At 32.6% G+C, this 72,089-nt stretch overlaps 4 protein-coding genes and 1 long non-coding RNA gene across 7 annotated transcripts; 1 reads left to right on the forward strand and 4 right to left on the reverse strand.

The window, feature by feature from the left end:
- The first annotated feature begins 16,983 nt into the window (after positions 1-16,983).
- On the forward strand, positions 16,984-23,156 carry LOC107927698 (UDP-N-acetylglucosamine diphosphorylase 2). Its single transcript, XM_016858807.2, has 15 exons — positions 16,984-17,554; positions 17,837-17,891; positions 17,995-18,146; positions 18,773-18,812; positions 19,326-19,418; positions 19,500-19,603; positions 19,685-19,759; positions 20,276-20,315; positions 20,430-20,512; positions 20,593-20,670; positions 21,099-21,242; positions 21,782-21,849; positions 22,337-22,451; positions 22,603-22,759; positions 22,849-23,156. The coding sequence occupies exons 1-15, from the start codon at positions 17,351-17,353 to the stop codon at positions 22,944-22,946; spliced, it is 1,506 nt and encodes a 501-aa protein (XP_016714296.2). The 5' UTR covers positions 16,984-17,350; the 3' UTR covers positions 22,947-23,156.
- A 171-nt stretch (positions 23,157-23,327) lies between these two features.
- Positions 23,328-25,716, reverse strand: LOC107927708 (urease accessory protein D). 3 transcript variants are annotated; one of them, XM_016858823.2, is made up of 8 exons: positions 25,355-25,716; positions 25,199-25,264; positions 25,035-25,109; positions 24,890-24,934; positions 24,478-24,633; positions 24,235-24,317; positions 23,986-24,154; positions 23,328-23,587 (listed from the first exon to the last, which is right to left on the reverse strand). In XM_016858823.2, the coding sequence occupies exons 1-8, from the start codon at positions 25,457-25,459 to the stop codon at positions 23,474-23,476; spliced, it is 813 nt and encodes a 270-aa protein (XP_016714312.1). In that variant the 5' UTR covers positions 25,460-25,716; the 3' UTR covers positions 23,328-23,473. The 3 variants fall into 3 exon arrangements, with proteins under 3 accessions (XP_016714312.1, XP_016714307.1, XP_016714317.1); XM_016858818.2 differs by having other exon boundaries at positions 24,478-24,711; XM_016858828.2 differs by having other exon boundaries at positions 24,478-24,711; positions 25,189-25,264; positions 25,355-25,493.
- A 170-nt stretch (positions 25,717-25,886) lies between these two features.
- On the reverse strand, positions 25,887-30,337 carry LOC107927686 (bifunctional purine biosynthesis protein PurH-like). Its single transcript, XM_016858798.2, is given in 12 exon segments — positions 25,887-26,276; positions 26,466-26,592; positions 26,782-27,129; positions 27,277-27,435; positions 27,437-27,487; positions 27,759-27,913; positions 28,178-28,355; positions 28,737-28,870; positions 28,972-29,074; positions 29,402-29,498; positions 29,829-29,904; positions 30,032-30,337. Coding segments are annotated over 12 exon segments (1,821 nt in total). The 5' UTR covers positions 30,273-30,337; the 3' UTR covers positions 25,887-26,124.
- An 8,762-nt stretch (positions 30,338-39,099) lies between these two features.
- On the reverse strand, positions 39,100-40,343 carry LOC107939125 (RING-H2 finger protein ATL73). Its single transcript, XM_016872406.2, has one exon. The coding sequence runs from the start codon at positions 39,858-39,860 to the stop codon at positions 39,357-39,359; it is 504 nt and encodes a 167-aa protein (XP_016727895.1). The 5' UTR covers positions 39,861-40,343; the 3' UTR covers positions 39,100-39,356.
- Positions 40,344-42,080: 1,737 nt separating this feature from the next.
- LOC107941560 (uncharacterized) lies at positions 42,081-43,180 on the reverse strand. Its single transcript, XR_001695662.2, has 2 exons — positions 42,657-43,180; positions 42,081-42,401 (listed from the first exon to the last, which is right to left on the reverse strand). It is a non-coding gene; the product is annotated as an uncharacterized lncRNA (long non-coding RNA).
- Between the last annotated feature and the right edge of the window lie 28,909 nt (positions 43,181-72,089).

Consider the following 72,089-nt stretch of genomic DNA (forward strand, 5'->3'; position numbering starts at 1 on the left):
TACTTTTTAGATTATAAAAATAGTTAAATATTAATTTGATTCCTATATTTCACTCAAATATGAGATTTATTCTATATTTTTTAATTCTAACATAATTCGATATCTCAATTTTTATAATGTCATTAACTAGTTTAAATACTTTATCCTAATTAAAATTATGATGTGAATTATTAAGAATTATTACCACCGTTAAAAATTCTTTATTAAATTTATGTACATTACAATGTTATTTTTTGTTACATGAATACCAAGTTTATTATATTTTTTTTCAAAATGCCACACCAACAAAAAAAATTTAACAATGTTAACAAATGAATTTATAGTTTTAAATTCAAAAAATAGAGAGACAAAATTTCTAGAAATAAAAGTATAAGATTAAATTCAAAATATACAAAGAGTACAAAAACTTTAAACATATTGTAACATTTAAATTTCACACTATAATTTGGTCAAGAAATAAATTATTAACCCAACGCGAAGCATGAGTGGAAACCATACTAGAGATTAATGAGTTTAATGTTAAGTAAAAAGCCTATACATGAGTAGGATTATGATTTTCGGTATAATCCCTCTTAGGTACCAAACACCAAAAATAATATTTTGAGAGTTTTATTGAATTAGTGTCACTGTTTTTATTTTTTATATATAATAAATTAATAAATTAATATGAAATTTAAACTCAAAATATTATGCATGATAAATAATTAAATTTATCATTATAAATTGATTTTTATATGAATTTAAATAAATAATTGTTATATATTTTTTTCACCTAAGGTGTAAAACCAAAATTGAAATGGGCCATAAAGCAAATCCTTAATAAACGATATTTATTGATCCATTATAGTTGTAAGTTAGGGGTAGGGAACAATTTCCCCTGTGCTTAGCTTGAGCCTTGACGGCTTCAAAACTATCTACCTGGGCCTAGCTCGTCTAATTCATTCACTTCCACCGCATCTTCTCTACACATATTGGAGACTCGTATAAAATTGGAATCAATGTGAGCAACCTATTCATAGATATAGGGGTCAGTTTTCGATTTTTCTTGCCCCATGTAGTCGAATGGCAACATCACATGATGAAGATGGAAAACCTTTACTTTCTTATAATAATAAAAAAACCCCTCTACTTTCAATCAATACTTTCACTCCAACACTGGCTGGCCTATGGTTAAAGTAATACTAATCTTCAACTATACGCATGCATGCATGGAACCGAACGGACTGCAGAAAAGCTACGTAACTGCCATTTCTCCTCTCTACCAACTTGTTGGTCGTGCTTCTTCAAGGTATTTAACTCTTTAACAATTACATTATTTCTTTCATTCTGTAGTTAAAATATGTTCTAGATATTCCTGTACTTTTCACACTTTTGGTACTTAGTCTTTATATTTTTATTTTCAAGAATTTAATCTTTTTACTTTCAAATTTTAAAATTTAAGTCCAATTATTAACACTCCTAAAATTGATTGGTTAACAGAGTAGTTATATATATAACAAAATTTAAAAAAAAAAAGAGATTAAAGGAGAAAATAGTATAGATGTAAGAAGCAGAGGTAAAAGGGAATTTTGAGTTTGGTTGGAATTAAAGATAAAATAAGGTTAGGTGGGATTAGTTGTGATGGGCAATCGCGGTTCTTTCTTTCTGAATTTGATATCCCAACAGCTATTAGATCCACTCCAATTTCATTTATTATTTCATCTGAACTTTGGACAACAGGCTTCTAATTATCCATATTATTTATGCAAAATTTTAATAATAATTAAATTTTATAAAACAAATATAATTATAAAAATTTTATATAAAAGATTAAGTAAATTTTGGTTTGTAGATTTAATTTTGTTTTTCTTATAAATTTTATACAAAATTATTTTTCAACTAAGTTGATATTAAGTTAACTAATAACACCAACTTAATTATAGACTTCAGCAATAATCATATAATAATGTTTATATTAAAATTTAAGAAATTGTAAAAACAACAATTAAATTATTATTGACCGAATGTTAACTTAATTAACATCGTTGTTATTATATGACAGTTTAAACATTCTCAAATTTAAGATCCAATGGCACAGATAGATTTCATTTCTAACAGCAAAATGCTCTTCAACTAAAACCACAGAAGTGAAGTTGATACACCTCACTCAACCCCAACTTTTTTTTTTTTGCTAGAGTTTAATGCTCCACTTGAGTTACCGGCCATCCAATAGATGGAGTAATTTCTATCTTATCCCTTCCTCTTTTTTTTCCTTAATTATTAATATTATTTTTATTATATCATTTTAAATTAAATATAATATTAATATTCAAATAATTTTATTATATTTTATTAGTCAATAAATATATAATTCAATAACTTTTAACTATTATTTAACGTTACATAATTTTAATTTTATTATTTAATATAGTCATATTTAATATTTTTTTTATTTTTTATTATACATATAAGCTTATTTTAATATTACATCTTTAAAGGTCATTTTTTATTTTCATTTGAATCTAAATACACATTTTATTACTGATTTTAATCTCATAAATATAATATTTAATCTCATTGCTACAATACTTAATATTATCACTACTATTGTTTTTAACTTCACTAGAGCTAAAACACATTGTTCATCCGTAGGAAGCCTTAAAAATTTAGAGATTAAAGGGTGATTAAAAAATTGTATAAAAAAGATAATTGGTTTCTTTTCATATTCATACTACTAAATTATGCATGGATGAAGACAAAAATATGCATAAAATCAGCACCAAGAATTCAACCTACAGTCAGAGGATTTTAAATCTTTCAATTTGACCACTATCAATTTTAGAATTTATTTTACAGTTGTAGTTTCGACTATTTAATTTTTAAATATATATAATTATTGAATGATGTAAATATTTTTATAAAAGAAATTGTTCTTTTTCTTCTAATGGTGATCAAACCTTGATTCAACTAACTCATGTCTACTCATGTCTAAGGGTGATCAAACCTTGATTCAACTAAAAAAAATTAAATTTTTTTCTTCTAATAGTCAACCACTAAAAGGGTAAATGTGAAGGCGAGGATAAGGATGATCAGAGGGTTCATAAGGCTTTTGGGAGGAAGAATAGACTTGCACATGTTGTAATTACTAATGGTTATTTTAAGTGTATAACTACTAAGGAGGAGATAATGAGCCTTTTGGAGTGTAGAGGTTTGGAATTAGAAAATTATGAGCTCAACTTTTCGATTCCAACTGGTACACTCTACCAAGTATGATGGTGAAATCAACCTTTGATAAGGGTTTAGTGTTTTTTTTAATGCCTTTATACACTTTGAAGTTGGTTTTCGTCTCCCATTTCACCATTTCTTTGTTGGACTCATAAGATATTTCACTTGGGTAGTAGGTAGGGTTGTCTTAGTTGTAACAACTCGGTTTCCAGTGGTATTAGAAAATGTAATTTCGAGGCTCTATTTTCGTAAACTGAGTTCGTAAATATTAAATAAATATATTTATAGAGTTATTGTAAAGGTGAATTGAAATCTAGATAGTTAATTTAGCCAAAATTTTGTTTAATTAAGGCTTAGAGACTAAATTGTAAAGCCCAATCATTATAGATTTTTAATTAGAAAATAAATTGAGGAATTAAATTGCAATTAACCAAATGTCTAAACAACAATTAGACCATGTCAAATTAAGAGGTAATGGACGTAAGGTTAATTAAGCATTAAGCTTGATTAAAATAAACTTTGTTTAATTAAACTAAGATTAATTAAAATTTAATTATGTATATATATAGCCAAATTCGGTGGAATGAAAGAGAAAATTTTTTCATCTTCCACCTACAAACCGTCCACCTCCATTGAAGAGAAAAACAAAAGCTTTAAAAGGTTTTCACAGTTTCGGTCACTAATTAGCTAATGTCGACCTGGATTTATCAAGAGGGAAAGGAAAATCTAAAGTCGTAAATGAATGGCTTAAAGTTTTTGATTTGTATTTCTATGATTCAGAACCAATTTATTTGATGTACTTTCATGTCGTATTGCATTATATATTGTTGAGGTAAGTCATTAATGTAACAGCCCGATTTTGAGCCTAGTTGGAATAGTAGTTTCGAGACCACTAATCCGAGGTCAGAAAAAGTATTTTACTATTATTTTAGGATTATAACATGTTTATATTAGTGCATGAAAAATTTGGTAAAGTAATTTTATCGTTTGTGAGCTTAATTGCGAAAAATGACCAAATCACATAAAATTCAAAAGTCTTAAATTGATAGCTAAAGGTGTTAATTTTCCATGAAACTTAAATTTGGGATCTTTAAAGGGCAAATAGACCCTTTATATATAGGCTTGGTTGGCCATGAGACAAAGAAAATGGAAAAGTCAAAGTTAGGTAACCTAATTTGAATAAAATAAAACATAAGAGAAAAAGGCTATCATCTTTTTGTTTTTGCTATCTCCTTTCCCACCGGATTTCTCCAAAGAAATGACCATTAAAGCTTGAAAAATTTCAGCAACTTTAAGCTTTTACAAGTAAGTGATTCTAATGAGATTTCTTGAAGATTTTTACATTTTTGAGACCCTTGTGTCATGAGCTTTCTAATGAGAGGACTATTTTGCAAAATAAACAAGAGTTTAGGGTTTTTCCATGAGAGATTTTATGTTGTTTTCTGAATTTTTATGGAAGAATATGATCCTTTGGTGAGTAATAAACAACTTTTGTGAAAGGATTTCTCATGAAATCCTAATAGGGACTATTTTGCATGAGTTGTAAAATAGATGATAAATATGTAAAATAGTTGAAATTTTGGATTACTATAATAGTAAAAAGGGTTCGGCTAGGCTTATAATATGAAGAAATTCAATAAAAATTGATTTTCGAGCATAAGGGCGAAATGGTCATTTTGTGAAAGTCTAGGGGCAAAATAGTCATTTTTCCCAATTATGAACTTTCGGGCGTCTAAATTGATATGCTGATGAAATAAATGAATTTTATTAATTTAGATCAAGAGAAACGTGATTCGGGTATTGATCGAGGTAAGAACAAAGTTTACGAGGATTAAGCTCGTCTTCATCATTTTGTATTGAGGTAAGTACATATGTAAATAATGTGTTATTGAAGCTTACTTTGGTATATTTTAATAATATACATGTGTAATTAGCTTATTGTTGTTATGTATCTAAATTCTAATTGTTGCTATGGATGTATAAATGACATGTTATGCGAGTCAATTACAATGTGAGCAAATGCGATGCTATTCGATTAGATATGAAGCCCCGTTGAACCTTAAACATAACATAGAATACAAAAGGGCATGTTACAAAAATTATGTGGTCTGAACTCATGAGTTGAGTCTGAGTTCATGAGATAAATGCTATAGGTAACGTGGGTCCAAGTACTGACTTTGTGTACAGACCCGTGAGTGGCTTAATGAGCAAACATTACATGATAACTATGGGGTCCAGGTCCTGACTTGATAAAAAGTGAGTAGCTTAAATGTGAGCGTTTCATAGCACGAGGTAGCCCTGATTTCTTATATGGCATTTAGACTCAAATTCCCCGCGTATCCATATGTATTTCGAGAGTTCAACGGGTAACCCGAAGATTTAGTTGGTGAATAATTTGATGAGGTATGTATACCGAACTCATGGTTAGGACCTGAGTAAAGAACGAGGTGTATTAAGTATACATGAATGAAAGGAAGAGTAAGATAGAGACGTTAAGTGATTTATATCTTTTGATCATGACAAGCTACCGTTGGATGAATATGATTTTCTTATAATTACACTTTATTTGCATATATGTACTTACTAAGCTTCCACGCTTACCCTCCTTTCTTTTCTTTCCTTTTAGTGCCGCCAAGCTAGCATCAGGGATCCAGTGACATCAAAAGCTTCGACCACACTATCACTCAAGACCTTGGTATAGCTAGTTTTATTGTTTTGTTTTCTAGCATGTATAGGGACTCGAGTCTTTGTTTAGTGTTTTGTCAGTTAGCCATAATGTGTTGACTCATATGATGAATATGATACTCATTTTGTATAAGGCCATGGATGATGGTCAAAAATCATTTTGATTTATAAATAAAAGATGATATTTTCATGGATGAGTAAATTGCATGAATGAAATGTTATCAATTGTGGTTATTTTGAATATGTGATGTGCCATTATGTTAGTATAGAGTGATTTTGTGCGGGTTACATAAGAAAAAGTGACAAAAAGGCTTGGTAAATAGCCTTAATTTGTCTACACGGGTAGGTACATGGGTATGTGTCTAGGCCTGTGTGACACATAGTCTACCACATGGGCGTGTGATATGGCCGTGTGTCCCCTGCACATAAGAATCGTAAGTCAATATGCATGGTAGTAAACACACGGGTAGAGACACAGCCGTGTGAAGGGCACGGCCTAGTACACGAGCGTTTGCCTTGACCGTGTGGCCCTTAAGGATTGCTGACGTCAGAAACAGAATATCCAGGTTTTTACACACAGCCTAGGACACGGGCGTGTCATGGTTGTATGAAGGACACGGGCTAGAGACATGGGCGTGTTCCAGGCCGTGTAAAAACCCCTGTAGGTGTGTATTTAGAATTAATTCCACAGGGGTATAGGACACAGTCGTGCCCCTGTATTGCTTAGGCCGTGTGAGCCACACGGGCCAATAGCACGACTATGTTGAAATGCCACACGGGCGTGTTGTCCCTTCCACACGGGCGTGTGCCCTTGTGTTAAGAGTTATTTTCAGAGTTCTTTAAAGGACTCGGATTGTTTCCGAATGGGTTCCAATGGATGTTTTAGACTTAGTAGGCTCTTATTGAGGAGTTTATAAATAAAATTGAAAAAGTTTTAATTTGACCATGTTTTGGTGTTATGAAAACATTTATATGCATAAGTTTAAGTTAGGTAATACCTCATATTCCAACCCAGTGTGGGGTGTTACAATTAATGACTATTTGAGCTGATTTGGTATATTTAAGATTGATTATCAAGATAAAGATTAAATTGAATAGAATATAAATTTCTTAGTTTGATTGATATCAGATAAATTTATGTTTTGATGATGAATTGAGGATAAAGGAATGTGAATTGATCTATATGTAATGAAATGGAATTGCTTACCTTATTAGTTGTTCAGACTGTATTGGATATAGTTGGTATTCCATATGGCTAGAGTATTAAGTAAAATCATCATTGTTGGGCAATCTAGGGTGGTAGGTATTATGCATTACATCATCATTTTTGGACAATCTGAAGTGACAGATTGATTGAGTTGAGAAAACCATTGATATCGGGCAATACGAGATGGTATTATACGTTGTTATAGCACCAAATCGGGTAACCCAAGGTGACGGATTCGTGTATCTGTACCAAGTTGTGTTTGGTCAATAGGGTTTAAAATGCATGAATTGGTTAAAATGAAAATGATATGAAATGTAATGAAAACACAATGTTCGAAATGAATCGAAAGTAAGCCTTGGGGGTCGACTGAGTATTAGTCAGTAATAGACTCAGTAATAGCATAAAACGTGTTATGTGATGAAAAGTATATGTGTATATATATATGCTAAAGATGAGAAAAATTGATGGATGTATTTATAACTACATATAGCAATTGAAATGAATCAAATAGTATATAGAATGGCTAAAAAAAGTGACAACTTATATCAAAACCTAATAAGTTAGCAAATGATATTAGTTATATACTTGCCTTGTGAACATGGAAGTGTTTATATATAATTGTATGGTATTAGATTAAATATTGAATGTACGCATGTATTATAAGTTAACTTACCTTGTCTTGAATCATAGATTTACCACTGAGTAATTTGCTCAGCGTGCGGTTTGTTTTTCATGCCCAGATTAAGTTCAATTTGTAACTCCTGAGCATTGACTTCCGCATCCAAATCAATGGTCTCAAACTCAACAATGTTTTTTCATTTTGATTTTTATTGTTAGTTGGAATGTACTTAATAGATTGAGTCTTGATGAAATTGGTGTTTTAAAGATGTTGTATGCTTGTTAGTATATATATATATGCAACTTAGATTGATTTGCCATAGTTGGATTTGAGTATGATACATGTAATGGCAATATAATCATGGTATGTCCTTAAATCTTTTGCATATATATGTTATGAAAGGCTGAATGTTTAGAGTTTGGTGAAATTGGTATAAATATGTAAGTTCTAAATGAATGGTATATGTTACTTTGTCATCATATTGAATTGGTCTTGATTTGGTATTGATAGGTGACTTGAAATTGGTATAAAATAGTAAGGTTTTGAAGTGTGCATTTTTCCAAAAAATAGAGACCTAGTGGTCTGTTTCCGGTACCGCGATACCATACCCCTGATATTGCGATACCAAACCTGAATTATTTTGAAAATTTTATAATTTAGTCCTTAGGTTAGGAAGTTTGGTCATTGTTTTCGAAATCACAGAACCAATCTTTGGATATCGTGATACCCATCTAATACATTTTCAAAGTTTAGTTACGTTTTTGAAATCGTGATACCAAGCCCTGGATGTTATATTTTGAAAAATTTTAATTTAGTCTCGATTCAACCTTGGATTAGTATTAAAGCTTTCGTAAGCTTGTATAAGACTCGAAAATATTTACTTATCATAATGATTGATTATAACGTCCGCGTTAGTTAAATGACTGGAATTGTATTTATTTAATTGTAGTTGTTCGGGCAACAAATGTGACACATTGTAGCTTGGACTTGACGATTGGGTCGGGTATAGGGTGTTACATTAGTGGACCTTAATGATGTATTTTATCAATTTTAAAAAACATGGGAATGAGCCTTCACTGAGTGTCTTCCTAAATATTTACTTTCCACCCCTCACCAATGAGAAGTGCCAAAAGTGGTTTTTGTCTTTTAGAGCATGGTGATGAGAGACCTTTATATTGGATAATACAAAAAGTAATATGTACTTGTTTAAAGAGAAGTACATTTTGGTGTAGCGCAAATTTGTAGAGAAGTTTCCATTTTTAGTGAAGTGGGTGCTTCGTTCTAACGTGTGGAGACCGTTGGATATTGAAGTGGTTCGCCAACAATTAAAGCATTTTCACTAAGGCTTTCCTTTCAAGTTAGTGTTGGGAAATGTGCTCATATTGTAGTAAACATGTAATTGTTTTCTATTTATTTGAACGATGAATAAATAAATAAAGTTAAGTTCACATTTCACTATTATGCCTTTTTTAATTTGTCTTTTATATTTTGCATGCATAGCAAAATTGTGACAAAAAAATATTAACTCGTTGATTGTCTAAGTTCAAACTAAAGATAAGTGGCATTGTAAGAACATTTACATTGTGAGAAAGACAGCTTACTTCAGTAGATAATATAAATGGGTCTGTAATCCCACTAGTAATTTTTGTGAATTTTTTTTCGAAGCGAGCCCACACTCGGCAGACGTGAGCTTGAGGATAGCGTAGAAGACTAATCGGTCGAAGCGCTCATCCTAGACAAATCAAAAAGGTACAATTTGATTAAGTGTTTATTACTTTAGATATCACTACTAATAACTTGTTTTGGAAAAAAAAATTTAAAACTCTGGTTTTTTCTTAAATTTATTTTCCGCTACGTTTTCTAAACCTATTTTTCTAATAGTTAAAAGGCTCCATCATAATACAAGATGTTTGAAATTAATTTTTAGAGGAGAGGAACCCCAATGGGTTCAAAGTCAATAATCTAATGAGAGGGCTTATTAGTAGTAAAAGGGTTGAAGTCATGTATGGAGGCATGGCCCTATAAGGCAATGAAGGATAATATTACAAGATTCTTCTAGGGCCTAAGGATAAGCTTAAGGATATTTTGGTTACTTATGATCATTAGCCCTTTCACAATTAAGACTATAGGAGCTAAAAAGGGGTGGCAAGAAATAAAAGACCTTTTGGCAAGGGGTCTAGTGGCCATAATCAATATGCAGATTGCAAGCGAGGGATTTCCTATTGACAAGGTTGAAACTAGTGGAGAAACTGTGTCTATAGAGGAAAGCATTTCCATTGGCATGTAATCTTGTTGGGATCTAATGCCTTTAATGTAGTTATTTCATCATTTATGCTTGCAACTTTTCAAATAGATTGATTAATAAAATTATATTGTTTAAATTATTATCTTTTGTATACTTTTCCTTAATGGTTTTTGCATGAAAAGCAAAATGTGTAAGCAAAAATTAGCTCATTAATTACCTAATGTTTAACTAATATCAAGTTGCATCATATGGTCAAATCATGATGTGAGAAGATAACTTATATTAGTAGAAAATCTAAAAGGTTTGTAGTCTAAATAATCAAAATTGAGAAAATTGATTTAAGAGATTATTATGTATTTCATCAAGTCTAAATAAGGAGATATATTTTCTTAGGTATCGAAGCAGATGACTCCCAAAAAGATAGAGACATTGGTGTGATTGCTTGCACTAATAATTCATCGGACATGACCCAAATTGAATTTATCCTAGATCCATTTATGAATTTATTCACTTGTGATGCTTATGGTATAACTTACCTCAACCCTGAATAAGTAACTAACTATATGTATATAACTCGTATACTTTGATATATTAAAAGGATGAGCTCAATTGGTAATAAAGTCGAAGGTTGGTATGTTGAGTATATGACTTATGTATTACATAACTTTACTTACAACAAAAGAATTCATAGCCCAATAAAGGATAAATGATATCCTCTCATTGACATTGCATGATTGATGAAAAAAAAAAGTAGTCACGAATAATTTATCTTAGACAAATGATTTTATTACTGTGTTAGTAATAGGTTTTTTCATGAAGGAAGATGCAATGACAACCATGATGTAAAGACCCGGTTTCTAGTGGTACCGAAAATTGCGGCTTCTGGACCTCACTTTTGAAAACCAAGTTCATAAAAATTAAATAGGGATATTTACAAAATTAATATATAAATGAATTGAAATTTGGTTAGACAATTTAGTCGAAATTGTGATTAATTAAGGCTTAGGGACTAAATTGTAAAGTCTAACAACTATAGATTTTTAATTAACTAAAAGATTAGGGACTTAAATTGTAATTAGACAAAGGTCTAAAATGGTAATTAAACCCTTTATAAATTAGAAATGGTTGACAATAATGATGTATGTTAATTAATTAAATAAACCAATATTAATTAAGATAAAAACATAAATAATTATGTTAATTAACATTTAATCTAGGTATATATATAGTAAAACTTAACGGAACATGACATTTTTCATCATATTTCCAAAGCCAACTGTAACCATTGAAGAAGAAAACCAAGCTTTCAACTTTTCCATTCGGCCATAAATTATGTATGATAATAAGTTCTTGTAATTTTTATAGATTCGAGGTCATGAGAGCTTAATTTAACTAGCCCATGTACCAATTTGTGAAATTGTTAAAGTTTTTAAAAGTTGTCATTATTGATTCCTTGAAAGATTAGGTGTGAAATTGATAGGAATTGAGGTTAGTTTATGAAAACAACTAAATTGTAAAGCTTAATTATTGATTTTGCACATTAGGTTAATCTGCTGAAGGGTGAAAAACTTGCTTGAGAAGAGAAACTCAAAGCTTTGGGAGAGAATCACATGGCAAAGCTGGAGAACCAATGCTGTTCTCATGTCGTGGCTTTTAAGAAGTACAAAGAAGACACCCATAAGAACCTTGTTGAGGCCTTACAGAGTATAAGTCCAACTTAATCCTACATGCCTAAGTGGTTGTAGGTCTCTTTGATCTCAGAAAGGTAGACTTTGACTACCTTAAGTACATTTCCACCAACTTACTTAGCTTCAATATTTATCACCTAAAAGGCGAAGAATGAGAAGTTTCCAGAAGGAGTGAAGGCAATTAGAAAGTTTAATTATTCCAACCATGCCTATTGAAGATAATGAAGAGGGTTCATTGTTTGGGGATCAAGTTGCAAAAGACATTTCTCCCACTAGAGGGGTCCCTACTAAGCCCATTGGTCAGCTTGGTGCAAGGGAAGATTAAAATCTACTTTTTTTTTCTTGTGCTTCATTTCTTTTCTTCTTTTTTTTTTTTGATCTCGCCAATCCTTGAACCAATGTTTTTTCTTTTTATTAATGCAATCATTTCTTTACCTTTGTTATTATCTTACTTGTAATTACATCCTTTACCTTACAAAACTGCCTACACATACTTGAGAGATTCCGCCAGGCTCGGCACATTATACATACATGATTTTTTTCGTTTTCATGGTCTAAGAATTGGCTAAACCGAGCTTTGGTACCAAACTTGTAATAATCTTGACCCAATCTAATTCGCCAGATTCAGATCTTGGGTGTTACACCTCTAATTACAGACTTACTCACAAACATAACATACAAAATTTCAAAATTTACATCTTATTTAAGAATTCTGTTCTAACTAACTTACAACTGGAAGTATCATAGATAATTACAACCATCATACAAGATTAAAAATAGCGAGAACTTACAAGTGAATATCATATCTTAATTATAATGTTTTGTTTGTTTTATTATTTAGTGATAATACTGACTACAATTTTGCTGCCAACGCGTTCTGTATGCATAATAGTTTGCCCCACCACCTCTAGTGTAGCCTTGGCATCATCTCTCCTGGCATACCCAATCAGCCTATCTATAACATAATGCACATAGGCAAGTTCATGAGAACTTAGTGAGTTAAACTCCCTTTTTACCTGTGTTGTCTCAATACAATGCATTCTAGAAATTTCATTATCATTTCATTGTTTTTCGTTCTTCAACTTGACTTTGGTGAGTACCTTCTTCTTCATGACATAGACACCATACCTTACCTTGTGACCATGCCTAACCCTTAGTACCTCTAATACATCACTAACATTCTTCACTTAGCTTGTTCGTGATTCCTTAACTGTTTCCATTCTGGAAGTTATTCTTTTAGTCTATTTGGTTCATACTATGAATTCACCACATTCCCTAGCGCATTTCATTTTCTTATACATATCTTAAGACTATGTACAATGCACCATAACATTTCTAAAAAAACTATTTCTCTCAGTGTTCGCCATACGCACTTTTTCTTCAGAGTTCGCCATATGTACTATTCCTTCAAAGTTTGTCATATTTACCATTCTTCTCCTTCAGGCTCTCTACAAAAGTGTTCTATTCAGATGATAGCCTCTAGGATTTTCCTTTAGAATGTGCTATGAAGGAGTTCCTTTCCATAGATCGCCACAAAGGCTTCCATTTCATAGATTACCACAAAAGCTTCCATTTTTCTGGTGTGTTCACGATAGGGATTCTCCTAGACTCACATTACATGAGGTTACGCAGAAAACTCCATTAGGTAATAATCTTCCTTCAGTTCTTTCCATATGATGCCATAACCCACCAATTATGATCTTATACGATATGGTATTTCGATATGATGTCATAGCCCACTAGATATGGTCTTTACACGATATGGTGCCATGGAATTTTCCTTTCAGAAGATTGTGTTTAAAGGCCCGACGAACTCTTTTAGATGACTCTAATGTAGTGAACAGACTCAAACTCACTTGACAAACCTTCATGCATTGACCCTGTTTAAGACTTAATATATTTTCTTTTGATTCATCTCATACATTCCATAATTGTTCATGTAACCTTGTTTTATTATCAGAACATCCATCACATGCTCAACTCATCAGGTACTATACAGAGACTCGTTTATTGACCATACTACAACATCACCTTTCTAACATACTTTCCTAACTTCATAATCATAGTGTGACTACTTTCTATAAAAGCATATTGAATAATACTATGCATGTAAGAGTCGGCTTAAGGACTACTTCTATTATTATTAAAAACCTTGTTATCTTTCATGCAAAGCCTTACTTTTTCATTTACTATTTACACTCATAAACAGACTTAATCAAAAGTCCACATGCAAATCCAGATTACTTACCCCTGAACATGAAGCAATCATCTGCATGAACTCAAATCCTTAATTTCAACTTAGCAGGAAAGATCCCGGATCAACTCCAAACCAAGACAAAAATGGTGTTTTCAGTTAAAAGGAAGAAGATAACACTCTCTTTCTTTTTCTAAAGCTCATATCAAGATATATCCAAAGAAAACTCATGTTTCCATAGTGGAAATTAACATGTGTCATCAACCTTCAAAACTACCCTCTTGGGGTTAACAGTTGTAAGGAAACTTATACAAGAGTCCATAATCTTTTCATGCCTTTAATTTACCCCATTATTCATTTCTGACCATCTCGTTAGAATGTAACTTGCATAGTAACTAGGAAAACTTGGTGTACCTTACCTTTTGCTTTATCTTCATTACCTAAATAGCCCTTAATACTCTTACTATTCCCTTTAATTTCACACATTCACATCCTTCAAAGAACATTCCTTACCTTTTGCTCTATCATCAACTATGCACCATAAGTATACGCCAAATGTGTCAATTGGGCAGATAATACTACACTACTTAGATTCCTTCGGGCTACTCACCTAATGTAGGACTCACAAATTTTAGGTGTTCCAGTAAGACCATGGCTGAAAGGCGATATGGCATTATGGTAAACAGGACTAAGACCATAGCTAAAAGACTCTATGGAATACTTTGATAGTCCACCGAGACAATAAACACAGGATAATATACTGGAACAGTAAACACGAGATAATCTGCAAGAATAATAAACACGGGATGATCCATCAGGACGGTAAACATGAAAAATCCTCCAGAAAGTTAGACATAGGGATCATAATCGAAAGATTCGTGATTCATAAAGGATGTCAAGGTGAATATGAAGTTCGCGGTTTGAAAGATATGATAAGTCACAAGAAGAAATGAGTTGGTGCGTCTAAAGAACATAAAACTCCAAAATAAAGAAGGGTGCTAAAGGTGTGTCTCAACCCCAAATGAGTGAAAAAGAAAAAGAAAACTCCTCAGGTAAGAAAGTAAATATGGTATATACATATACTAGTCTGTTAGGAAAGTTTTGGATTCTACACGATTTAAGTAGGCATGAATTAGTTTGCAGTAGGACGTAGTAATATATTGATAATTGATAAAAGTCAATCAAAGGGTTTATTAGGTTGATCAGGGTTTTGGGGGAAAGAATATATGCCTAAGGCCAGATGGCCAGCAAAATCCGTCGAAGAATAATGGAAAGTGGAGGTCAGATATAGCCATGAGGAATGACAAATATTTTATTGAGCTCCCATGGGTCAGAACTATATGTTCTAAAAAGTCTCCAAAGGAAATAGATTGACATAGCACAAGTTTTAGTGCTATTAGTGATCTCGAATAATATAAGGTAGAGGGGACATTAGAATGTGGGAAAGACTGCAAACGTCAAAACCACTTGGGTAGTCACCACGTCACCCGCTGGAGATATTAATTGCGAATATCAAGGAGTTAAAATTTTGAGCTAGATACCTTACATTCCTTTTAATTCTATATGTGGATTTCACTAAGTTTCCCCTAAACTTATAAGTTTTCTGCTTAAATGCAGGTTATTTAAATATCCAAAACTCTCCATGGACTAAGCGAGACTTCTCTAGAAGTAAGGTGAATTTTGAAAACTTGCATGTGTACAGAGATGCACTCATAGAGCCTCTGCCTTAGGGTTTTAGTTATCATTTTACTGTTTTTTCTTTTTTTTTTTGCTTTGGTCCAGTAAATTTGTAATTTGTTTATGAAAATGAAGCTTTAAAGTTTTATCACTAGTTAATATAAATTGACTAATATGTAATTTAATTTAGAAAAGAAATATTGCTAAGTCATTCGGGTTATTGTGGCATTCGATACTTGGACTTGATGAATAGGTCGGGTAGAGGGTGTTACAATATGTCTCTTTAGGCAATTTAAAGGTTAGAGAAATGTACCATGTTGCTATTCCCGAGGCTAAAGGTTTGTTATTGTAGCCCCATTCCATCATCTATCTACTTTGACTTACAAAAAAATTTCATTTCCTTCCTTAAGACTTAGATTTTGTCTTCAAAGAAATTAGCGTGTTGTTGAGGATCCAACATCTGAGGTGGTATTGTGGATGAAAAGTTGGGTTTCTTTATCAATGGGGAAATGACTTAGCATTTTCCTCATGTTGTTCTTCTAGTAGTTTTTTGTTTACTCGTAATTCTTTGATAATTTTCTCGTTTAATTGATTTATTTCTTGTTTTTATTGTTAGATTTTCTATTGAGTCAAAAGTTTCTCTTCAAGAATTTTCATTTTCTCTTACCTTTTTTGTCAATTGTCGAGAACTAATGTTAAGGCTTTTGAGAGTTTTGTTCCTTAGGGATTAAGTAAGGGTAGGCTTGGGGGAGGTAGATATGGCTTCTATTTGGATAAGTGGTGTAGTACTTAGATGTCAAGTAGTTTGGGTACATTGCGTAATAAAGATAGTATGGGTTATAATGTTTGTATAGGTCGAAGTGGTGGCTTGTATGAGCTTAAGGGTGTAGTTGTTGGTAGAGTGATTAAGGTTAGTCCTTGTTTGTTTGAGTTTGAGGTTGAGGATTCTACCTCTGGTCTTCTTCTTTTTTGGCAAGGTATTAGAGTTGGAATGAGTCATGTCGTCCACGCTTGTTGCACCAATTATTGATGATAGAAAGATAGAGGAGGTTAGAGAGGTAGTTCACTCGATAGGTTAAGAGCTACAAGAAATGTTCAGAGAGATGAAAGAGTTTAGTGTTACTGGGAGAGGAGAAGACATTGGTAAGTTAAGTTATTGTCTTAGCTTCATTGACCTTAGAAGAGGTATTTAAGAAAAAACATTCATAGGCTATATGCCTTCTCCCTGTTGGCAGACTATAACTATGGCCACATAAAGTAGGTCCCTTTATTAGGCTGACAATGCAACTTGATGTGATATAGTTACAAATTATGTAAATGTGAAGTGAAAATGATTTTATCAAGTGAAGTGTACGGCTAACAAAGTAGTATTTTGGTAAGGTGTAATATTTGGCGGAATGGTCCCCTACTCGGACTATGTGTAACGAGTATATAAACATCAAAACATAAACATGTGTTTGAATTAAGTGATGTTATGGTTATTTGACAAGAGTGTAATTTCACGGTTCAATTTGAAGAAAAAAAGGGAAAAGAGTAAATTCGCGGTTCACCGACTTACGGTAAGTGGGATTGGAAAAAGAGGCATTGAAGGCATTAGCGTTTTCACAGGTGTCCACCTGTAGAAGTTGGTTAGTCAGAGATATTCTTGTCTTCATTTCCACTGTTCCTTTGCCCCTCTCTGTATGCCCATTTACATAAACCAAATTCCTTAGTCGCTTGAGCCATACTTCAAACCCAACCCAACCCAACTAAATACCACAAAACCAGAGATCTAATCTACCATTACAAAAACAATTAACCTTTGTCTGGTTCCCAAAGAGACAAATTAAGAATGAGGGAACCAACGATGGTGGTTGGCGCAGACAGCAATGCTGCTGCTGCTGGCGGTGCTGATGGATCACCTCTCCCTCCACCGACGTCTTCACCGCCGCAAGCATTAGTCGAGAGGCTCAAGGACTACGGCCAGGAACACGTTTTCGCCCTTTGGGACGAGCTTTCTCCTGATGAACGCCTCCACCTCGTCAAGGATATCCAGGTCATTTCTTTCTAGATCTTTTATCATCATCACAATTCGATATTTGCTTTCAAACATTCTAAAACATCTTCTTCTTTTTCATTTTTGGTCTCTTAAAAAGATACAACTTTTGTTCCTTCCTCTCAAGTTTTAACTAGTATGCCTTTCTTCCACTCCAAGCATTCAATTTCGCTTCTAAATCCTGTAACTTTTGGTTTTAATTCTTCAATTCCAAGCAAATTCAGCTTCGTGAGTCAATTTTAGTTCTTAATTAATAATTCAACTTCGGTCTCCATACTTCAGAGTTTGGATCTTTCGAGAATAGATCGGATCATTCGCTGCTCTCTTCGATCTCAAGGTGCGTCTATACGTAATATAAATCCTTCGATTGCTCTCTTGTTTAGTCCACTCTGTTTGAGTTATATTTTTAATATGATTCTGTTTCTTGGTGGGGCTTTTAGGACTGCCGGTGGCAGCAATAGAGCCAGTTCCCGAGAGTTGCGTGTCCTCTGCAGAGGAGAGAACGATGGAGGAAAGGGAAAGGTGGTGGAAAATGGGATTGAAGGTTATATCGGAAGGCAAATTGGCTGTTTTGCTTCTATCCGGTGGCCAGGTATCATCATCTATCTCCATTTTTTTTATTAATCTCTTTTATAATCCAGATTCAGAGATTTATTACATACAATAGTTAATGATATGAGTTTTCATTTTGCTTCTTCTTGATCTAATATATTTTATGCCTCACCTAGAAAGATTTAATGATGCTGTTATCACCGGTTCTTGGCCGAGGAGTCATGTCTTTCCATAATTTTGGAATGATGTTACTTTTGAATGGTTCCCTCATTACGTATTAGACATTCTTTTTTTCTGATAACCAATATGCACATTTATTAATGTAAAAAGCTGGGCCCATGAACTCTTAAAGTGGATAATTGCTGTTTACTAAAGGTTGGTATGATGTTGCTTTATTGGATGTCTAGTAATGATAATTAGTGATAAAGTTAGGTTAACTTAGAAAGTGGATGCTTCAATATTTTCCTGCAAATAATAATTGTTTAGTTAAAAAGATGCTTTACTAAATTCTATACTCTTTCATTGCTGAAAAAGGGATCTAAATCTGCTTTATAAATTACCCAAATTATCCAAATAAATAAATAAGATACCCTGTCAAGTAACCCTGTATTATTTCCTTTTTTTTTATCTTGTGTTTTATCTCCTTGTGATTGAAATGTGCTGTAGGGGACTCGGCTTGGAAGTTCAGATCCCAAGGGATGTTTCAGTGAGTAATTCTTACTCATTGCTGACATGGTTTTGAAAATCTTATGCTGCATTCAAGTTTCTTTTGATGATGCTTTTCACTAATTTTTGGTGTTGATCAGGACATGTTCAGGGAATGTCCTGTGTGGAACTTAAGCATTTAACCTAGTTTAATGCTTTCCTTTCTCACTATTCTATGTGGCCAAACCCTCTGGATCTGAAATCATTGTTTAATTCTGAGACATTCCACAAAGTTAAATAAAATAGAGGATCATACGGTTCTTGAAAAGATTTAAGTCTAATGGTTAACACTATAATGTCCTGGCAATGTATGGAATAATCAGAAATATTTTGAAGGAAGCATTTTCATAATTACAAAGCAGTTGAGGAAGAAAAAAACAAATTTTCTTTTTGGTTCAAGAAGCTATGAATCTGTTAGATAATTAGTGATTATTCGAATAGCTTTAGTTGTTTCATGGTTATTGCTTAAATTTTATTTTTATAATTTTATTTTATTTTTGTATTTTGATTTTAGATATTGGACTTCCTTCTGGGAAGTCACTTTTTCAACTGCAAGCTGAGCGGATTTTGTGTGTTCAAAGATTAGCCGCACAAGCTAAAAATGAGGGTAAACATATTCTCCATCTGCTCTGCATGATTCCGTTTTGCTTGTATGTTATCCTGTTAATTTGATATTTGTGGATTGCAGGCTCAGTGACTATACACTGGTATGTAATGACTAGCCCATTTACTGATGATGCAACACGTAAATTCTTTGAGAGTCATAAATACTTTGGTCTTGAAGCAGAACAAGTAAGATGGTTTCTGATTCTCTGATTTCGTTATGGTTTATCTTTAGTTAATTTTGCTGACTTCAGTCTGGTTGTATTTCAGGTTACCTTTTTCCAGCAAGGCACCCAACCTTGCATTTCAAAGGATGGTAGATATATCATGGAGACTCCATTCAAGGTGTGGTTTCTTTTCTGAATGAGCTTGAATTTAGAGTGACATTTTCTTTTGGTTGAATAAAATAAAGTTCAAGTTTTAATTAACAATGTCCTCTGTACATATAGTTATATTTGTCCTAGAAGTTTCAGAGCATTTTAGGAGGTGTCAAAGTTCTTAAACAGCTCTACTTGCTATATAGTGATTTGCATCAGATATTAATGAATACTATCATAACATCACAACTTCAATTTTGGGTTGAGAATCTTGAAAATGAATGCTGATTGTTGAAAGGCCAAGTAAAATTACCTGTCTGTAAGTTTTAGGAGGAAAAGAGTTACTACTATTCTGTTGTGTCATGTGTGATTTAACAGCAGTATTCCAGCTACACTATTCTCCTAGAAGTATCCCTTTAATATTAATACTTAATGGTTTTTCTTTTGGCTGATTTGATATTATTTTATTTCACAATTTGCTTCTTGCTCCAAGTAGAAAACTTTTTCAACTTTGGTGGTTATATGAGTTCTTTATTTAAGCCAGGTAGCAAAGTCTCCAGATGGGAATGGAGGAGTATATACAGGTATTTTAGAACTAGAGCGGATATAGGTTGTGTTTGCTGTTCAACTAACCTGTGAAGTTACCTGATTTCTTTCATTGTATGAATATTTAATTGGATTCCAAATTTCTTTTTCAGCTCTGAAATCTTCAAGATTGTTAGAGGATATGGCTGCGAGAGGGATTAAATATGTGGATTGCTATGGTGTTGATAATGCATTGGTGAGTCTTCTTGTCTTTATTTTTTGGTTAAAATTTCCCTGATGTTCCCTTTTTAGAGAGCCAGTGAGTCTTGACTGCAGGTTCGTGTAGCTGATCCAACTTTCTTGGGATATTTCATTGATAAAGGTGTAGCTGCTGCTGCTAAAGTTGTGAAAAAGGTAGTTAATGTTCTCAGTTTTCAAGTATATCTGATTTCTGGTTGAATATGCTTTCTTGCTAGTTAATTATGAGCTTGCTATTGATGTTGAAAATCCCATTTATCTCTGCTTTGTTTTTGTTTTTTTTTTTTTTTAACATATTTTGGAATGGTATGCCTTCCATTTGTTTATTCTTTTGTAGCATGTGTTACATTTGCCCTGCTGCTATATCTCAGTCACTCCTCATGTCATGCAAAGTGCTAACAAGCTAATTCTTCCTTGAATTTTACTGCACCTCGTTTATCTGTACTTGAAGAATGCCTATTACATGACGGCATGTTAAGGCTTGATACTTTTTGTGTCAACTTGTGGACCTTGATAATATTATAGACTTTAAGCTTTTCATGTTTTTTTATAATATCTTAATCTCTTCTATAATTTGGTTACAGGCCTATCCCCAGGAAAAGGTTGGTGTTTTTGTAAGGCGTGGTAAAGGCGGGCCACTTACTGTGGTTGAATACAGTGAATTAGATTCATCACTGGCTTCTGCAGTTAACCAGCAAACTGGACGCCTTCGTTTTTGCTGGAGTAATGTATGGTTTTTTTCATCTATTCTGATTAAATGTTGCTTTCTTCTTACAAAATATAGTGCTTTCTGGACTCAATATGCTGCATCTTCAGGCTTCTTGGAGGCTTTTATATGTGAGAATGTATCAATGTTAGGTTGTAGGCTTAGGTGAGAGTTGAAGTTGGTACCTATAGGAGTGCGTAAAATTGTTGAAACTATTTCAAGAAACAAAGAATTTTGAAGGTTATGGAAACTGTTTGCTGCTTGTAAATTCATGTTACTTGGCTGTGCAATTCCTGGGTCATAGACTTGAATGATTTTATTTACAGTTTAGATGTTGGTTTTATAGAAAATTGACAATGATTGCTAACCTGGTAAATGCTCGAGAATATTCAAATTCTAAAATCAATTATGTTTTTTTTTTTTAATGGCATTTTATTATTTTGGATTTGTCATGTTATCAAATAAGTGTGACACTTTTGATACCTAGAATATGTTTGCAGTAACCAGTGAAGATAAATACTTGCACTTATATATCTTATGCCAATGCTTTATGCTTTCCAGGTGTGCTTGCACATGTTTACTTTGGATTTCCTAAGCCAAGTGGCAGATGGCCTTGAGAAAGACGGCATGTTAGTGATGCTATTCCTTCCCTTTGAGATGCATCTTTTGATCTGTTATGCCTTGTACTTGATCAATGTTATGTCAATTAGTGCTGTTACCGACATTATCATAATCTATTTGTAAGATGCAAAACCCATGTATTGCACGATTGATGCATTCTCCCCCTCCCTCTCTCTGACGTGCATGCACATGCACACACTCACTTGGAACTGGAAACAAACATGACCAATGAGGGTTGTCTGTTTCTTCCGCAGTTTCTTTTCAAGCTGACAATTCTTTTGATCCCAGAGATTTTCCCCGACATCCTTGAGAAATGGATGCATAAAGTAGTACAATTTAACTGAGCTATCTTTCTTCCTTCAAGAGTATAGTATCTGAAATAAATCTTATATTTCTTGGTACCTCTATAAATTGGATGGGCCATCGCTGGTTCATAACTTCCCACTAAACCGTTTTAAAGGATGTTAATATTATTTATACATATCTTGGCTGCAGTTACCATCTGGCGGAGAAAAAGGTTCCTTCTATCCATGGGTATACAATGGGTTTGAAACTAGAGCAGTTCGTCTTTGATGCATTTCCATATGCTACTTCAACTGCTTTGTTTGAGGTGATCACTTCTCCCTTCTATTTTTTGCTCCAACTGACTATTATTGGTTCCCCCCCCCCCCCTCTTCTGATTCTCTTTTTTTCACTGTTTATTGGACATGTAACAAGGGATTAATTCTCTCATGTAATTCCTTGTGTTATAAAATATGCAGGTATTACGAGAGGAAGAGTTTGCACCAGTGAAAAATGCCAACGGTTCAAATTATGACACTCCAGACAGTGCAAGGTTGCTTGTTCTGCGGCTACACACACGTTGGGTAGTAGCTGCTGGTGGCTTCTTAACACATTCAGTGCCATTATATGCAACTGGTAATTTTCATGATCGAATAGCATCAATATTGTTTGTCTTTTTTGGGATCCTGGTGTATCATATGCTTTGACGTCTTATATGAACCCAGGTGTGGAGGTATCACCACTTTGTTCGTACACTGGAGAAAACTTGGAGTCCATATGCCGTGGAAGAACATTTCATGCACCCTGTGAAATCGCATTTTAGTTCAACTTTGTAACGTAGCCACACATTCTAGATGATTTGTGCAGTGTATTTGGGTTGATGATGTAAGATCCATTGTACGGCATGGATGTAATTAGATGGAGTGGATGAAGAGTGGGTGAAAAATGCAAAATGTAGGAATTAAAGATTTTTGCAATAATGTTGACGCTTGTGACTGTTATATTGTTGTATTCATATATCATTGTCGAGTCATGGAATTTGAGGTTTATGGTGCATTAATTCATTCGTGAGTGGGATTGCCATACTTGTATTATTTAAGCTTGAATTAGTTATTAAGAAAATGACATTTTCCATGCGCATGATGCTGCTTGTATGAACAATTATTAACTAATTTCAGCAGCTTAGAAAGATAAAACAAGTGAATGAAAGAACCAATTATAACTTCCTTTTAAGGGTGGGAATGTTCAAAGATCAAAACCGAACCTGATGCCACCGGAAGTCTTTTGTCCAAAGACAACAAGCTAAGTTATTGAAATCAGATAACAAAAAAAGAAAATGACAGTGGGTGTTCAAGAATAGGGTGAGACACCAAGAAGGGGCTCCATCCCAGCCAATTGATGGTGCAGGAATCTATAAACTGCCTCAGTTGTTGTAGAAGCTACACGAACAACCACACCCATTCCCTGCAAAACATTTATTCACAAGATTTAACATTTTGAGTGATAAACATCTCACGGAACTACACCAACACCAACATCAAAGCCAAACCGATCTTTACTGCTTGTATCGCAACACTATTCCTACCATCAAATTTGTTTATGCACAATTAAGATCGTTTGAAGCTACAGGGTAAACAATCTGACAAATACTAAGACGAGATTGAAGAAATATTTTTTCAACTACTTGAATATGAAGATGCAGTCAGAACAGACCAGTGACCGGGAAAAGATGACCAGTACTAATATTTGATAGATGGAGAGAAAGATGAGGGAAATGAAGATCGGAGATTATAAATCAAGCAAACATGAATTCAATACAATAACAGAGCTGATTTTGTGTCAGCTACATCTGATGAAAATACCTTAGGACCAAAGGCACTGCAGGAAGCAATAAATGCTGGCCTGACCAAACAATTATCCGAATTTGTTTTAGCACAGCACCCCAACCTAGTGGAAGGAATCTGTAATTGCTGAGACATTAACCTCTTCACATTTTCTTGAACTTGGTCCTGAACATGCTTCAACTTTGGGCTACAAATAAATTTCTGATTCAGCATAAATGAATTCAATACATGTACAATGGTAAAATAATGGAAAACTTAAGTATTTACCCATAGATTAAGACCATTGCGATGACTTGGTACTCGTGCATGCTTTCTGCTATATCCACCGGGCTAGATTGTTCTAGCAAGACCTATGATTTCATAAAAGAACAATGCGAAAAGGAGGAAGCAAATAAAAGAAAAAAAGAGAGATTAACACATTACGAGAACATCAGAGGCCACCATTTCTTTAATGCATCATGATCATAAACAGATTAGCATTACAACTAGAGGTGATAATGAGAATATTACGGTGTCAAGAAAGACAGGTTGATTGCCTTCGGCAAATATGCAGTTGCTGCTCCGATAAAGTTCAAAATCCCATTTCTCCCCACTCTCATGATGGCCGCTTGTAAACCAATCTACAATGATCAAACTTGAGTCGGACACCACTCTGAAGACCTGTTTCTGAGAATATCTTGCTGTGGAAAAACATGTTACTGGATCCGGAATGACTACAAATAGAGCACCACTACCAATTCTTGCCTACTGCATAGCAAAGCAAAACTTAGCCATTTCCACCGCAACCATTTATCTAAACACAGTCAAAATGTAGAACCTTTTTTTATAAAAGGTCTCACCCAAGATAAGATGTTAGCGTAAATTAGTGGTTATGCATCAGTCTGCATTAGCATGTGGGTCATAACTAAGGAAGGATAGTTACCTCCAAGACTTGTTCAGAACACTTGGATCCCAAAGATTTGTAGACCTAATACCACAACACAGGTGGAACCATGTTAAGAAACCAATGCGGTAAAAACCCAATTTGTAGTGCACCAATATGTGATCTCATCAGATAAAGATCAGACCTTTGTAGAGGATTGGGTAGTAAGAACAGCAGTGCAGCCATCTCCAATTGTAAATTCAACTGAAATAGAATCCCCCTGACAAAGACAACGATACACAAATTCACAACCCCCCGAAAACACAAAGAAATGATAGAAAGATTGATGTCTGAGTTACGAGAGAATACGGAGACAATGCCACCGCCATAGGTGAGGCTGTAAATCCAGACAGCATCGGTAATGGAAGAACCAACCTGAGGAATCAACCAATCATCAGCTTCAGTTGAAGAGAATAAACAAAAAGACTTGTTAGTTATCTGTTGTAATATAAGAAGAGAGAAAACCTTTCTTGGGATAATGAATTTAAGTGGATACTTTGAGAAGCTTCTTATCACTGTTGACTTTCCTCTCACCTTCTCCACTACAACCTTTCCCTTCTCCATTTCCATTTTCTACTTCCATATTTCCCAACCCCATAACAAAGGAACACTCTATTACAAATACTCATTGGGCTTTGTTAGAGGGCAGGCTGCTTTGTGTGGAACACTCTAACCCAAGTTCTATGGAGGGTTTTAAAGTTAAAAGCCCAAACTCAAAAAAGCTCTGTCAAGTGCTCGGTACAAAAGATCCTTGCTTTAGATTTACGTCTACTTGAGGTATTCATCTGCAGATGGTTTTGACTAATTTTATCACTCTTGAGAAGTGGGTGCTAGTTCAATTTGGAAATTGTGTTGTGGAAAACTGAATTAAAGTAAACCTATAGTGATTTCTCTTCGACTGAAAGAATCATTTGATTTGATGAACGGATGCAGGACCAAGAATATGCAGTTGGCCGTGTTGGTTTTTTCTTATGCCAGTGATCCATTGAGGACAATCTATATTAAGATCTCTTATTTCTATTATTTTGGCAAGCTCAGAAGAGCAAAAAATATGCACTGCAAAAATGCAGGGTTCATCGTCTAAAATTTAAATACAAACACAAACGTTTCTTATTTGTGAAGATTACAGCCATACAAATTGCACGACATTGCGGCAGCATTCGCTTGCATCCTCCCGCAACTACTCTTCCCCTTAGAGCACAAGTTGAACCCATGAAGGCAAAAATGAAATTGCATCAATGCCTAAAGTGTCTCACTTTTGTGAAAAGCAATGAAACTCCATACTTGTTACAACAGTCCACAGCATCCCCATCTCTAATGCTCCCACCAGGCTCTGCAATCACTCCAATACCACTTTCACAAGCTTCTTCCACTGCATCTTTCCAAGCTATTAATAGAAAAACACATCTTTGTTAGGTAACAGGTCATATAAACAAAAGAATCATTACTAGATTGAATGCCTGCATACAGGTCCATTACTTGAGACGTTTTCAGTATTTATTTGCATGTCTGTGTGCCTATGAAATTGGATCTTAAAAACAATAAGGAGCACAAAACTTTTCAAGGTAGTAATTACCAAATGGAAAGAATGCATCACTAGCCAAAGCAGCTCCCTTGACCTCATCTCCTGCTTTCCTCAAAGCTATTCTCAAGCTCTCCAGACGGTTTGGCTGCCCACTTCCCATACCCAACATACGGTTGTCCTGATGAGCGAATGTCAAAGGGTCATCAAATCTCATCATACTAAGCTTTTCTTTTCATGGCTGTTTTATCCAAACATTTTTTTTGGAAGAGGAAGGGTACATATTTATCATAAGGATCTCCAGGCCAACAAGATTACTAAGCACCATTTTAATCAGTACTGAATTTCCTAACAAAATGAAAGTTCAAACCTTTGCTATTACAATAGCATTGCTTTTGACATGCTTGACACACAGCCATGCAAATTCTGCATCACGAAGCTCATTATCTTGTGGCTTCTTCTCAGATACCACATTGAACTGGATATCTTGGGGGGTCAAGTCATCTGAATCCTGGGCTAACCACCCACCACCAACCTGTCGTAAGGAGAGCTTCCCTTTCTCATTCTTCTTTGCTTCAAGGATCCTCAATGTTTTTGATTTTCCACGGAGGATCTCAAGTCCCTTCTCTGTATACTTGGGAGCCACCACAATCTCATAAAACATTCGAGTTTCACCATCCGTTGGGCTTCTGAACTCTCGGATTTCCTTAGCAAGAGCCTAAAAGCCAAAAGTGAGCAACCCAAACCTCTAAAAGGATACTCTTATTCTGATGTTGAAGGTCACATACAGATAAGATGATATTCAATGTGCGATACAAAGCCAACACAGTTGCATATAAGGATAGCAAGAAGCTAATTAACTTACATCATCTACTTCTATGTTGAAGGCTACAATTCCTCCAAATGCACTCACTGGATCGGCTTTCACAGCAAGCCTGTAAGCCTCAAGGATGTCATCGCCAGAAGCTACGCCACATGGATTTGTGTGCTTTACAATCACACATGTAGGGTTCCTAAACTCGGAAGACACAATTCCAAGCAGCATCGGCATCTAAATAGTTATTATATGACATTTCCTGCACCAAGATATATAACTAAGGATATGCCATGGAATAACATGGCTGAAAACTAAATTAGTCAAGAAATAGAATCACAGTTTTCCAATTTGTTAAGGATTTTATCTCCTCAACTACCATAGTAAAAAGGAACAGCAACAAAAACTAGACACTTCGAAATTGGTAACAGTAAAAATTCTATCTCCATTTGCATGATAGAAATTAATTGGAAAAGAAGGATGAAGTGAATGACAAAGCCTCATATCCCATAACGATGAACTAAATTAATCACCTTTCCATGGTGTTGAATAGCAGTTGCAATACCACCAGCATTGACCTCAGACAGACTCTTGTCAACATAAAATGCAGCCTTCTGATGAGGATTTTCACCATAACGAAGTGAACTTTTGAGGGATAATGGCACTGTCAACTTGGGAGGGATTTTATCTTCCAATAGATAGAAGAATTTTGTCAATCTAAATTTGTAACAATTATAGGTAGCACTTGATAATCATATTTAAAGAGTTAGTTGCATTGATTTGTTAAAAGAAGAAAAGAAAAGAATTTTCCTTTTATGTAATAGTACATTTTGTTAGGCGCGGCCTCAGCTTATGGGATGGGAAGTATCTTTCTTTTCTTCCAAACATCATCAAATGACTAGAGACCATTTCAACTACAATGATCAGATTTAGCTAACACATAAGAGCATACCTCCCCCAGTCTGTTTCCAGAGCCACTCTGAAACTGCAGAATCATAAGAAGCAACATGCTCAAAAGCTTTCCAAGCAAGCTTTCTCCGGAACTGTTGATCATCCTGACTGCCTTTAAGGAATTCAAGGAGTGCAGGATAGTCTTGTGAGTCAACAACAACCAAGACATCCTTGTGATTCTTTTTAAACAAATGTGTCATTTTGCAATAGAAAATGATTAAAACAAAGAATGGCCCATTCAACTTGTATGTTTATGCTAAGGAATGATTGATTCCTCCACCTCTAGCACTGCACTTATGGATCAGATGAGCAGGAAGCTAATACTGACTCAAGACTATAACCAAACCTAATTTTGTAGCCCCCAAAATCAAAAAGTTGAAATGCCCTTCATTACCAATGTGGTTCAATTACCTATTTGGCTTTTTTTTGTAAACATGCTCACACATAAGACTATCTATTGGAACATGAAGCTACACAAAGATGATTCCAGATAATACACAACCTATGCCAATTAATACACCAGTCAAACAGGATTTCACCACTAACTCATTAACAAGTACCTTTGCAGCAGCTCTAATCATTGCAGGGCCACCAATGTCAATATTCTCGATTCCATCGTCAAAGGCAATTCCTCCCGTAGAAGTAACTTTATCATAAAAGGGGTATAAGTTCACAACCACCACATCAAATGTACCTGAATAGAAACGATTTTAGCTAAAAGACAAAAAAGAAACGGAAAGTCTGATAAAATACTTGGAAAAAAAAGCCCTATGGCATAAAGAAGTAAGAACTCACCAATACCATGCTCATTCAGAACTTCCATATGATGCTTTTGGTCTCTTCTAGCAAGAATACCACCATGTATGTTGGGATGTAGTGTTTTCACACGACCATCAAGCTATAAAAGACACTTCAGTCAATCTCCAAACTCAAAGAACTTTAAAGCTGAAATTAACATTTAAGAGAAGACATAATAGAGAAGATAATAAGTAGGCTTTGACTTCAATGTCAAGTCTTATGCATCTCATTTTCCTATTAAAAATTATACGTGGTCAAGCTCAAGTTGCAAAAAAGCTTCATAAATTATCAGTAGGCATGTCATTATCACTCTAGCTGATTGGTTTTATCCCCTTAAACAGTCCTAAATGCCTTAAAAAGGCCACGGTATATTAATTAAAAAGAAAAGATTTAAACAGGATAGGACAGAACAGAATAAGAAGGCTACCATTTCGGGGAAACAAGTAAGCTGCTCCACTTTGGTCACGGAGACACCAGCATTTTCCAAGGCAGATGCAGTTCCTCCAGTAGAAACAATTGTGTACCTATAGTTTCCAAAGAAGCAAGTTCAAGACAAATAGGCTTCAAAACTGCTTCCTTACATTACATTTTACACAGATACTGATAACATAGACCCTACCAACTCCAAAGGAAAAAAATTTCACAGGATTGAATACATATATGATGCCATATTTATGTCAGTTTTTTCACTTATTATTCCTCATTTCCTTACTCTTCAATACTCGATGTTAAATGTTATTTTATTCTTTTTTTGTTTCTAAAGAAGAACAAAGAATAAACAACAAAGGTCCAGAGTAAAAGACGGAAAAAGAATTATGCAAATATCCAAAGAAAAAAGGGTGTCATTTATTTACCCCAATTCTTGAAGACCATTGCCAAGCAAGGTCAGGTTCTTCTTGTCTGACAAAGATATTAGTGCTTGCTTATTGCCTGACAGAGAACGGAAAAGCCATCAAATGAATCTTTTTGGTTTGTTTTTCCAAGAAAAAAGAGAAAGGGGAGAACATGGTCAACAAAATGTGAGAGTAGGGAGAAAAAAGGGAGGAAAGAAGAATACCGGGAGCAGAGGATTGAGGGTGGTAATTAGAAGCATGTAGGGTTTGAGAGTGAGACATGGCCTTGGTGGAAACATTCGAGAAGGAGCGTAGCGAGAGGAAATGAAACCGAGCGCCGAGAATAGGGTGATGAGAAGAAGAGAGAGAGTCGAAAGTAGTAGTTTGAAAGGCGCGGAGTATGCTGTTGGCGGTGTGGGCAGTTGTAGGTATGGTGGCGGCAGAAGACGCAGCTGTCCCCAACATATCTTTGTTCCTTTGTCTCTCTGCTTAGCACTTGATACTGATAGTGTCTAAGAAACTGCTAATATTTTTAACTCTGTTTATATCTCGCCTCTATTTCACAACTTGTTACTTTACCACTTGCACGGTTAGGGTAAAATATATTACCGAAAACTCTTTTGGTTTAATTTATTTATATTTATTTATTAATGTATTTGTGTTTTATTCACTCAAATTTAAATTTTTTTATTTTAGTAAAAAAAATTTAGTTACTAATGTTATTAAAATTTAATATTTTAATCACGCCTAATGTTTATAGGTTCTATTGATTTTATCTTAAATTTAAAAAACTTAACAAATTTAACCCTCAACTTTACACCTTGTCATTTTTGTCTTGATTCTTAAAAAATAAAAATTAGAACTTTTAAAAAATAAAAAAATATTTAGAAGTTCTTTTTTTGATAAAAATACATAAGATTTTATAAAAATACATATAAAATTATAAATAAATATCTATTTGTCTTATTTTCAAACATACAATTTATTTATTAAAATAATAATTTTATAAATAAAACAATAATCTTATATAAAACAATTTAAGCGAGATTCAAATACCTTAGCAACTCTTGGGACTAGAACTCCTCTTATTCCACATTTTATTCTTTTCTCTTTCCTCACTCTCTAAGCAATTAATCTCTTCTGCTAACTTGGTCTCATTCGACCAAAATCGTTTAGTCATAGGCCCTCAACCCACACAGATTGGGCCCCAACGACCCTTTGTAAATCTCTTAGCAACTCTTGGAACACAACATCATCCCCAGTTTCTTGATTACCGCCACAAAAAATAAGCGTCTTCACAATTTCGCTAATTTCCAGATTGGGCATACTGCCCCGAGAAGAGGACTTGGCACGAGCCACTAGGCTACGCTCACCACGCCATCGCATACTATGACCACGAACACCACGAGCACTTATAATATTTATCTTCCATTCTGAAATCTAATATTTGGCTTAGGTTTTAAAAATCTTAAATCTAAAGTTTTATCAAAAGCACCTATCAGAATTTAGAGAATGTTTATTGTACTATAGTCTCTAAAGGCAAACAATTGTACTAAAGTAGCAAATGTAAAAGTATCTAAAGTACAGCTAAAGTTCAAAGTTTCTTATTTAGATCGGGGTCGGAGTCTTGGTTTTACTTTTCAGAAATCAAAAGATCAAATTTACTAAAAATTTCTAAATAATGCAAAAAAAATTTGAAAACATTTTGAACCCAAAATGCATAGTCTGAGTTTTGCAACCTAACTTTAATACCACCAAATGTAACACCTCAAATCCGGCCTAGACATTATGACTAAATCTAGAGAAGTTACATTAACTCGTTTGACAAACTAATTTAAAATCTGGCTTAGAAATCGTGTGATTTGAAAATATTATTTACCACAAAACACTTATAAGTTTATTATGAAATCATACGTAGAATTTATCTATTTTACATAAAAACGCTTAATTTGATACTTAGAATTATAATGGAAATTCTAGAGTAACAAATTCAGAAATCGTGAATTAGATTTGAGAAAACGTAAATTTACTGATTGAGCATATTTTGAAACTTTCATTGTTATCTTACGTAAAACCTATTTCAAATTTGCAACGAAAAATTCATGTTTTATTTAATTTTAAAAACCACGCATTCCTTTAACTTAACAAGAAACATGTTGAAATCTTAAGCTAAATAACGAAACCCAAAACCAATACCAAAATAAAATATGAAATATACTTAAAGTAAAAAAGTCAAAAACGAGCTCTGGAAAACATCGCCAAATCCTAAGTCTGATAATCACCTGAAACGTATTAAAACAAATGAGTGAGCTAGAAGCCCAGTGTTTGACTTAGCCTATATACAGAATTTTAACTTATAACATACGCGAATGCAAATATCAAAATAGAATTTTGCTTATAACGTACACATATGCAAATATCATATCAAAGTGTCATATTTCTAGAAACATATATCATATTAGAACAAATCCTACCCTCATCTGCTACACACCCACTTCGTCCATCCAATCACACCGGGTCATGGTGGTATGTCACTCATAAAGGTGCAATGGAGTTACAGACAGATATTTGCGGTTTAACCACTAGAATTGCAGTAATACTGCCGGAATACACTTCCTCCATCATATCAAAACCCACACTAATGCACATGCATAAACATAATAACACACGTACATATCACATGAATGGTATGGCATCCATATCTAAACATATTTTTACAAATCATAACATATCATATTGCTTATATAAAATTAATCCTACTTAACATGCTTATACTAACAGTTATTCTACATACAGATGTCATGCATTTTTTCTCCTTTTACACGTAATTATGCTTTCAAAGTTATCAGAACATAGATTGTACATACATTTTTCACTTACTTTAACCATATCACATACTAACATATATTAACAAATGTCACATTTTGAGTTTTATTTAAACGAAATGGACCTCACAAAAGGTTTAATTACGAATTTCAGAGTCAAACAGGCTCAGGTGAAAAATTTTTATAAAATAGGCCTACACGTCTGTATAGCCTACAAGGCTTACTTGATCTGCTCGTGTGATCATACACGGCTGTGTGCCTTACACGGGCCACCCAATTTGCCCGTGTAATTACATACGTCCGTGTGCTCTACACGGCAGACCACACTCTCCTGTGGTGCAAACGACTATGTGACAAACATTAGTCTCGAAAACAAGCTCTATTTTTCCCAGATTTTTTCTAGTTATAAACAACGTTTCGAGTTAGAATCACACACTTGATGATATTCCTGATCGACCACACATAGAACACTCCCGAATCCTACATACGGCACCAAAACACATCAATTACAAACACAAATTAACCCAAAATTTCACTTAAACACACTCATTTCCTGAAGGAAAATAGTCTCCAAAAACAACGTACAAGCACTTACTTCATAGAAACAACGTCGAAACAACAACTACTCTGCTGAAGGGTTTCAATTCTCACACCCTTTACCTAATCAAACACCATGAAAATATTTAACACAACGTAGAACGAAAATTAAGCATTAACAACTAAAACCTTTTTCAAGAACGAACTAAAACTTAATAACATAAAATAAAACGACATTACTCACACATATCTTGGATTACGACCGAAAACAAAGAGTCAAAAAGGTACAAAGAGTCAAAAAGGTATTCTCACCATGACTTAAAGACAACAAAACAAAATTACAGAAAAAGAAAAGAAAATGACGAAGGAAAGAAACAAAAGAAAGAAGAAAAGATGGAGAAGAAGGGAAGTGGGAGAGAGGAACGTGAAAGTGGGAAGGGGGAGAGAGATTTTGGGATAATTTCAAAACTACCTATATCCCACAAAATCCCATTAACTAACCACCTATCAGATTTCCTTTAGAGTTCAAAACAAAAACAATTTTTACTTTGCACACATGAGGTTTCAAACACAAGACGTCTAAATAAGTTGAAGTCCTACTACTAAATCAGCAGGTTCATTCTTATCAACAATCGAGTGAAAATAATATTTAAACCAGAAGTTCAAATATAGGGGTTTAGAAAAAAAATTAACAAACTTTAAGGAGAAAGAATTCAAACCTAGAACCTCACACATACTAACACAGCAATTAACCACTAAACCAAAATAAATCACTTGATAAAATTTTCACAATTTTAACTTGAAAATCAAGACGAGTTGACTCTTGGTTTCACTAACCCAATTTCTTCCAACCTAGTTTTTAGGATGTGACAGATGAAATCTTGGAGAAAGGTCGCGCTGGCAACTCTACAACCAAATCCTAATTTTGTGACGTGATGATGGAGGATGTGGAAATCGTAAATTTTAGAGTAAGGGTTATTAATGTCAGTGATTATGGCGAAGGTAGTGCCAAACGCTTGGCAAATTTGACAAGAACTAAGGAGAAAGGCTAGACATAAGATAAAGTTCATTATTTGTAAAATAAAAAACAAAAAGAAGGAAAAGTTTGAATATAGTTTAAGTCTTGTTTGTGGTGTTTTTTAAAAAATATTTTATATATAAAATTTTTCTTTTAATAAATAAATTTTAAGTTACAAAAGGAGAAAAAAAAAGGTATTCATTTATTTATAATTTTTATGTATATTTATAGAAAAAAATAGATTTTTAAATCTTTTAAATTTTTTAAATTCTAAATTTTGATTTTTTAAGAAGTCAAATTAAATTGAAAGAATGTGTAAAGTTGAGCGTTAAATTTGGTGTTTAGAATTAGGACCAAATTGGTAAGATTTATAAACATTGGAGGGCTAAAATTATTATTATGCATGTCGATACAATGTACAACAAGGGAGGATGACAAAAAGTAGATCAAAATGGTGTAAAGGAGGTCAAGAGTTGGAACAAGGACAAGAGGATGGACTGATTAAGGAGACAATTGCTTAGAGTAACTTTAGGGTGCTGGAAGATTGATCCCTTCATCATCATTCATCAGGGTATTTATAGGAATGGTCCTATTGTCCATTAGTGTGACATGGTATGATAAGCATTCGATCCCGTCAAATGTGCAAATGATAATTGTGAGTGTATATCAGAAGACTTTATCAGTATAAGGTTGTTACACCTAAATAAACTCATTATCATATCAGGAGTGCATTCACACATTGAGAGTGTTCGTACCTGAAAAACCGGTGGACGGCTCCCTTTGAGAGAAACAATGGTTTGCCAAATCATTATTTTAGATTGGGTCAACAGGGAGGTTAATGGTGCGTCTGGTGCTAACACGTGTTTGAGTGAAGGAAGGGTATAACAATGCCAATAAAAAAAAGCCATCGTTAGTGAGTTAACAGAGGAGTGACTAGGGCTATATATGAACCGAGCTTGAATGAACAAACCTCTGCTCATGTTCATTTGTTTATTTTTAAGCTTGTTCGTGTTTTAGTTTGTGTTCGTTAAGAATTTTAAATTTTTGTTCATGTTCGTTTATTTAAAATTATGTGTGTTTATGTTCATTTGTTTAATATTCACGGACATGTTCGTTTAACTTAATCGAACATGTTTCACAAACATGTTTACGAACATATAATTGAACTTGTTCACGAACAACATTAATAAATAATAAACAAACAATAAATAAATACATACACACATATATTGTTTAGATATAAAATAGTCAAATATAAATATTAATAATTATATTATAAATGAAAAACATACAAACAAATATAATTTTATTAATATATACGAAATGAGTTTTAAGATAATTTTATTAGTATATACTAATGGAATTTTTATAAGAAAGTATCAATAAATAAACGAGTCATAAACGAGCTTATTCATGAACATAAACGAACCGAACACACCTCTGTTCGTGTTTGTTCGTTTATTAAATGAACATAAAAATTTTGTTCATACTCGTTTATTTAGCTTAATAAATAAACATAAACGAACGTTATACGAACGGTTCACGAACATTTCATCGAACGTTCTGTTCATTTACACCCCTAGGAGTGATCAAAATATTAAATTTTGATAATGTTAGTGACTAAAATAAAAAATTTTAAACCTAGGTGGCCAAAACAAAAACATGCTAATAGTAGACATAATGTTTAGTATTACTATTAAAAAAATATAAAAAAATATTGCTGTGAAAAATATTTTTAAGAAATAAAATGTTAATTGTAGAAATAATGTTTTAAAGTAAAAAGATACTTAAAATTTGTTAAAATTATGATATTTTAGTAAAAATATTTAAAAATTATTGCAACTTGTTAATAAGATTTTGATGTATAAATATGAATTTTAAATATTGTTAAGTAATTAATATTAGTTATTTACAAATTTTAATTTAAATATATAAATTATATTAAAATATAATAATTACAAATTAAAATATATAAAATTATATATTTGAAATAAATTTCAATAGAAAAATAATTGTATATCCAATATAAATATTTATAAATACATTAGATTATAAATGAAAGTTTAAAATATCAATTGATTCCAAAAGTATGCAAAAACTAAAAATTATAGCTTTTGAGTTTAAAAGCACTTTTGAAATGTAACGAGAAACAAAGCTTTATTTTCGTTCTTCCTCTCTTAATGAAATCTATCGTACTATGTATAAAAGGAACCTTTTGATCTTTTCTTAATGTTAGGGATGGTAATGAAGCGAGGCATGGGTAAATATTGTTAAATTTATTATCACTTTATAATTGGTATGGTTTGCTCCATCACCCGCCTCGCTCCATTATAGATGTATAATTTTGAAAATTTTTACCATTTCAATGGATGTTAGATACATCCATCCCCGCCCCACCCCACCAAGCTCCACTTCAATTTAAAATTTGTCATGTATCTTTAAATTTTCAATATTTTTAAAGTCAAGTAAATTTTTAAATGTAATTCTTCAAACAATATTTAAACAAAAAATATATGATTTTTTTTCTATATTATGTTTTTACATTTTTACCATTTTAATAGTTTATATATAAAAAGATAAGATGATAATTTCATATAATAGAGCAGGTTGAGGTGGGCCAAGTAATTACCATAACTGCTTCATATACTTTATCTAAAAGAAAAAATCCACCCCACATCCACATTTCAAAAGAAAAAAATCCACTCCAAAAGATCGATTCAAAATCTATCCAGCAGTTCAAGTTTTTCCATCCCTACTTAAGTTCCCTTTTTCTTTTTCTTTTATTATCTTATAATGGTCAAATTTTAATTAAGGCTTTTTTCACAATTTAAACTCTAAATTACATCTGTTTTTCCACTTAAGTGCCTAACTTTTTTTTGTCACATTTTGGTATTTAAACTTTACACCATTACTCATTTTGATACCAAAAAGCTGATAGCTTTAAAAAAACTAGTTAATCACATGGCATGTTGATTAACAAAGTTAATCGGGAGTTGACTAGTTGTTGACCCATGTTGATTGGTCCAAAAATATTAAAAATTATAAAAATATTATTTACCAAATTTTAAAAATTATTTAAAAATATAAAAATTATTTAAAAATATTAAGAAGTTGTACAAATTCTTTTAAAAATTGTAAAAATATTAAAAATATCAAAATTGATAAGAAAATTTTGAAAAAATAAAATTTTAAATTAAAAAAAATAAGAATTTTAAAAATTATAAAATTATAAAATTTGAATTCAATGTTCGTTTTCTAATTGGAAGTTTAGTTCATCTGGAAAAATTTTCCAGAAAAAATTTCAATTAGACCGTGAGACCTAATAAACCAAATAATGCATGAAATCTATCATCCCATCCTATGGGCATAGAGATGAATCTTCAATCTCTTTATTTCAATAATATTGTGCTCTTTATCATAATAATTTTTTAAAAAATTCTTATAATTTTTATAATTTTAATCATTTTAAAAAATTTTAATGATTTTCAAAAATTTTAAAATTTTTACAATTTTTATAACATTTTAATATTTTAAAAAAACTTTATATATTTTTAAATAATTCTTACTAATTAGAATTTTTAAAATAAATTTTACAATTTTTAAATAAATTTTAACTAGTCAACATGGGTCAATGCTAGTCCACGCCTCTATCAACATGCCGCATCACATGTCATCAATGATGTGGTGCGTTTTGATTGGTCATGTTTTTTATAATGTCATAGCTTTTAGGTACCAAAACGATAATGGGATAAAAAAAGTGTAGATACTAAAGTTGAAAAAGGCGTATAGTTCAAGGGCAAAATTGTGAATAAAGCCTATGCAATATTTAGTTTTAGTTTACATAACCATAAGATGTTAAAATTTTAAGAAGGCTTAATTTACAATTTGACTTTTAAAGTATACTCATTTTTCCATTTTGGTATCTAAACTTTTTCTTATTTTAATTTGGTACTCAAAGTACACTCAAATTTCCAATTTGGTACCTAAAGTATGCATTTGTTATATTTTATAATCCATTTTTTGTGGACGTTAAAAAAATTTATAGCCAATCACAAAGCGCCACATGGGATCTTTATGTAAAAAAAAATATTTTCTTTTATTAAATGTGTATACACATTAAAAAATATAAAAATAGAAATAAATATATAAAAAAATTAAAAAATATATAAAATCTAAAAAAACATATAAAATAATATAAAATAATTATAAAAATAAAATTTAAAAAAAATATGATAATTGAAAAGAAATTAGTTGAAATTAATAATATTATGACAAAAATGTAAAAAATTATATAAATTGTTATAATTTTTTTAAAAAGGTTTAAAAACAATTTTTTTAATAAAATTCTAAAATATATAATTCTAAATTCTAAAAAAGTATTTAAATTTAAATTTTTTTGCAATTACTTGAAATTTAAATATTTTTTTTATAAATTTTATAATTTTTTTCAATTAATATATATTATTTTGACTTTTTAAAATTTTAAATTATATATTTTATAATTTTATAAAAAATAATTTTTAAACATTTTTTAAAATTATATATTATATACATTTTTACATTTTTAATCAATATAATATATAATACTAAAAAAAGACATGTGGCGTGTTCTAATAACGCTGCGTGGTCAGCCAACATCGATCATGGTTGATCAACTAGAAGTCAACAGTCAACACCAGTCAACAATCGATCAAAGTAAAAAATGTTTTTTAATATTTAAATATTTAATATAATAATTTTCTATTTTTAGTTTAAATTTAATTTTTTTATTTTAAATAAACATAATTGTCATGAAGAATTTTTTATTGGCCAAAGTTACCTAAGAGATGGACCATAAATAGAGGAAATTGATACTTTAGATACTAAATTAAAAGAAAGAAAAGTTTAAGATAATAAAATGGGGATATGAGTATCTTTCAAGAGTTAAATAGTGAATTAAGCAAGACTAGGTACTTCAACATTGAGGTGGCAATTTGGCAGCTAGGCTCGTGAAGGCTGCAAATTCACAGATATAGAGTTTAGGTAATAAAGCTACAGTGATTGCTACAAAAATACAAACGGGACTTATTATAACATTTGCCCCCAAAAACAGAACCAGAAATTGTCGGCGGAAAAGCAACTAACAAGAAAGGAATTAAGAATAACAATAGTTCTATTCTGCTACACGCTTTAAAAGTCTGTAACAATTTGGTCGTTATTGGAGTTGAGCCTATACCGGCAAGTAGGACAGGAAGAGTGAGAGAGCAGCCATTTATCGATGCACGCAACGTGGAAACCATGGTTGCATTTGGGAAGCATCCGTATTTTGTCACCTTTCGAGAAATCCGCAAGGCAAATTGCGCAACCTGAAGCTGATGACGGTGACCCTGAATTTGCATAGGTCAAAGTTGGTAAAGCTACCATTTCTTTCTTCTTAAGACCCGAGTTCAGTCTACGGGAGGCCACCCATTCCCTTGGCTCGGTCAGGGTACGATGGGTGCATTGTAATACGCATTGTAGCATGGAGTGAAGACCTAAGACACAAACCAAGGCACACAACAAGGCTGCCACGATGATCATGAGGTTCAAGTCTACTGTGGGTTCTTGTGTCTCCTGACTGGGAGTACCAGCAGAGGGAGATGGTGAAGTTTGGGCCATGGAGACATATGGAAGAAGTGGGAGAAACTGAAGCATATAGAGATTGAAAGAACTTAGAGGGAAGGACACATGGGTACACAAAGCAAGAGGAACATGAGGCTCATCCAATATATGGGTGTTGGGAAATGCGATGGTATGGATTTGGGATCAGATAAGAGATTGAATTATGGTGGAATGGCAGATGCTTATGCTTACTTGATAATCCACTGTCTTCCCCTTTTGTTCATTGCGCTTCAAATCAAGGGAAAGGCATGTCTCTCTTTCCAACAACTTCACAAATTTTCTATTGGTTGCCTTTCATCAAGTCTACTGTGGGTTTTTGTCCCTTAATTGAGTTTCACCCACTACTTTTTCTAACCCCTTTCACTAAATCACATCATTAAAACGAAGCATATTGGAATATAAATCCAATAGATTCTTGGTTTCAACAATGATTAGGATTCAATTAGCCAAAAAGGATTTGATTTTTCATAGTCTGAATGTAAATGATAACACATACATGAGTATCAACTTTTGTTTTTGATTATTGCTGTAGTGAGTGGGGAAGCATTCAAATAATGATTTACAAGAAACTATAAAATAACATATATCCATAAGATTACGATAGTTGTATTTTCTCATTGGGGTGTTTAATTCTCGGTTTCAATTGGAAATGAATTTAACTTGTTGGAAAAATTGGTTTAAAAAATAATACATTTAGACATAAATTTAATTTTTTTTAAAATTAATTTTTTTATATTTATAAAAATAACCCTTACCTAAGTTATTACATGTGTTTTGTAATAGGTGAATTAAGTTATTTCATAGCTTTTTACCAAACGGTCTTCTCCGTTATTCTTGAATCTCAATTTAATTTGAGTGTGGATCCAAACAAAACGAACTAAATGTATAATGAAATATTTTATTAACTTTCAGCAGGAAAGTTAATTCTCTTTATGGGAATCAAAAACTTTGGGTTTTTTCAAAAAAAAAATTATTCTAAAAATAAATTATCACTATTTTCAACAGAATAACAATACTCAAAAACTTTTTCTTTCAAGTTCTACTTGAATAATGGATAATTAAATAATAATATTTTAATAGAAAATACATTATTTTACTTCTACGAGGGGGCTATGGCAACCCCAAAGGGAATTAAGGTTTGTCGACCCTCATCCCTTGGGATGGGATTTTGAGCCCGTCTTGTGTATTGGAATAAATTATGTGTTATCCAAACTTTTATCCAACACTTATAATTTATCCAATCCAATAATTATTTCTACTTCCTAAATATTCTTCAATTAATTAATTAAATTAATTTTCTCAATTAGATTATTTTCTTAACTCAATTCTAATTCCATTAAAGTCATGAAAACTTTACCGTATTAGAATCTATGAGGAAATATATTTAATTGCCCTATTCAATAAAACTCCAATGACTTAATTAATCGACCTTCAATTATTTAATTACAATATAATAATTCAAAGAAAATTATTTAATTTCTAATTCATCTTTTGTATCTTAGCGAGAAAACACAGTGATCCATTTGGGTTATATCGAGCTAGCAGAAGGACCGGTTGAATATATATAATTAGGGCTCAAATAATTGTAATTAAGTTCCGACTCTTTGTTTATTAATTACAATATTATTTAATCATGGAATTATTACACTATAGTACCATGACTAAACTTTCCCTTAATATATATCATTACGAAAGCTACTTAATAAGTTGTTAGCTCAAATAATCAAACCAAAATTGCCAAGGGGTGAATTGGCATTTAAAAATTTTATGGGTGCTAGAGAATAAGGATAGAAAAATTGAACCAAAAAATTTATAGTGGTTTGACCCCAACTGTTTACTCCACTACCTTAATTTTCCACTATTAAAGATTTTCCCAAATTCACTAATTTGACAACCTTTGAGAATAAGATTTAACCTTACAAACTCTCTTAAGGTTTCTACCCAAACCTTAAGACACAAACTCTATCAAAGAAATACAAAAAAGCAAACTAAGAACAAACCATTACAAGATCACAATGTTTGCAAATTAAGCTCAATTATAAATAAGAATACTTGAGCTGATAGAATAACAATGAAACTCACTAGTGTATGTAAGAAAACTATAGGAAATTTTAGCACAAAGGTAGTTTGATTGATCTTTAAGCTTGAGTATTCTTTCTTGTTGTTGTAGGACCTTTAGAAGCTGATATTTATACCTTCTAATTCATTTCCAATCGTTGTGGTTGTTGAGGAAATAAATAGAGCCGTTGCGGATGAAAATACTAAGATGTTTGAAAGTCTTGTGTAAGACCCAATTTTGGCTCGGGCCCATACACATACACATACAAAAAACCAAAAATATAAATATTAAATAAGTCCATTTACAAATAATAGCCAGCCCAATTACATTAAATAATTTCCCAATACCCTAAAAATACAATGGCCCGATAAGCCCAAAGTTTTGAGGGTTTCGAAAACCCTAGGTTTCCCTTGCGCCGCAGCACCCGCGTTCAACACCTGTCCACCACGCAAGTTGGTACACCAAGCACGACCCCTAGCTCGCTCGTTGCTCGCCCACATCCACGTCTCCACGACCTGTGATTTGAGCAAGAAAACAGCAGGAAAACTACTTGTATTCGGCTATAAAAGCCTCCGAATTTTTCATTGTAGGGTTTTTTTTTTGGGGGGGTGAATAGAATATAGAGACAATATCAAACACATACAGAAAGATATAGCAACCATATTTGTTGAAGGTGATTCAAAGTCTCATTTTGCTTTCGATCTTATTTTCATTTTCTTTGATTTTTTTCTACCATATGTAAACAATAAGAGAAAGGGGGAGAAGCTCACCGGAGTCACCGTCGGAGGGCCTTCGCTGGTCGCAAATGGAGGGCCTGGGCACTAGCCTTTCGGCTGGGAAACAAGGGGAGAGTAAGAGATTGGAGAGCATTAGGGGTTTTTTTAAAAAAAAACAAAAATCAAATGGTTTTTAAAACAGTTTTTTTTAATTTAAGTAATAAATTTTAAACAACAGCATTTGGGGTGGGGGGAAGGCGTGTTGACCCAATTGCCAGGCTAGGTCCGTGCATTTCACCTTAAATGGGTAATTTGCGCGGCCAGTCCTTCCCTTTTGCGCTAGTGTTCGATTGGGTCCTTTCCATGCGTTCTTTAATTCTTTTAAACTGCCCCAGGAATTTGCGTGGGTGTTCATCTTAGTCCGTGCTGAAATGGTTCATTTTGGGGTTTGGTTAATTTTCAATTTTAGTCCCCAAACGTTGGAGCGCGTTTTACTTTGGCCCAAAATTCTGTTTAAATGGTTTGCTTTGTTCATAAATTGTCCCTTTAATTTTGTTTTTCTTCCAGTTAAGTTTTTTTATTCATTTTTTCTATAAAATAAGAATATATTATTTTAATATATAGTTTTGTTTAACAAAATTGATATATTTATTTTTGTATATATTATTTTAACAAGTTAAGAATATACTGTTTTTTTTATGTGCATATTTATTTGTTTTTTCTTCCAAAATACTTTCATATATTATTTTGTATTTATATACTTTGCTTATATTAAGTTTTCTTTATTTCATGTATATGCGTAACTTATACTAAGTTATTTTTACACTAAGTGTACATTATTGACTTCCTTTTATTTTATGTAAATATTCTCTCTTAAATTTATTATATATATATTCTTTTAAATTTATTTATGTATAATTTGGTTCTCTCTTAGGGATCTTATTTTAAATTATTTTTTTATATTTTAAATACTTTAGTATCTTTGTATATGCATTTTTTTTTCATTTTTACATATATATTGCTAGTCAAATTAATTGGTTTTTTTTTTGAAATTATGTTGTATGTTATTTATTTCGAATTTCTTCTTACATATTATATAGTTTAATAATCGTTTATATATTATCGGTTTTATGTACATATGAGGTATTTCGAATTCTAGCGTGTGTTATTCCTTTGTAAATTTTTTCATATAAGTTTTAAATTGTTTTGTGTTATGTCGGTTCCAAATTTTCATATTGTTTTGTGTATTATGTGTCATTTTTGGTTTTCATATTATAGTTACATATTATTGTTTCATGCAAGTAATTATGTTTGTATTTCTTGTTAATGCATCATGATTATGATTCTCATATTCTCTAAATGCCGATTGTCTTTTATTTCTAAACAAACCGAACAAGTATATTTTGATACGGTTTTTATAATTGTTAACTTGAGCCCCCTCAACATGTGGAAATCTTTCGTGTTTGGAAGTTTACGAGGTCGTGCCCAATCGTGCTAGGTTTCGATTTTTCATTCGACTAAAATACAAAATATCCTTTTGAAATTTTTTCTATGTTCTCTTAAATTAAAGCGAGGCAATATTTCATATTTGGAAGTTCGATAAATCGTGCCCAATGGTGCTGGGTTTCGATTTTTCATTCGATTAAAATACGAAATATCCTTTTGGAATTTCATCCATGTTTTCTTAAATTAAAATGAGGCAATATTTCGTATATGGAAGTTCGATAAATCGTGCCCAATCGTGTTGGGTTTCGATTTACCGTTTGGCCGAATAGCCAAATATCCTTTTTGAAATTTCAAATGTATGAGTTTTGAAAATTATGGGATGATCTCGTATTGAGGGTTTGAAATGTTGTATCCAATCGTGCTGGACATGATATTTTACTCCTTCTGGGAGAATCTCGACATCCAATTCAAGTTATCTAAACGTTTTTAAAGGAATTGTATTTTAAAATCTTTTTCAAATTTTCAACATTAGGACGTTAATTGATCAATACGGTACCGATTTTGGGCGTTGCGAGGGTGATAATCCTTCCTCGCGCGTAACTGACTTCCGAACTCGTTTTCTAGTCTTTCATAGACCAAAAATATTGTTTTAATAAACCAAAATGCTTTATTAGAATGATTGATCACAAGGTGACCCGATCACACCTAAACAAAAAGGATTGGTGGCGACTTGATAAACCGTAAATTATACATATTTTTACCCCATGTTTAATGCATTTTATGGATGATTTCTCATTAGAATTGGTGAATTCGATGCTCCTAATGCTTTGATTTCATGTTTTATACTTAGGAGAGCATAGGAGAGTGAAAGGAACGAGAAACGGGCCAAAAACGGAGAAAATGGGCCAAAGTACGAAATCAACACAGCCTGGACCTCCTCACACGTGCAGACCACACGGTCGTGTCAATTTGACAAGCTCGAGCACGGCCTGAAGTAATCGAACACGGGCGTGTGCCACGGGCATGTCCCTGTCAAGCCCAAGTTGAGTCATATTCGGAAAAGGCTAATTTTGAGGGCTTCTAGCCATTCCAAAGCCTATAAATACACCCGAGAGAAGGAAGAAAAGGGAGACGGAGATAAGGAGTAAGGGATTACTCCAAGGAAGCCGATTGATCCATCTTAGAAGCCAGATTTATCATCAAGACTGAAGATCTCTCCTCAATTTCCCTTCAGAAGTTTTGGGTTTTCTTTATGTTTTGTATTCTTTATTCTTCTGAGATGTTTTTTTTATTTAGTTATGAACTAAAACCACAAAATACCTAAGGGGAATGAAACCTAAGACGAATCTTGTTATTATTTTCTGAATCGTATGATAAATATTTAACTTATTCTTAATTATGTGTTCTTAATTCTTGTTTTGATATCCCAGGATACTGATTCAAGACATGCTCTTATTCAGAGGAGGAATAGACCCTGTCTAAGAGTACATTTGTCATAATTAAGCGGAGTTGATTGTGCGCCTAGACATAAGGTGACAAGATTTTGCCGGATTAGGGTGAAACCTAATAAGGGGATCCATAGATCGAGTTAATGCAACCCTAGAGTGTTAATTAGAGAAAAGTCTCGGTTATTCAATCTAGGGATTAGATGTTATTAGTCTTGAATAGGGATAATAACATAACTTAGGGATCTCTACGGAACAAGTTGAATGAATAAATCGTCCGATTTGGAGCCAGAATAACAAGTAAAGTCTAGGTGGATTTTTCCTTAGGTATTGTCTTAAGCCAATCGATTTTTCCCAAAAACAATTCCCCAATTCTTTTCTCTGTGCGTTCTTAGTTTAGATAATTAGTTAATTAAAACAAAACCTCTTTATTCTTAGGCTAGATAATAAAAAGACAGTCATTACTAGTACTTTTAGTTCCTTTGAGTTCGACAATCCGATCTTGCTAAAACTATACTACTGTTCAATAGGTACACTTGCCTACATCGCAATAATAGTTAGTTTAAGAACGAGTAATTATAAATATTTAAAACCTATCACGAAATAATGCAATCACAACTCCATACCATGTTTTAAAGCCGATCCCTATTTTTCAAAATAAAAATGGTTTCGACATCTTGAAATGATTTTTATGCTTTTTTAATATTTCTGATTCAGTAGCCATTAAAGTTAGTTTACAATGATACCAAAGACCATTTATCGATGCCTGATAAATTATATCAATATTTTTGGAATGGGTGTCGATACTTTTTGTGTTTGTTTGAAAAAATAATCAAGTTAGAATGCAAAAGTGATATCGATATAAAAAATGGTATCGATATATTTTGAAAAGTATCGATACTTTTTGCTTTTGTTCAATTTTTGTTTCAAGTTAATGAGCAAATTTGGTATCGATATGGAAAAGGGTTTCGATAAAAATCATATGGATATCGATACTTTTTGGAAAATATTGATACTTCTTGTAGGGTGCAGTTTTCAATCGAGTTAGAGAGTTTAAAACCGTTTTTGAACTTTGTCCAAAATTTTCTAATGTTCATAACATTTTCTAAGATGTTTGGAAGTCTTGAAATGATTTTTATGCTTTGAATTTTATAATTTCTTTGTTCAAAAACAAACTTTATTCAAAAGTATTTTTGTTTTTTTATATCAAAACAATTTATCAAATGAAGCTAGTTTAACATAAGTGTTCGTCCAATTACCTTGTCATAAGTGTGTTACACTCATAAGATATCCTTAATCTCTTTGGGATAAAATATGTTCTCCCAATATAATCTTATTTTATCTCATGGTATATATTAATCTTCCTATATGAAAAACTTAGATTGAACTTGGGATTGTGTAAGTTTGATATGTATTTTGAACCCTTGTTAGTGTTATCAATAGAGTTTCGATTTGTTATTTGATTTGAATATGTTTATTATAGTACTTTGAGTGTAAAAAGGGTTGAAACTTGTTCTATAATATTTTGAGACTTATTGGAATGATATGGAACTATTTGAACATGTTTCCAAGTGCTGCTATACTTATTTTTAACCTAGGGAGTTTAGGTACTGGTACTTGTACTAAAAGTATTAAAACATTGTAAGACAGTAGTTGAAGTGCTACAGTTTCTAGCCTAGGTGTCAATATATAAGGCCTATGTGTTAGTATCTTACCTAAGGTATCAGTACATAGAATATATGTATAGGCCTATGTGTCAGTACCTTATCTAAGGTATCAGTACATAGATATATGTATAGACACATAGCCCTTGAATTTGGGCTATTGTATTGTTTTGAGTATTTCAAGCCCATTGAAGCCCAAATTTGACCTCAGACACTTTCTGTAACACCCTTAACCCATGTTCGTAGCTGGAACAGGGTTACGAAGCATTACCGGAATATACAGATCAAATACAAACATTTCATATTATTTAACATTCATATTAGAAATCATTCATAAAGTCTTTTATATGAGCCTTCGAGGCCCAATACATACCTTAGAATTAAGTCGGGATTAAATCAAGAACTCAGAGAATTTTTCGCAAAATTTTAACATTTTCCAAGGTATAGGGGACACAAGCCCGTGTGGCCAGGCCGTGTGGGCATTCAAAATAGGGCACACAGGCATATCTTAGCCCGTGTCCAAGCCTATAAAACTCACTCACTTGGGTCACACGACCAAGCCACACGCCCGTGTGCTAGGCCGTGTGAGCAATTTGGGTTGCATTATTTAGGTGCAAGGGATACATGGCCAAGCCACATGCCCGTGTGTTAGGCCGTGTTAGCAATTTGACTTATATTATTGAGGTGCAGGGGACGCACGGCCAAGTCACACGCTCGTGTGCTAGGCCATGTGAAAATACCTGAGCATTCTATTTTGAATTTTAAAGATGTAGGGGACACATAGCCGAACCACAGGCCCATGTGCTAGGCCGTGTGTTACACACGGCTGAGACACACGCCCGTTTCTCTGCCAGTATGGACAAAAATAAGCCATTTTCATGGCCACATTTCTCACCTAATTTGTTTTCCACCTACATCAACACTTAAACACATTCACAAGGCAATACAAGACCTTCAAATCAAGCCAAAATCAAGTATGATATATGCCATATCAATACATATGACGAAATGTCCATTTTTACCAAGTTAACCATTCATTTACATTTAAAGTAAGCATACAAAGCATACTCAAATAGATTGGCCGAAAGCCCTAGCACATTTCCTTATCAATCATGTTAGACATGTATTTCATATAAATACCAAAGAACATGTATGAATTCAACAATAATCATATTTCTATATACATATACTTTTCACATCAATTGTCCATATAACATGTACAAATCATATCCATGCATTTTGAATATATTTTCATAATAGTTCGTCTCAAACTCAGATTATCTCATATCAGAACTTTGCTCATTGAACCATTTAGAATATCGATGGATACACAGGTGTCACACACAAAGTGTATAATTTTGTAAACCGTCAATTCATATACTGGTGTGCTCATACGAGAACATAAATGGGAAGCTCTTCCGAGCCTTATAACGGGAAGCTCATGTGAGCCATGTAACGAGAAGCTCCGGAGAGCCATAATCGAAAAGCTCATACGAGCCAATATCGAGAAGGTTTAAGCGAGCCAATATTAGGAAGCTCCGGAGAGCCACAATCGGAAAGCTCACAAAGTGCCTTTTATCGGAAAGCTTCGGAGAGCCACAATCGGAAAGCTCACAAAGAGCTTTTTATCTGGAAGCTCCAAAGAGCCATAGATCGGGATGCTCATAAGAGTTGCAGTGTGTCCACAACACATGTAAGATCAAAACCAATCGGGATGCTCCGAAGAGCTATTAATGGAAAGCTCGCAAGAACCACATAACGGGAAGCTCATGAGAGTTTATAATGGGACGCTCTTTCGAGCTATAGTGATGTGATCCAGCCCGGCGTTGATAATCGAGTCGATCTAAGTTACCCGATCATCATCGAAAAAGTATCATTCGGTTTTGAGAAAAATGGTGTATTTGGCTAGTTTGAGTAGAAGTTATCAAAAATGGGTTCAAAGATAGGCTAAAAATGAATAAGATAGGTTCAGTCTAAAAAAAAGGTAGGATAGATAATTTGATAGGAGGTGGAAATGGTAAAAATGAACTTAAATGTTAAGAACGATTCAACACTATAGACAGTATTGCCCCGGGACTTATATTGTTTAAGGTGGGTTAATGAAAGATAGAAGGATGGACCTTGACCCGTTACTTAGGAAAGTAAGAACCAAAGATATAGAAAGATGGACGAACGCCACACCAAGGCTGATGATAAGTTCGGATAAAAACAATTCGGGTTGACGCCACTAGCACGCTAGATAAGTCACTCGAGACTCATACGAAAATAGAGAGGAAGTAAACCTCATAGAACAAATGTTCATTCAATAATTTGGCCAAAAAGTCCTTACAAAGTGATTTGAACTACATATTTATAGGCTAAAAACATGGCCAGCTGAATGGTCCCAAAAAAGAACTAATTAAGCACTTTAAATTCAGCTCAAATAAGATGAAGTTCTTGGCAATTTCTTTGACAGCTTCCATGAAGCTTCCTTCAACTTTGGAAATGCCAATGGACTTTATCTAGAAGGATTCAATTAGCTGGAATTCAATGGAATAATTTGATGAGCTGAAATGTAATGTATAGGTTCGGCCAATATGAGTAAATGCTCTTTAAGTGAGCTGCTTTGTTGAGCCAAATGGTCTTTAGTTCAATTAAGTCAGCTTGGAGATCTCCAAGAGTTTTTAGGTGTGAACAAGTGAAGATGAATAGCTCATGGTGTGAATGCATAAAACCAAACAACCTTGGAGTGTGAAAAGCATATTTGGTTGGTGTGAAAGCCTTTAAGTTGCTTTGGGGAGCTAATCGGCTACTCTTTTTGGCTCTTAATGATTCACGAAAAGTCACATGGGAAAAGAGGAACCAGTAGCTCCTTTAATGCCGTTCCATACACCAGCAGCACCTTTAATATTGTTCCATGCACCAGCAGCACCTTTAATGTTGTCCCATGCATGCTTTCTTTAATACCTGCACATTAAATTCAGCCATACATGTTTTTTTTAACACTTGCACATTAATTCGGTCATGCATGCTTGTTTTAATGCCTACACATTAAAAATCAACAAACTAATGGAGTTTAAAACATATTAAAAATCGGCAGCAACTAGACAAATTAATTTGAGAACATATAATTAATTTGTCTTAATTGGGACACATTAAAACAAATAAAGTTAAGGAAAAAATTAAATTTGGCAGTAGCCAAGACACAATAAAAACATGCATTCAGCTAGAACATATTAAACACAAACAAATTAAGACACATTTATTTAGACTAAACTATATTAACTAACTTAATTAAATAGCTAGCAGTTTTAGAACGCATAGACTAATTGAGCTGAACCAAAATAACTAATTTAGCTAAGCAAGTAATTATTCCAGCAACTAAAATGAAAGAAATTAAAAATAAACTCAAAATGAGCAAACAAGCTTATTGAGCTGGAAATGAGTTGAATTAAGCTCAACGAGCTGAAATTAAGCTTCATTTTGCACTTGGGGCCCTCAAGCTTAGGCCACTCTCGATGACTTTGAGTTGTGTCGAAACATGATGCGACCAGGTTCGCATCATTCCCTCCCTATTGAAGATGATTTGTCCTCAAATCGAGCCATTTGCTCAAAAAAAATTTTAATATCACAAACCCTTTTGTTCATGCCCTCCCTCTTTAGGAGGGTACCACTTCACATCGTCACCTACAAAAGAATAAAACAAATTAGTGACACAATGAAGGTTAAACACAAAAGAATTTTTCGGGATTTTATTCATAACTTGAACAAATAAACCAATACCGAGATCAAAAATAAAAACTGGTCTTACCTTTTCCTTTGATAGAAACAAACCAAATTCTTAAAGTATTCAGAGTTTATAGTCTCGAAAATTAAAATTCCATGGTCCAAATCCCTTAGACAATGATACAGAACGATGTAAGCCGGGATTGAAGATAAAATATTCTCTTGCCTTTGCAATTTGATGAGACAATTTCAAGACCGGCAGCATTGAAAGGATATGATACAATTTTAAGTCATTATCACGGAAAACATGTTCGAACCTTTTAAACCATAATATGGAGAAATTTCCAGAATCATAAATCGAATTTTGACCTTGTAAGCCAACAATATTCACATGCTTTGTCTTCACACAGAGCGATAAAATTCGAAGAAAATAAGAAAGTTCAACACATTTATTCCAAACAAAATTACAATGCTCACATTTACTTAGCAAAAACTTAAAAAAACATGCTCCGGGTTCGAACACATGATTTTGATCACCCGCTCCATAACACAACAAAAGTTTCATTTTCACCAAGAAGTCACACATGCCAAATGAAGAAGATGAAGGCAAAAACAAATTCAAACGATCATACCTTTCACAATTCATCCAGATTGGCAGGCTTATACAAGACGAGTTTGCACAAAAACTCAATGAATTCACAAAACAATCACAATTAAACAAGTCAAGCTTTGCATGTGGATAATCTTTAACACACACGTTGAAAGTTTGTATATGTTAAATTATTCTATCACCATCTGCAATCTTGTTAATACAAAATTTATCAAAAGAAAGATTCTTCCACAAACATAAAGATCCCTCACAAAACTTTAGAGGGTTCACATTAACATCATATTCAAACAGATTAAGAGCTTTTCGTGAAAACTCGTTATCACGCAAGATCATATTTGGTGTTTGTCGATCTAATCGAACAACATCAACAGATTTTTCATCACAAAACAAATCAAGAAAACAACTCCTTATGCTTCCACTTAGAACGAATTTATCAACCACAAACAAAGAATAACGATTAATCGTTTCAAAATAAGGAGATATTTTAAGTACTAAGTTATCGAAAATTTTATCGACAACTTCCAAACCTATTTGTTGTGGCTCGATTGCTAAAGATTCCTTACCTTTAAGCACTTGTGGTTGGATTCCACCTTCAACCTTACCCTTTTCGATCAAATGAAAGCGTCTTTCACCAAGAAGGTATTGAAGTTGAACTTGATCAATCAAATCTTTAGAAACCTGAAAAGAAACAACACGAGGAAAACTCACATGTTGGTTAGTGGAAACACTCCTCACTTGTTCTTGATCACTATCATCTTTTTCATTCGTTTCTTTTTCTAACTTATTTTCAAACTCTCTTTCTTTTTCACTTGTCTCTTTTGAAGGCTCACTCTTACTTTTTGTTTCAAGTTATTTTTCTTTCTCGCACACTTTTTCTTTTCTTTCTTCGTACTCACTCTCTTTTTTCTCACTCTCAATCTCTTTTTTCTCTCTTTCATTTCCTTATTTGATTTTTTTTCTCTTCTCTCAATTTCATTCAGAATTCGCTCATTTTCTCATATTATCTTTTCTTGTCTCTCTTTTTATTTTATTTCTTTTTCTCTTTTCGTTTCATTACAAGAAGAAGACAATAAGAAGGAACCAAAATGGCAAGTTTTTTGACAGAAAGAAGGGCAAGAATCTACATATGAACCAAGTTCAACTCGTCATGAATATTTCTCCGTAAATGATTGCCTTGACGCACTTGAAGAGATATATCTATCTTTTTGTTAGTGATCTTGGAAAATATCAAACTCGAAGTTTGCCTCTCTTTGTCTTGAGCTCCTTGATGAATAGGAATCTCGATAAGAATCTCTTCCCGAATAGTTTTTGGATGTATGTCGCTTAACTTCTTGTCTCGACTTGGTGAAATTTACTTCCGTCGGGCTCTTTCCTCTACTCGGTCCAATCATTCATGCAATTTGTTAAATTTAGATTTCACGATTCTATGCATCTCTTATATCACAAGTCTCTCAGAAAGAAAATAATTTGATTTTTCACTCACGCTCGTGTTTAAACTCGTTTAGGCTTTTTCGTCACTCTAATGCTCTCACACGCTCTTTGCCTTTTACCTCTCAAGCTTTCTCTCATAGTTTCATATTTTGTCTCTTTTAAACCTATTTGTTGCTTTGGGGTCGACTTTAAAATGGGTTCAAGGGTTATAATGTAAGGGTGTAGGGTAGGCTGAAACAAAGTAAAATCGATTTTAAGTGTGGCATTAGGGTGAAAAATGAAAGAAAAATGAATCGCTGATCAGGATTACAAAGATATGAATATAAAACTTTCAATGCAAATTCTCTATATATTTTTTTACTTGCAATAAGTTGAATACAACTTTTGATACAAAATAATATTATTTTTCCGAAACCTCTTCTTTTTTTTACGAACCTATTCTGGAGTTGCTACGAACATCGGTACTTCTCAATTTGTAGCTTTGATACCAAATGATGTGATCCAGCCTGGCGTTGATAGTCGAGTCAATCTAAGTTGCCCGATCATCGTCAAGGAAGTATCGTTCGGTTTCGAGAAAAGGGTGTATTTGGCTAGTTTGAGCGGAAGTTATCAAAAAGGGGTTCAAAGATAGGCTAAAAATGAATAAGATAGGTTCGGTCTAACAAGAAGCTAGGATAGATAATTTGATAGGAGGTGGAAATGGTAAAAACGAACTTAAACGTCAAGAACGATTCAATACTATAGATAGTGTTGCCCCAGGACTTATATTATTTAAGGTGGGGTAATGAAAGATAGAAGGATGGACCTTGACCCTTTACTTAGGAAAGTAAGAACCAAAGGTATAGAAAGATGGATGAACGCCATACCAAGGCTGGTGATAAGTTCGAATAGAAAGAGTTCGGGTTGACGCCACTAGTACGCTAGATAAGTCATTCAAGACTCATACGAAAATAGAGAGGAAGTAAACCTCACAGAACAAATGTTCATTCAATAATTTGGCCAAAAAGTCCTTACAAAGTGATTTGAATTACATATTTATAGCCTAAAAACATAGCCAGTCGAATGGTCCCAAAAAGGAACTAATTAAGAACTTTAAATTCAGCTCAAATGAGCTAAAGTTCTTGGTAATTTCTTTGACAGCTTCCATGAAGCTTCCTTCAATTTTGGAAATGCCAATAGACTTCATCTAGAAGGATTCAATCAGCTAGATTTCAATGGAATAATTTGATGAGCTGAAATGGATGTGTAGGTTAAGCCAATGTGAGTAAATGCTCTTTAAGTCAGCTACTTTGTTAAGCCGAATGGTCTTTAGTTCAATTAAGTCAGCTTAGAGATCTCCAAGAGTTTTTAGAAGTGAACAAGTGAAGGTGGATAGCTCATGGTATGAATGCATAAAACCGAACAACCTTAGAGTGTGAAAAGCATATTTGGCTGGTGTAAAAGCCTTTAAGTTGCTTTGGGGAGCTAACCGGCTACTCTTTTTGGCTCTTGATGATTCACGAAAAGTCACATGGGAAAAGAGGAACCAGCAGCTCCTTTAATGCCATTCCATGTACCAGCAACTCCTTTAATATTGTTCCAAGCACCAGCAGCTCCTTTAATGCTGTCCCATGCATGCTTTCTTTAATACCTGCACATTAAATTTGGTCATGCATGCTTTTTAGTACTTGCACATTAATTCGGTCATGCATGCTTGCTTTAATGCCTACACATTAAAAATCAACAAACTAATAGAGTTTAAACATATTAAAAATCGGTAGCAACTAGACAAATTAATTTGAGAACATGTAATTAATTTGTCTCAATTGGGACACATTAAAACAAATAAAGTTAAGGCACAAGCTAAATTTGGCAGCAGCCAAGACACAATAAAAGCATGCATTCAGCTAGAACATATTAAATACAAACAAATTAAGACACATTTATTTAGATTAAACTATATTAACTAACTTAATTAAATAGCTAGAAGATTTAGAACGCATGGACTAATTTAGCTGAACCAAATTAGCTAATTTAGCTAAGCAAGTAATTATTCCAGCAACTAAAACGAAAGAAATTAAAAATAAACTCAAAATGAGCAAACAAGCTTATTGAGCTAGAAATGAGCTGAATTAAGCTCAACGAACTAAGATTAAGCTTCATTTTGCACTTTGGGCCCTCGAGCTTAGGCCACTCTTGATGACTTTGAGTTGTGTCGAAACATGGTGCGACCAGGTTCGCATCATATGGTGTGTCTACAACACATACAGGACCACAACCAATCCGGGAACCCTGTATCCATCGAATTTTATTTATCCAAATAGGGTTTAATACTTGTCAGACATTATCGGATATATGGTTAATTTTTATACATATCAATTACAAAATTTAATTCACATACACAACATTCAATTCAAAAATATAAATATACAATTTTAGTTACGCGAACTTACCTTAATAATGTTCGTGCAACCAAAAGTTACTAATCTGTTACTTTCTCTTTTCCTTGGTCTGACTCCGTATTTGGTCTATCCGAATCTATATGAATGAATTTATCATTGATTTAATACAATTCATACTCAATACAATCCAATTCACATCTTAGGTAAAATTACCATTTTGCCCATATACTTTTAATTAATTCTGATTTCGTCCCTAGGCTTGGAAAATAAAATTCATGCAATTTAATCCTTATTCCAAGACTAACTGATTTTACATATAACAATAACAGTCGATGTATTTCACAAAAATCAGAATTTTTCCATGAATTTACGTCTTTTTAATTTAGTCCCTAAATCATAATTTTATCAAAATTTACTTTACAAAAGTTGTTTATCTATCAACAACTTTTCATTTTCTACCATAAAACCTCGTAATTCATGCATACTCATCCATGGCAAAACCCTAGTACTTTAATAACTTTACAAATTAATCCTCGAGATAGGTAGATTAAAGGTTACGATCTTGGAAATATGAAAATTACTAAAAATGGGTCAAGAATACTTACCCAATTAAGCCAAATTAGTTTGCTATCTTCAAGCTCTTCTAACTAGGGTTTCCATGTATTTGATTTGGGGAAAGATGATATAATAATGATATTTTCTATTTAATTAAAATATCATCTTTTATTATTTCATCTTTCCAATTTAGTCCTTTTCTTTATTTAATTTTCTATGGATGAATCATCATACTTATCTAATAACTCCTATTAATGGTCTATTTGTCATATAAGGACCTCAAAATTTGAATTCCATAGCTATTTGATCCTTATAGCTACTAGAACTCAACTTTTGTTTTTTATGCAATTTGATCGTTTCCATCTAATTAGACATAAAATAAGTAAAAAAATTTTACGAAATTTTCATATGATATTTCAATCATAATGCAGACCATGAAATAATTTAAAAATAATTTTCCTTCCAGACTCGGATTTGTGGTCCTGAAACCACTATTCCGATTTCACTGAAAACGATTGTTACTCTTTCAGTCACCCACAAAATGATTCTATTTGATTTTAAAATGCTTCTATAGCCTTTGAATTATTTTAATCTTGATTTAAACATTTTTATAAAAATGTTTTTTAAGGTTTAAAATTTTAGAGATCTTTGAGATTTTTGTTTCGTGTGTGCTATAGTAACATCTCCCATTTGTACTGTATACTGAACGGGTGAGGGGTGTTACATGGTGCATAGTGTGCTTTACTCTAAGCTCTTTTTGGCCATTAATGACACTCTTATTGCTTTATTCCTAAATAGTGCAGTGGATGTCCTATCAATCTCTATAGCACCACCTATAAGATCATTACTAAAATAATGGTCAATCACATTCATCCCTTCCTTTAAAGACTCATTTTCCCCTTCTAGTACAACTTTCTCATGGGTAGACATATAGTTGATGATGGCATGATTGTTTAAGAAGCGATTCACTCACTTCACACAAAAAGGGTGCCTTAAGAAACATGATAATTAAATTGGATCTTGAAAAAGCTTACAATAAGTTGGGATAAAGTTTCATCAAGAGAGTACTCTTCTATTTCAACCTCCCTTTGTCTTAAATTGAACTTATTAAGGATTGTGTATCCTCCACTTCTACCTCAGTAGTTGTCAACGAAACTAGGTGTTGGAAAAATTGGTTGAGAAAATGATTTTACAATTACAATAGAAGTTTTAAAAATTTTCAAAACTGAGGCATTTGTGATATTTATAGTAAGAAGCCCTAATCGGAATAGTACTTGTGTTTTGTGAAATACAAATTCAAGTCGATCTTGGCTTTGAACCGAACACCCTTTTCTACTATCCTTGTACTATGAATTGTGTCGAGTGTGGACTTGAGCAAAACAAACTAAATTACAAAAAAGAAAATAATTTACTTACTTTTAGTAGGAAAGTAAATTATCTCTATAAAAATCAGTAAAAATCATAATTCTCAGAAAATAAAACTTATTCTAAGTAAATAAATTTTCACTAATTTCTGGCAGAATAACAATAACTGAATAGTCTATGAAGTGTGTTTTTAGGTCAACTGGTGCTCTCTATTTATAGGGAGAGGTACAAGAACCCTGGTTGAACAAGCCTTAAATAATATTATTTAAATAGAAAATACAGTCTCACTCTAAGTGAGATAGGGATAGGCGGCACACCCTAATGTTCTCTATTAGGGTTTCGCCCCTCATATGCTATATAAGGGCATGTTGGGCTTCTTATATATTGGGTCCAGTTATATGTTTTTCATCAATTTTTGACCCAACACTTTATAATTTTAAATCAACCCAATATTTATTTCCTGTTTCCCAAGAAAAATATTGTTTATTCAATTAACTAAATAAACTTCTCAATTAAATAAAATTTTTTCAACCCAATTCTTTTTTCGTTAAAGTCATAACAACTTTATCATAATAAGATTTATGAGGAAATATATTTAATTTCCTTATTCAACAAATTAGTAATGAATAATTAATTTAATTCTATTTTTAAATTTCAATTACTTAATTTTAATTAATTAAATAATCATCCAAAAAAACTTAAATTAATTCTCAAATCATTTTTTGTACTTAATGAGAAAACACATTCACTACAAATACGATTCATTTCTTTTACTTCATCGTTTCCATTTATTTTTGTTCATTTGATTCTACATGCAATCCATTTCTGGTTTCATCGAGCTAGTGGAGAGACCGAATGGACATATATAATTAGGGGTCAAATAATTTATAAATAAGTTTCAACTTGTCGCCTATTAATTATAAACTTATTTAGCCACGAAGTCATTCCACTATAGTATCGTGATTGAGCACTCTTTTATTATATATCATTACGAAAGCTACTTAATAAGTGCTCCTCTAATAAACTTGTCATAATGTGTTACCCTCATAGGATACTTAACCTCTTTTGGGATAAATCAGTTCTCCTAATATGATCCTATTTTATCTCATGGTAACCATTACACCTTTTTTCATGAAAAGTCAATTACTATCAAATGGTAATCAAGTCATTTATCATAAAGACAAATGACCCATGGGCATGTTTACTTTTCATCTATCATGTAATGTCAACGAGAGGATATCATTTACCCTTTAGTCGGGCTATGAATTCTACCATTGTAGACTGATGCTACATAGTGCAAAAGTCGTATTTCCAACATATCAGCTTTTGGTTCCTTATTTATTTGAACTTAGGCTTTCACTTTCATCAAAGTATGAGTCACACATACATAGTCCATCATCCACTCAATATTAAAGTATGTTACACTATGAACGTCACAAATGAGTAAATCCGTAAATGGATTTAGGATCTATTCTACTTGGGTTATTGATCTGCCACAAATTGATGCGACAAATTTGGCTCTTTTAGTGTACTTAAAGGGTTCTTCTCGATTAAAATAGCGTCTTTAGTGTAGTTTTTCACTATTTTTATATTTTCAGTTAATAAGTGGAAATGTATCATTTTGCCTATTTTGTGACCCAAATTGGCCAATAATGCCATTGGAAGGCCTAACATGTGATTGAGTGATGTAGGGACATGTTGGAGGTCGAAAACAAGCAAGAACGGCACCGAGGGTAAAGGTATTGCAATATCCACACCCTGAGATCGTGATACCTCCGATAGTATAAAATATTGAAGACTTCTTTTAGTGGCATCATGATATCCTTTTTTGGTATCACGATATGCACCTTGTAAGGAGGATCCCAAGGTTCAATACTACTCGAGGGTAGTATTTGTCTACCTAGTCCACCAATCACCCATGGCCTGTGTAATGGGATTTTTTACAACAAAAATTCATTAGAAGACACCTTAAACAACCAAAATTGGTTAAGGAGGAGAGAGACACACATTAGCTTAGTTTTAGATTTATTTTTCTCTAGGTTTCTCTTAGTTTTCTCTGCACTTTTTTAGGGTTTTTATTCTTATTTTCTACCTTAGCTTAGAGTTTATTTTTATGCATTTACCTTTTATTCTTTATGTTTTTAATGTTAGTTAAGTTAGTTATTACCATAAATAAGGTTTATTTACACTTTTACTCTATATACTCTGCTTATAAGACTTTTCTAGTTTAAGTTTAATACATTTCAGTTTCTTTTGTTTTAAATCTGTTAAAACTTGTTCCTTTTATGTTTATTACTTTAGATTTTCTTATTAAATGCTTTTAGTTTCATGTTGTTTACTTTTTCTCGTATAAAAATCCCAACTTTGATACTTTTCTTGAGCTTTACTTTCATGATTGCCTTGTTTTTCATTTCCATGTTTATTTCTTTTACTTTGAGCATGGTAGCTAAACCTCAAAGGAGGTTGGTTGATGGAGATGTGAGTAAACTAAAATCCTTGGACAAATGACTAAATCGTAATAATTTAGATTAAATTGAATAAACCTAAGAACTTAGGAAGTGATGTCCTTAAGGGAATATTAAAGCAAGTGAGACCGGAAGGTATTCTTATCGTGCACTCGTTCATTAGTCTTGAATTAATTGGTGAGATCAGAAGATAAATCGGAGCTAATTCATCTAAGTCGGTAAAATTGATATCAGAAGATAAAATAGAGTCACGTAGTAATTTAAGCGATTTAAATCCCTTGTTTGAGGATTGGTGAACCACATCGAAGTCAACCAACCACCATTAGTTATTTATTGGATAGTCCATTACTTTTACCTTTTTGCAATTTAGCCTTAGACTAGCGTATTTAGTTTTCTTGCAATATTCTCTTGTTATGAATTGTCATACTATAAAATCGTATTAGTAGCCACATAGACTCTAGTGTGTATGCTAGTTATTTCTCAATCATCATCTCATTTGGGCTCGACCCCTTGGAAAACTTCGTGTTCTTTCGGAACTATAAATATCACAATTGACTTGTACGCTTGCAATAAAATCGGGCTTTAAAAATTATTTTATAAATTTGTTGTTTTAATCCACACATGAGAAGTCGGTCGGTCATGCCTTATGTACTTTCAATTTAGTTAGTCACATCTACGTCTCTATCATCTAGGAGTCATCTACTTTGATACTCAATATAAAGCATATCCAAATTGGATTTGATAGACATCTTAATATGTTAATCGGCTTGCTTATTTTCAATTAGATTAAGGACATGTTTGGATTATCTACTAATAGACGTTGTCTTTCTATATTACAATCTGACCATGTAATACTGCTTAGTATTAGTCAAACGTTAGATGATCAATGAGCCATTATTTGTTTTCATTTTGCTTTGCATGCAAAAATCGTTGAGGACAATATATAAAAAAACTTAATATAATCCTTGGATATTTTATTAAACCATTTTGTTTTAAAAATACAAGTATACATAGACGAAATACTACACAAAGGGCACTAGATCCAACACTAGGCTTCCATCCTTCAATCCTTCTCGAGGTATTCAGTAAAGGGATACCATATCCCCCTACTTGTTCATCATTTGCATGGAATACCTCAATCTTTAGATTTTGGAAGCACTCAAATGTAAACAGTGGAAATCTTTCACAACTTCTCAAAGGGGTCTAAAACCTATAAATACGTTTTTTTTGTAGATGATGTCATTCATTTTGCTCAAAGGGAAAAAACCTCGATAGCACCAATCTATAACGTACTTAAGCACTTCATAAAATAATCATGTCAATAAATTAATTTCTCTAAATCTAAAGTACTCTTTTTTGCCATGTAATGACCCGATAGTCATGGGTATCAGAAAGTGTATTTTTGAGTCTCTGTTTTCGTAAAACGAATTTCGTAAATATTTATTAAAAATATTTATGAAGTTAGTTGTGTGACTAATTAGATTTTGAACAGGTGAATTTGTCTAAATTAATTGTAATTAGGTATAAGGACTAGATTGCATATAGGGTAAAAGTTGAATTATAGAATAGAGAAAAGTTAAGGGATTAATTAAGCAATTAAACTTAAAATTTACAAGTGTGTGGTAAAAATAAATTCCATGTGTGTAAATAATAAACATATATTTAATAATAAATTATATTTACTTATTATTTAAGTAAATGTTATTATATTATTATATTACTATATTATTATATTATATAAAATATAAAGAACAAATAAAAGAAACAAAAGAAAAAGAAAGAAAAAGAGAAATAAAAGAAGGAGAATTAGGGATTTTAGGGTTCAATAAGTCAATTTAGTCATCTTTTTTGAAATTTTTATGCTTTTAGAACTCTAACATAAAGTACTACTTGATTTGTGTTGAAATTTTAGAAATTTTTAGATTTTTAGACGTTATTCATGTTGAATAATTGGAGTATTTGGGACTAAATTGATAGAATTTTAAGTTAGAAATGAAAAAGGGATTGAATTATAAAATAAAGTATAAGTTTTAAGTTATAGGGACTAAACTGGGAAATTTTCAAAATATAGGGTTTTATGGTGAAATTAGAGAGTTAAGTTTAGTTTTAAGTGGAAATTGAATGAAAATATGGGATTAATTTTTAAGAAATAAAGTTAGTCTTGGTTTAGAGACTAAATTGGAATTTAGGTAAAAGTTGAATAAAAATTGAAATATTCAATGTGATATTGTGTGTATTGATGATTTTTAATTGTTTCAATTCCATAGCTAATGTTGTGTCAGAGGCCTTGGCTAAGAAAAGAAAAGATAAAGTTAACGAGGAGTAGCTCGAAAATTACGGTTTGTATTTCAATAATCCGAATCTAAATACTAATTGTTGTGTTTTTTATTTCATGTTTTTGGTAAGTGAATGAGGTGAGTAATTATTTGATTTTGAATTGAATATATGTGAAATTTGTGATTAATGTGATATTGAATATTGAATGAATGTGGCATTTGAAAAGAGAATTGAAACCTATTAACTATATCGGGTTGAGTCGGATATAGTTGGCAAACCATAGGATTGAAAGTGTAACAGCTCAATTTCGATGAAATCGAAATAGTGGTCTCGGGACCACAAATCCGAGCCAAAAATAAAATTTATTTTAATTTTATTGCATGGTCCGTAATTTGATAGAAATGTCATGTGAAAATTTTGATAAGAAAATTTTACCAATTATGTGCTTAATTACGAGAATGACCAAATCGCATAAAATGCTAAAGTTGGATTCTAGTAGCTAGAAGGACCAAATAGCTATGGAATTCAAAATTTGAGGTCTTTATATGGCAATTAGACCATTAATAAAAAGATGTAGATATTTTGGTGACTGATCTATGTAAAATTAGAAAAAAGGTAAGGACTAAATTGGAAAGATGAAAAGTTATTAAATGGCAATTTAATTAAATGAAAAAGAAAACAATTTCATATCATCTTCAACCCCAAAATTCTATGGAAACCCTAGGAGAGAGAGAAGAAACTTTCAGGGCTTAATTGGGTAAGTTTCTTTGGCCCGTTTTTAGTAATTTTGATATTTTTGAAACCGGGATAGTCTAATCTATCTATTTGAGGGATTAATTTGAAAATTTATCAAGGTATGAAAATGGGTCATGGATGTATATGTTGGGAACTAGAAATTTATGGTAGAAAATGAAAGGTTGTTGATAAATAAACAACTTTTACAAAGTGATTTTTGATGAAAACATGATTTAGGGACTAAAATGTAAAGTTGTGAAATTTAATGAAAAATTCTAAAATTTAATGAATACATGTGCTGTAAAATTTGTAACGAGGTTTTTGTTAGGCTTGGAATAGGGAGTAACTTGTACAAGTTTCATTTTTCAAGCCTAGGGACGAAATTAAAATTTATGGAAAAGTTAGGGGCAAAATGGTAATTTTACCTAGGACGTAAATTGAGTCCAAATAAATATGAAATACGTGAAATTTATGATTAAAATCATTTATATAGATTCGAAAAACACAATCTCGAGGCTAGATCGAGGAAAAGAAAAGATTTCGGATTAGTAGATTATTTACACGAACAAGTGTCAAGGTAAGTTTGTGTAACCTAATTAAGCATATAAGTATGTTTAATTGAATGTTGTGTTTGTATGGAATGTGACTCATATTGATGTACATTACTTGAATGCTATAATGAGAAACTTAATACATGCTTGAAATGGTGAAAAAGCATTAAGTCTCTATTGAATATTGAATTCCAATGGTTATACGCGCTTTCCCGAAACTAATAAGGTCCTGCATTTGTTGCGAATGAGATTTAGCTCGGATGAGTAATTCTATTGACCTTGTTATAGAAAGGATTTAGCCCGGACAGGTAATCCTGACATGATACCTCTCGAGTATACGTTACAATTAAGGTTTAACCTGGACTAGTAATCCTAATTGAGCTCTTTGAGCATATGCTATATAAAGGATTTAGCCTGGACTGGTAATCCTATTATACGATATGTGACTCGAGAGCGTGTTCCTTGGTTGAGTTCCCTAAGGGGTACCCTCGAATAAGAATTGACGGATTATGGAATCGTACACCCTGAGTGTACCACCTGAGTATTAATCGAAATTCAATGATTCAATGGGCATAAAACTCTTAACATGGCAGGAGAATTATGAGATGAAATAATAATGTCTTGAAAGAGTAATGCTTGATGAGCTCATCTATACTTACTTGATGTATATGTAAACTTTGTGACTAACATATTTGATTGGATGCATGTGTTTAGGCAATTTAGCCAAATGGATAGAAAACTTGTTATTATATGCTTAGATTTAATAATGGGATTGGTAAGTTTAGTTTCCGTTATAAGAACTTCTAAGCATGTAATGCTTACTCCATTTATTTTCCCCTGTTTTATTATGCTCGAAAGCTCGCAAAGGTTGGAGATCACTGGAGCATCGTCACACTATCAACTAGCTTATTTTGGGTATACTTAGTAAAATCATTTGGTATAATGGCATGTATAGGGCAACTTGACCAATAGTGGCTTGAAAATGATGTTTTGTAACCTAGCCATTGGAATGGCTAGTAATGGCTTATTTTGGGTATGATTAAGTAGGTTATGATGATATACTCATATGTGATATGTTATGTATATGTGATCAAATGATGCTAATGCCTAGGTTAATCCAAGGTAAGTTTATAAACGCATATGCATGTAATGATACGCCATGTTGAATGATGAAGTTTGTTAAATTTGAATGCTTGGAATGGTTGGTATTGGTTGTGTGTTTCAAGTGCAGGTCTTGGGTGAAATTTTGGGTGAGAAATGAAGCTAAAAATGGCTTCATTTTGTCCATACAAGTGTGTGTGTCTAGACCATGTGTGACATACGACCTGGTAACATGGGCATGTGGTTAGGCTGTGTGTCCCCTGCACTTTAATTTTGAGAAACAGAATGATCAGGATTGAGCATATGGACAGAGACCCGGGCGTGTGTCTCAGCCGTGTGTGCTACACGACCTAGAACACGGGCGTGTGTCTTGGCCGTGTGAAACCTGCACTTAATTTTGAATTGAATTAATTAACCACACGGCCTAGCAAATGGACGTGCGGCACGGCCGTGTGCACAAGTCAGAGAGTTATACAGGGTCGAACACGGCATCTAGCACGGGCGTATCCTAGAGTCACACGGGCATGTCCCTTGGACCACACGGGCGTGTGAGCCCTGCTCCTTGGAAAATTTCTGAAATTTCGTGAAAAATTCTTAGAGGTTCCGATTAAGTCCTGACTCGATTCTAAAGATCGTATTGGGCCTCGAGGGTCCAATTAAGGGATGTTTTGAATGATATCGGTAAATAAATAGTAAATTACATAAATTATTTTAAAATGTTTTGAAAGTTTTGGTAATTCTCTGAAACCCTGTTTTGATGACGGATACAGTTTTAGGGGTGTTACAGGAAGAGTTCAGGGATTACTTTGACTTTGATTCGATGAGACACTAGGCGTCAATCTATTACTTCGGATAAAGTCGATGAGGTACTGGGTACCAATTTACTTGGCATGGCCGATGAGACACTAGGTGTCAACTTATTGCTTCAAATTATCCGACGAGACACTGGGTACCCTATTGGTGTGTTTTGGTTGGAGCCGTGTATCCGTCAGAGTCTGAGTCATGTTAATAGGGGAAATAGAGAAAAATGTACTATGATTGGTATACAAAAATATTGAATGTGGAATGGAAATGAATTGTGTATTATATTGAGAAAAGCTATTTGAAATAGCAAGTGATGAGAATTGGAAATGCCATGAATGGTGTATTTATGAAATTGATTATTAGAATGATTTTTGTTATAGTGAGATTAATTGTATAACTATTGTTATTGTATAATTTAAATGTATATGATATATTAATTTACCTTTAAGCATTCGGATTATAGAAATACAACTGAGTTCATACTCAGTGTAAGGTTTGTTTTCTATGCGCAGGTTAGGTGTTAAAGTTGATCGTCAATTTAGCATCCACAACAATCCCAATCGCAAAACGTGGTGATGTATATTTCTTTTTGATAATGGCATGTACCTAGGATGTCTTATGTATGTCATTTTGGGAAGTGAATGTAAATGATATTACAAGATGAAATTGGTACTTATATACTTAATTATATGTGTTATATTGAGGTTAAATATGGTATGTTTAGGTTGGTGCATAAGTGAGAATGATATAGGCAAATTTGGGTTGAAAATTTGAATTGGCTTGAATGGTGTTTTTAATGGATTGTTTGGATAGTATATGTGAAATACTTATGAATATACATTAGATAGGTCATTAGATTGATAGTTTTGACATGTTTTAGATTTATTTGAATGTGTTTTGGATTGGTTGAATGATTGGTTTTTAAATTACTTGATGTCTAAGATATCAGGGAATGGTAAACTTGATGTATAAGGCTTATTTTGAGTCCACAAGGCCAGACACACGGGCGTGTGACTGGACCGTGTGAGACACACGGCTAACACACGGCATGTGATTTGGCCGTGTGTCCCCTGCAACTTAAAAGTTTTAAAATAGAATGCTCAGGTAATTTCACACGGGTAGAGACACGGGCGTGTGTCTCAACCATGTGAGGCACACAGCCCAGCAAACGGGCGTGTGGCTGACCGTTTGGCCTAAGTTAGAGAGTTAAACGGGGTCGAACACGGCTTGAGGCACGGGCATGTCTAATGGCCACACGGGCGTGTCCCTTGACCACATGGGCGTGTGACCCATGCATCTAGGAAAATTTTTGAAATTTCACAAAAAATTTCTAGAGTATCCGATTTGGTCCCGATTTGTTTCTAACACTGTTTTGGGCCTCAATGGCTCATAAAAGGGACTATATGATTGAATTATGATGTTTATGTGTGAATAATTATGTATTGTTCGTATTTGATCTAAAAAGTCTGGTAATGCTTCGTAACCCTATTCCGACGACGGATAAGGGTTAGGGAGTGTTACATGCCAACACCTTAGAGGATCAAAGAAATCATGCCCTCATCATTATTAATTTAAGTGCCATGGATAAATTGGGGAAATATTTTGGTTTTCCTATCCACTCAGGGAGAGTGTGGAAAAGGAACTACAATTTCATTGTGGAGAAGGTTTACATAAGTTGAGTACATGGAAAGCAAACACCTTATCCCAAGTGGGTTGACTTGTTCTTATTTAATCCACAACTGTAACTATTTCTCTCTTCTACATGCTAAGTAGAATGCTATCTTTGAGTATGAAGGAGCAATTAGATCAAATCAATAGGAATTTCCTCTAAGAAGCATTAGAAACTTCGAGTGTAACAACCCGAACTTTAAGGTTACAGGAAAAGTGTATTTTCGGGTCTCTGTTTCTGAAAAATGGATTAGAAAATATTTATTAAAAATAATTACGAAGTTAATTGAGTAATTAACTAGGCTTTAGTTAAGTAAATTTAGCTTAATTAAGAGGAATTAGGAAAAATGATTAAATTGAATAAAGGATGAAAATTGAATTGTAGATTAAAAGAAAGTAAAAAGGATTAAAATGGCAATTAAGCCATTGACAAAAGATGAGGCGGCAAATAGAAGAAAAATAAATGTTATAATTGTTATTATTATGTTATTATTATTATTTAATAGGTGTTATTATTAAATAAATTAAAAGAAAGACAAGTGTATGGCAAAAATAAAATACATGTGTAATAAATATTGTACATACATTTGTAAAATATGTATGTATTTACTTATTATTTAAGTAAATAATTAATGTATTTATTATCATTAAATTAATATTATATGATGAATAAATTAAATAAAGACAAATGTCTAACACCCCCACGCCCGAAACCGTCACCGGAGTCAAGCTTGAGGTGTTACTAAACTTATCTTACCTTTTAAACAACTCTAAACCACTTATTTTAATTTTCGGAATAAACTATTTTTCTGCGTCATGGTTGCTTAAAAATTAATTTCTTGAGTTTTAAAACTCAAAATTAAGATCCGTAAATTTTTCCTGAAACTAGACTCATATATCTATCTACTAATTTTTTTCTAGAATTTTTGACTTAGCCAATTAGTACAGTTTATTAGTTAAATTTACTCCTGTTTCAGAATTCGACTGCACTAGCCTCTACTTACTACGGACCACTTTTCTCTCTGTAAAAAATTCATATGACTGTACCGTTTATTTCTATTAAAACTAGATTCAATAAGGATTCTATCCATATAAAGTAAACCACCTAATTATTTTTTTAAAATTTATGGTAAATTTATAAAGTTGGAACAGGGGATCCAAAAATCGCTCTGGCCCTATTTTACTAAAACTCATATATCTTATAAAATACAAAACCTTTACCTGTTTTTCTTATTCCATAAGAAAATAGACATAATAAGCTTTAATTTCATATATTATTAATCTTCAAACTATGTTTCTACAATTTTTTATTGATTTTTCAAAGTTACATCATTTCTGTTACTTGAATCTGTTTTTAGGTTACTTTCACATTTTTCATAATTTTCATGTGATAATCACCATTCAATCATACATATTAATAAACATGTATATCATCGGCCATTTTATTAGCTAATCACTAGCAAGTATTTACACATCATTCATTGTTCATATTATACCAAAAGTAGCTAAGTTTCTATACATGCCATACCCAAAACAAAACGTCTAATTATACCGAGTTATTTCTTTGATAGTGTGATCGGCCTCCGACGTTTCCTTCGATCCCCGAGTGGCTAGATAAGTACTATAAGAAGAAGAAAATAAAGAGATTAAGCACTAGGCTTAGTAAGCTTACAAGCAAATAAATCACAACATTCAACATAATGGATAATTATGCATAATATCATCTAACATCATAAATTTCTTTACTTCTCAATTTCTATCTTCTTCTTTATTCCCTTACCTTCTTTCTTACCTGACCTTTCCTTTTTCATAAATATAATCTACTTTTCCTTTGCTGTTAATTCACTGTAATTTAACTCGTACCCTGACCCGTTGAACCACTCGGAATACTAAGAATACTAGGGCCGTTCCTGTCTTTCAATATCCTGCCAATGCCATGTCTTTGACATGGACTTACATGAATTATTCCTATCTCCAATGCCATATATAATATGGACTTACATGGCTCAATCCTGTCTCCAAAGCCATATTTCTAATAAGGACTTACATGGCTCATTTCTGTTCTGTCCTGTCAACCCTAATATCCTAACATTCCTAGGGTTTAACCGGGGCTTTCTAACACTTTTCCTCTGTCACTTCACCTTAAATTCGACTTTAAATATTTTCATAACATAAATATATAAATGCTGGAAATTGAAAATAATAATGTAAAATAAAAAAATATTGCATTTATTTACTGTAACTTACCTTGATACAAAATGTGACTAAACTTTACAATTTAGTCCTTTACTTTTTCTTTTCCCCGATCTACTCCCGAATTTCGTTCTTCTTGATCTATAATAGCAAATTTAACTTATTTAATATTCACATTTATTAAAACAGTCCTTGACCCAAACTTTGGAAAAATTATATTTTTACCCCTAAACTTTCACATATTTGCACTTTTTCCCCAAGGCTCGTAAATTAAACTTCATCCTATTTTCTTATGTTTTATGACATGCTGATCATTTTTCCCTTCTATGGCAATATCAAAATCACACTCTAACATATACTTATGACTATTGGTATTTTTTTCGATTTAAGCCATTTTACTCGTTTTCACTTAAAACCGAGTAGCATAAGTTGTTTAACATAATTTAAAACCTCATATTCTATCATAAAACACCAAAATACACAAATTTCAGCTATGGGTATTTTTCCAAATATGAACCCTAGGTTGAATTATTGCTAGAATAAGCTTAATCAAGTTACCGGGACTCAAAAAACGTAAAGATCATTAAAAACGGGGCTTGGAATCACTTACTATGAAGCTTGAAAGTTGAAGAAACCCCAGCTATGGAGGAGAGCAAAAATCGGCAGAAACTAATTGAGAAGATGACCATTTTTGTGTTATTTTTCCCTTTTTAATTCATTTAATATCCAAATGACCAAATTGCCCCTCCTTACTAAACTTTCAAAAATTCCTTTCATGTCCTAATTTTTGTCCATGAACTTAAAATTGGTCAAATTGTTATTTAAACCCTCCTAATTAATATTCCAAAGCAATTTCATACTGAAAACTTCTAGAATGCAAGTTTTGCAAATTATTCGATTTAGTCCCTAACCTCAACTTAAGCACTTTATGCATAGAATTTCATCACGAAATTTTCACGCAATCATGCAATCATACCATGAACCTCAAAATAATAATAAAATAAATTTTTCTACCTCGGATTTGTGGTTTCACAACCACTGTTCCGTTTAGGCCCTATTTCGGGATGTTACAAAATGTGTGGATATGATTTGATACAAGTATATAAATGAAAATATATACATTTGTAATACATGTATTTAATCATTAATAGATATTTATTATTTATAAAATATATTTACTAATTAAATGATCATATTATAAGATTTTTATGAAATAAATATACTAAATTATGACAAATGTATGGTTATAAATGGATACAAATGTATTAATAATATACACATGAATAAATAAATAATACTTACTATTTAAGTATAAATACATGTATATATATAAATCAAAGTAAATAAAAGAATAGAAAAGAGATAGAAAGAGACGAAACAGAGAGCAGGGGAAGAAAGAAAGAAAAAGAGAAGAGAAAGATGAAAAGGGAAAATTAAGGTTTGAAGCTTGAAGTTTTAATAGGTAAGTCAATTTAGCCCTTTTTACTTAATTTTGATATTTTGGAAGCTTTGGGACAATGTTTTGATGAAATTAAGTGAATATTTTGAAAGTTATTAGATTTCTAAATATTGTTCATGTTGAATAAAAAGATGAATTAGGGGTTAGATTGATAGGAATTCAAGTTAGAAATGAAATAAGGATTGAATTGTAAAGTAATTCATAAGTTTTATGTTGTAGGGACTAAATTGATGAAATTTCGAAATTAGGAAAATATGATGGAAATTAAATAGTTAAGTATGGGTTTGGACAAAATTTGAATAGAAATGAAGTATGAATTGAGATAGAAAAGTAAGTGAATTTCGTTAAGATTAAATTGAAATTAAAGTAGAAATTGAATAGAAATTGTATTAATTAGATATAAATTAGTAGTGAATTAACAAATATGAATTGTTTTAATTCCCATAGCTAATGTTGTCTCGGGAAATCTAGGCTAAGCAAGGAAAAATGGCAAAGACAACGGGAGTTAGCTCGATAAAATACGGTTTGTATTTCTATAATCCGAACTTAATACTTAAATTGTTGGATTTATTATTTAATATACATATATGTAGTAGGTGTTTTGAGATGATTATTTGAATTGGATTGAATATTGATTATATTGAATTGATTTATGAATATATGTGAATGTTTGAATTGAAATGAATATTGATGTGGAAATTGAATAATAAATATTTGTTATATTGGAAAATATACATAGTTGGAAGTGTGATGAAATTGATAGAAAAAATGTGATTATTGTGAAATTGAATATTTATTAGTGCAAAGTAAATGGAATTATATTGAATTTAAAATATATAGTTAATTAATTAAAATATGAATTAATTGAAAAGTGAAAAGTGAATTAAATACCCTATTAACTAGTCGGGCTAGTAGGATATAGTTGGCATGCCATAGGATATGGAAGAGTACGGGTTTTTCCGGCTTACTGATCACGCACTTATGTGTCGACTACTGTTACTGTTACTGTTACTGTTACCGATTCGGTACTTTGTACGTCGGATATTGTTACTGTTACCGTTACTGTTACTGTTTTGGATTTGTTCCGATGAGGTACTCTGTGTACTATACTGTTACTGTTACTGTTCCGGATTTGTTCCGATGAGGTACTCTGTGTACCATACTGCTACTGTTACTGTTACTGTTCCGGCTTCGGCCAATGAGGCATTATGTGTTGTACTAGTGTGTTGGTTGGATCCGTGTATCCGTCTAGGTCCGAGTCATATTAATAGGGATGAATAAAGGAACTGGAAAGATCGACTGTTACTGAATAATTTAATTATTACCGTATATCTGATTTTTACTGAATAATTGACTGTTACTGGATAACCGATCAATTGATTGATACTGAATAACTGATTATTATTGAATAATTGATTATTACTGAATAACTGACTATTACTAAATAAATAATTGTTCTGATTGATTGATCGTTAATGAATATTACTGATTGATTAATTGCTATTGAAAAATAATAAAGATTTTGAATTTAAAGTAGACCAAAACATTGGCTGGAAAGTGAATGTTTGAATACTCATTGAGTTTGAAAAGTTCAATATATATAAATTAATATGTTTTATAATTGTTTAAGTG

Source organism: Gossypium hirsutum, chromosome A12, assembly GCF_007990345.1.
Source record: "Gossypium hirsutum isolate 1008001.06 chromosome A12, Gossypium_hirsutum_v2.1, whole genome shotgun sequence".
Taxonomy (NCBI): domain Eukaryota; kingdom Viridiplantae; phylum Streptophyta; class Magnoliopsida; order Malvales; family Malvaceae; genus Gossypium; species Gossypium hirsutum.

Coding starts and splice junctions, on each gene's coding strand:
- LOC107927698 (XM_016858807.2), top strand. CDS start 17,351: ATGAGGGAACCAACGATGGTGGTTGGCGCAGACAGCAATGCTGCTGCT. Junction 20,513..20,592: donor ATGGTGTTGATAATGCATTG/GTGAGTCTTCTT, acceptor TCTTGACTGCAG/GTTCGTGTAGCTGATCCAAC. Junction 22,760..22,848: donor AGTGCCATTATATGCAACTG/GTAATTTTCATG, acceptor ATATGAACCCAG/GTGTGGAGGTATCACCACTT.
- LOC107927708 (XM_016858818.2), bottom strand. CDS start 25,459: ATGGAAATGGAGAAGGGAAAGGTTGTAGTGGAGAAGGTGAGAGGAAAG. Junction 24,935..25,034: donor CTACCCAATCCTCTACAAAG/GTCTGATCTTTA, acceptor TTGTGGTATTAG/GTCTACAAATCTTTGGGATC. Junction 24,318..24,477: donor AACCTGTCTTTCTTGACACC/GTAATATTCTCA, acceptor ATGAAATCATAG/GTCTTGCTAGAACAATCTAG.
- LOC107939125 (XM_016872406.2), bottom strand. CDS start 39,860: ATGCTTCAGTTTCTCCCACTTCTTCCATATGTCTCCATGGCCCAAACT.